The sequence below is a fragment of the Tinamus guttatus genome, unplaced genomic scaffold, assembly GCF_059628265.1.
Source record: "Tinamus guttatus ecotype Peru unplaced genomic scaffold, ASM5962826v1 Tinamus_guttatus_pri_ptg000027l, whole genome shotgun sequence".
NCBI classification, from domain to species: domain Eukaryota; kingdom Metazoa; phylum Chordata; class Aves; order Tinamiformes; family Tinamidae; genus Tinamus; species Tinamus guttatus.
The window spans coordinates 6,761,286-6,831,176 of record NW_028288561.1 but is presented as its reverse complement, the minus strand read 5'-3'; the positions used below and the strand labels follow the sequence as shown (position 1 = coordinate 6,831,176).

The 69,891-nt window shown below is 46.5% G+C and overlaps 3 protein-coding genes across 5 annotated transcripts in view; 2 read left to right on the top strand and 1 right to left on the bottom strand.

Annotated features, from left to right (window-relative positions):
* Nucleotides 1-28,984, top strand: part of NKAIN4 (sodium/potassium transporting ATPase interacting 4) — a 40,826-nt gene extending 11,842 nt beyond the window's left edge. The window contains exons 2-7 of one of the 2 annotated variants that reach the window (XM_088529103.1): nt 8,326-8,463; nt 9,325-9,405; nt 14,882-15,079; nt 21,848-21,908; nt 24,797-24,881; nt 28,862-28,984. In XM_088529103.1, the coding sequence (XP_088385229.1) occupies nt 8,326-8,463; nt 9,325-9,405; nt 14,882-15,079; nt 21,848-21,908; nt 24,797-24,881; nt 28,862-28,871 (573 nt within the window). In that variant the 3' untranslated portion in view covers nt 28,872-28,984. Of the gene's footprint in view, nt 1-8,325; nt 8,464-9,324; nt 9,406-14,881; nt 15,080-21,847; nt 21,909-24,796; nt 24,896-28,350; nt 28,422-28,861 lie in introns of those variants that run through there. The other variant, XM_088529110.1, reaches the window with a different exon arrangement.
* Nucleotides 28,985-31,250: 2,266 nt separating this feature from the next.
* BIRC7 (baculoviral IAP repeat containing 7) lies at nt 31,251-36,738 on the bottom strand. Its single transcript, XM_088527657.1, has 8 exons — nt 36,219-36,738; nt 35,062-35,161; nt 34,697-34,778; nt 34,554-34,599; nt 33,757-33,975; nt 32,961-33,032; nt 32,303-32,513; nt 31,251-31,612 (listed from the first exon to the last, which is right to left on the bottom strand). Exons 1-7 carry the CDS (start codon nt 36,736-36,738, stop codon nt 32,311-32,313), a joined length of 1,242 nt encoding a protein of 413 aa, XP_088383783.1. The 3' UTR covers nt 31,251-31,612; nt 32,303-32,310.
* A 7,326-nt stretch (nt 36,739-44,064) lies between these two features.
* Nucleotides 44,065-56,842, top strand: YTHDF1 (YTH N6-methyladenosine RNA binding protein F1). 2 transcript variants are annotated; one of them, XM_010212829.2, is made up of 5 exons: nt 44,065-44,210; nt 44,601-44,625; nt 45,524-45,603; nt 48,962-50,488; nt 55,354-56,842. In XM_010212829.2, the coding sequence occupies exons 1-5, from the start codon at nt 44,184-44,186 to the stop codon at nt 55,378-55,380; spliced, it is 1,686 nt and encodes a 561-aa protein (XP_010211131.2). In that variant the 5' UTR covers nt 44,065-44,183; the 3' UTR covers nt 55,381-56,842. The 2 variants fall into 2 exon arrangements, with proteins under 2 accessions (XP_010211131.2, XP_088385276.1); XM_088529150.1 differs by lacking the exon at nt 55,354-56,842 and having other exon boundaries at nt 48,962-50,817.
* The last annotated feature ends 13,049 nt before the right edge of the window (nt 56,843-69,891 follow it).

Genomic DNA, 69,891 nt, shown 5'->3' with positions numbered 1-69,891 from the left:
ACAAGCAGGGAAGGGTGACGGGGCTGGTGCTGGGATCAGGAGTGAAGGTCCCCTTAAATGTCCCGTCTTTCTATTGCTACAGTGACGATACGCATTCTGCTGATGTGTTAGCATGAAATACTGAAGAACCTAAATTCCAGCTATCATGTGTGTAAAGTGAGCTCATTATCCATATTTCCATAGTAGGAATGGGAAAACAGACCGTTTGCATCCGTGCAGCAACTAGAGCACGTTGGTGGAAGCAGTGGGAGCAGAGGGAACGCCAGGAGAGGGGTCGGTTTCTCCCACCCAGGCGTCAGGGTAGCAGATGCTCCAGTGCTTCTCCATGGAAAGCCGCTTCTGTCCTTCCTAAGGAGCTGCTCATGGGGCCTCACAGGAGCAAAAAGTGTCGCCCGTAGCCCCTGGCAAACAGGAAAGGATTGCCGTGAAATCCCGGGGAATCCGTCTCTCCGGCTTCCCGCGTTATCTCCCCCGACCCACAACTGCACAGCCCGGCGTAAGGAAGCAGCAGTGCTGGGAGCTCTTCTCTGTATCCGAGTGGGACAGATGAAGTCTTTGCTGCCTCTCTGCTTTTCAGCAGAAACAGATGCTCTGTGGAAAAGGGTCCATTTGTACAGTAATTACCAATGGAAATTTCCAAGCAGCTCCCCTCTCTTCCCTCCTGCTGCAAGCTGATTACAAATGGGCTCTTCTTCCAGGAGCAAAGTTGCAGTGAGACTGTGGCAGATCCCAATTTCCTAGATTATTAAGAACAATATCACTTCTTTTTCCCTTTGCCATTTCTCACCCACTCCACACTTTCCTTTTAATGAATTCTCTTCTGCTGCTGCAGACTCCGCCGCGACGCCAGCCTGATTTGTGATGTAAATGGGCAGCCCAGTGTAAAGGCGACCTGCAAGAGCACTGCAGGGCTCTAATTATAATTTTCATTAAACTCCTTCTGTTTACGAATATCCAAGCAATCTGGCATTGCAACGGGAGCAAGAGGAAATTAAAGCAACACGACTGCTTAGGGACAGTGTCGGTGATGGGGGGACCCAGCTGTGGAGCGGGAACAGACGGAGGGTGCTGCTCTTTCCTATGGACAAAGTTTTGAGGAGTTTTTGGAGCTCGGGCATCCCTCCTTCTCTGGCTTTACCCAGAGCTCCCACGTGTTCTTCCTTCCCGGCCTGCACAAGGGTTTTACGCGCGATCCGTTCGTGACCCAATGAAAGGGATCGGCTGCCGGAGGCATGAGAAATGTTCACCAAGAAACCGCCACCCTCGCGTCCCCTGCGTGAGGAAACCGGCTCTCCAGCCCACAGCTCACAGCTCACAGCCTTCAGAAAGGCCTGGAGATGCCACGAGCTGGATTTGCAAGGCACATCCAATGGGAACGGTCTTGCCCATAAGGACAAAGGGAGGGGACGTTGTTGGGGACACAACGGGTCATTCTCGGGCTGTGTGGTCAGGACGGAGGAGGAACCGAGCTCGGCTTTTTGGGCCAGAAGCGAGAGTTTGTTCCTTCTTTGGGAAATTGCCACTAGAATATCATATAGAATATAGTTATATAGAATTACATATAATACTCTATAGAATATTCTATAATATTATCTATGCTATAGAATATTCTATATTCTAACTATATTCTATATAATATAGTTACATAGAATTATATAGAATATTATAGAATATAATTCTATATAATTATATAGAATATAAAACAGGTCATGAATTCAACCAGAAGAAAAATAAAGGTGCAATTTTGCAATCAGTGCGTATAAAGCAGGGAGGATAACAGCAATTTTGTGTAAATTTGGGGCAAGTCCAGCTGACATCGCATGGGCTTCATATGCGCTTTGAGTTTCCATCAGCCCCCAAATGATTTTTAAGTTTTCCTAGCGCACTTGAGAGCCCCCAGGTACCTGTGTCCCTTCGGTGCTGGGGCTCCAGGTTCTTAGCTGGCTTTTCTGAGTGAGCAGATGATGCTTAAACAGTAGGTCCAGGCAGTAGGCCCTGCTCCAGCACTGCATTGCAGCAGAGCTGTCAAACGGGAGATTTTACAACATTTGGACAATTTTGGAGTTTCATTTTCCCCCACTTCTCCCACGTGAACAAACATAAACTTTGGGTTGCCTTTCCTGGCTGAGCAAGGGAAGAGACCATAGAACATAGTGCCCTGTTGGTGGGCAATAAATCTCTCCATTAGAAAATTAAATTCCTGCTCATCTCTAACTCTGCTCTGCCTCACAGACTTTATGGTGTTTAGATGGCCTCATAAACGGTAGCACAGCTCCCCTGGGAAATGCCTGGGGAGTTAATGGCACCTCTTTAATATACTTGACTCAACAGCGAAATTCCTGCTACTGGTGAGAGAAGCTCCCCCTGCTATTCCCAGTGTTATCCAGCAAGGCAGGACACTGTGGGGAGCAGCAAAGAGCAGCCCAGGGTCGTCAGGAAGAGGTAGCCCAACCAGGTGCAATAAGGTAGGAGTCTGAGTTGTCCAAAAGGGCAGGAAAAGCCTCAAATGTGGAGCTGGAGTCTGGGAAAAGGTTGTGCCTAACGACTCGCACGGTGCACCTGGCTAACAAATCCTTCAGGCTCTTGCTGGAGAGGGAAACCTGTTATTTTGTGCCTGTACTAAATACAGTCATGTTGCCTTTGCCTTCATTCTAGCTGGAGCACCAAAAATGAGCTGTGAAATTGAGAGAGTAGAAAAAGATGAGCCCAGGGCGGAGGGGTAGATTGTGGGCCCTACAGATTAAATTTATTATGTTTGGGAAATTGGGGTTTGAGCGTTGATGTGGGTTACAGATGGAACAAGTGTCTCGTTCTTGTCAGAGTGCCTTTTTGTCTGGATCACAAAGGCATCTAGCTATTAATTTAGCGCCCCTGCTCATCCCAGCAAACCGGCCCTCGTGCAGGAGCGAAGGGACCAGCGGCTCCGGGTGCTGCTGCTGCACAGACACCCTCGTGCAACCAGGCAGGTCCCGCAGAGCCTCGGGGACAAGACGTGGTCCAAGGAAACCACCCAGGGCAGAGGCCCTGGGGAAGCTCCAACCTCCCCAGGCACTCGCTGACCCCCCTTTGGGAGAACTTTAGGCCACACAGCCCTTTCCCTAGATGTAGCTGTTGTTCTTAGCCAATAGGGCAATAATTTTACCCAAACACTCTTCCTAGGGAGCAGTGATTTTTCTGGGAGCTGTTTTCCAAGCCCCTCCAGACAGACAGGCTGTGCTGGGTGACCTCTTTCCTCCTCCGCATCCTGCTGTGCCAGTCTCGCCCCTTCTGTTTACAAAGGAGCGTGTCCTTCCTGGAATACTAAGCAGCTTCCAGGCATGTGGGGCCGAATAATCACTTATCTTTGTAGCCAGGGTGTTTCTGAAAGGTGTTGGCAGCACGAAGGACAGGGATGAAGCCCCAGCGTGGCTGAGAGCACAGGCTCACGGCTGGGGACAGGGACCTCTCCAGCTACCTGGTGGGACCTTTCGTAGGCACGTGCCTTGCGATCCATCGGAGCAAAGGAAGGTCGAGTCTGAAACAGAAAGGATTTAAAGATGTAAGGTCTGTTTTTGGAGATATCCCTAATGTCTGTGTGGATAAAGAAGGTTTAATCAGCTCCCACGGATCCCATTGATCATAGGGAGCAGAGAACAGGGTTTACGGTATCCAGTGGCCATAATGACCGAACATGCCTGAGACACAAAGTGACAAACAGAGACCTCCTGTTCAATTAGTCTCTTGACCTCCGTGGTTCAATGAGCGATGCTGGGAAGGGGCTGTGGATCCCGAGGCCTCGAGGAAGGTTTCCTTGACGACACTTAATGGAGAAAAATGAGGTTTCCTGAATGCGGGGTGCATTAGTGCAAGAGGTGCTTGAGGAAGCGACAAGGACGTGGTCACTGGTAGAACTAGCCCTCAATCAAGGGGCCATGAAGTCGTGGCTCGGAGAAAAGTTGCTCTTCTTTTCAGGTTAATTAATTAATTAAATAACTATTATGACCATTGATATTTCATTAGAAATACAGTCACCGTGATAAAAGCAGATGTGTTGTACCACAAAACTCTTCTACGCCTTGCTCTGGCGTAGAGAAGGTAGTTTTCTACTCACTGCTAACATTTTCATCATGCTGGGGCTTGGGTTTAGGATTTGCTATATCTAGCATTGTTTCACTATTTACAAAATCGAGGAAATTGTGTAGAAGACTATAATATAACAATAGTAAGGTAACAAATCGAACAGGTGTTTATTATTGCCAGGTATTTGCCAGGATTTTCTATCTGCAAGAACAAAAAATGAAGATACTTGTGTTTAACACCCAAATAGATATATTTTAAAATGATACAAGTTTTTTATAATTTCCTCCTGCTTTTTTTTTTTTTTGCTACTGAGAATCATATTGATGTCCTTACCTCATCCTGCAGGGACAGCAGTGCTGTGACTTTGCCCTGAACTCAAGTCGTCAACTATTGCTTGGCCAAAATCCCTCAAGAAATCAATACAATTTTTCCCCCAGGAGAAGACCAGTGACCTTTTCCAGTGAAAGCCTTGGCCGCTCTGGTGCTGTTTGCACAGTAGACAGACAAAGAGCATCTTCTTAAAGAGTAAAACCATTTGGCAGCAAATCAAAGGCTGAATCAACAAGGAGGGAATTGGCCTTGAAAGAAAATCCCAGGAGTGCAGTGGTGAGCGGGGCGGGCTGAGGTGCTTTCTCAGTTCAGGCCAAACAGAAAGCAAATATGGGGGTGTAAGTCACCAATTTGCCTGTATTTAAGCTGCAGATGCAGATATATCTTCAGGGACTCGAGGCAGCTGTGTATATCCACTAGTAACTTCCCTCTCAGCATTTAGATAAAAAATAAAAAAAGAAAAAAAAACACTCTAATTAAAGTTAAGTTTGGAAAAAGTGAGAGAAGCTTTGCCTGCAGGAACTGATACAGATGTCAAATGGATGAGTGTGTCCAGGACATCCTGTCTGCATTTCTGTACCCACCTTTGGGCTTTTTGTCCAGCCTTCTTACATTTGTACAGCCATGTCAGCATCTTGCAAGTGATACTTGCTGTTTTTTGTCCCAATAGATTTCAGAAATGCCGTGAAAGACATAGACCCCAAACAAATAAGATTAAAGGCTTTGAAAGCTTAATAAATTAAGAACAGCAAATCTAGCTGATAGCGTGGCCTTGATGGTAGCGTATAAAGGACATGGAGTTGAAGGACTGCAGGTAACTGACTTGTTTAACAGCTTCCCTTCTTCCTTAGTAGTCTGGAGGCACAAGAGGAACAGGATGGACTATTCGGCTTACCAAGATGAGGGGAGAAACAGAAGACAAAGACGAGGCTTTGGGGTGGAGAACATTTTGGGGACCAAAATTTAAATAAGTCCCCCCTCCAGCCCACAGACTGTCCTGCCGGTACCAACATCTGACAGTGACACTGTCCTGCCAGAGCCAACAGAGCTTGAACAATCTGAGCCCTCCATAAAGAGGCGGTTCCACATTTTGCCATGTTTTCTAAGAGCATTCTCCTGTTCTGGAGTAGGACCCACCAAGGAAACTTCACTTCCATCTCAGCCATAGCCTCCTCCATAGCCTCCTGGTGAAGTTGTGACACCATGAAGACCTTGAGCATGCCCTGTCTTGCCAGCTCACAAAGTCTTTCCTTCCCACCACGTGAGCTACATGGTAGGACTTTCTCTAAGCTGCAAACAGCGTCTCTGCCTTTCTTATCTCTCCTGGCCATATAAATGAGGGATAGGCCCAACAGAGACCCTCAGCTTGTTTTGGTTGCCTGACTAACAATTGCTTCACTTGATTATCTGCTATTCCAGTTTCATTCGGATCAGCAGAAACGTGGTTTATTTCGGGAGAGGAAAGTCTGCTGCAACTATTCTGATTTTAGTACTGCAACAAATCATTTAACATAAGGAGTGAAGAGTAAAAATGTTCTATTGTCTAGAGAAGCAAAAAGAGCAAAAGGAATCCTACTTTTAATAAGAATAGCCATAAAGAAGAAAAATCTCCCCGCCCTGATGGAAAGGTCCTGTCAGCTTTGAATAGGTTGAAACCAGCACCACAATCTGTGAAATCTCTCTTTACAATCAATACCTCTAGAATATAATGGGATTTCTCAATAGAACCATGTGAATCATCATAAAGAACATTACAGCAGGAATATTGTTCTGCTGTGACGCGGCAGGAGAGAAAAATGGTCTTTCTCCTGCTCATCTAGACCATTTGTAACCCCAAGTTCAGGGTGATTCAAGAGGGCTCAGCAGAGGGTGCAGATATATTGGTATATACAGGCTAGGACAAACTCTGTTCCTGTCCTTTCTGGGCCAAATTCAAGGAACGTGGTCTGAAGGGTGGGACTCTTCATATTTACTGCCTTGTTATTTACTGCAATCCCAAACTAGACTGTGTTAGCACAAGTAGTAGCCCTGTTTATCTGCAGATCTCATCAGCCTGTTATGGGCACGCTTTGCTTTGCACACACAACAGTGTGCAATGGGTGAAACTGTTGTTTGTCTATGCATTTTAACAAGTGTTTTAGTATTTATCCTGGATTCTTGGAGGATGAGGGCCAAGCCCTGGGTATCTTCGGGCTGTGTTACTGAACAGAATTGCACAGACTCATTGCTTCGACATCACTAATACAGTGTTAGCGTTTCATCAGTAACATTTGAGCTTGCCATCAACACAGACCTTACAGAAAACTGCTTTTGGTTTTCCAAATGAAGAAGCATCTTGCCTGAGCTCCTGCATCACGCCAAAGGGAATGGATCCAGGCAGGCATGGTGGGTGGCTTTGCAGCAGCTGAGCCACCCTGGCAGCTCCCAGGGCCAAAAAAACATTTCAAAATGCAGGGAAAATGGAAAAGATGCATAAACCAGGATAGAAATAACCTGGAGACAAGGGTGAGAGCAGGAAAGGATACGAAAGACCATCAGGTTCTGCCAGAGGTCTTCTCACAGTCAGGTTGCAGGGACACGTAGGAATCATCCCCAGGATTGGTGCAGGAAGTGCCCAATAATGTTTTACCTCATCCAAAAACCCCAGAAAACATCATTGCCAGAAGGAGAAAATGAAGGCCAACCTTCTCCCTTTCAGCTAACCCTTAGAGCAAGAAGGACACGCTCTTCCAGACATGGATGCCTCCGTTCTGGAGAGAGGACATTCAGGGCAAGAAGGGGTGGTTGGATCTGCATTTACCCCTTTTTCTGGTGGTTGGAGGCAGAGCTGAAGCTGGGCGGTTTGTCCCCCAGCTATGGCAGGGTGTTATCTCCACAGAACATCCCCCGTGTCCCCTCAGCTAACTGATAGACCCAGGTGCTGCCACGATGTGGCTCCTGCAAAGCCAATTAAATGCCTGATGGGATGGAGTGGTTACAGTCAAGTGACCTGCTGCCAGCCAGTCAGGATGCAACATTCCCAAATATCGTTAAGGTATGCGTGCTAATCCCCTGCTAAAAGATTAGGCATTTAACCTCTTACTGCTGTTTCTGAGGAGATAGGGAAAAATCTCTGGTGCTCGATGGGAGACGGAGCCAAACAGGGACCGCTTGCTGGCTGCGCGCACCCCGTTTCAGAGCATCTTCTGCGTTTGACTTGGTCAGAATGTGGCAGCTGGGGATGCCAGAGATCTCTTTGAAACACAGATTATATTGAATCTCCAAGATAAAGCTGAGAATTGCAAAGCTTTCTTTACCCCAGGAGAGGTGTGAGGGTGATTTCACCGCTCACCACCACTGCTCATGTCTGTGACCCTCTGTGTTACGTGTTACAGAAACCTCAGTGCTCGACACCCAGCTGCACTTTAAAAGCCAAGCTAGGAAAAGATGCCACATTTCACAGCTGACTGTGCATAGTAGAGCAGGATCATCCATGATTAATATCCAATTAGTGGCTAAATTAATATTGACTGTCAATGGTAAATTTAGTCATTTCTTTGGGTGAGGATAAATATGAAATATCACAATGAAATCCCAGTATATTACTATGATAATTAAGCATACTTTGAAATCATAGCCTGATAGGAAAACCTCCCGCAGTGCTTTAGCACTAGCAGCATCCTGGGGAGCAGGAATGTGCGGCACAGTAGCAAAAAGGAGATGTCTCTGTGTAAGGTTGGCACCCAGGGAAAAACTATAGGTGCCAACCTGCCCCCTCCACTTGCTGTTTCACCTGTGAATGTAACGTTTCAGGGCTGCATGGGCAGCAATTTCTACTGGGAGAGAGCGAAGAAGAGAGACTTCCCGTCCCTCTCACCCCGAGCATGAGCATCAGACCTTGAGCTTGAGCACCACGAGTGCAGACGCTCTAACTCCCCTTCTCCCCTTCCTTCCCAGCTTGCTGCACTAGAGAGGCAAGTGTTCGACTTCCTGGGATACCAGTGGGCCCCAATCCTGGCCAACTTCCTCCACATCATCATCGTCATCCTTGGCCTCTTCGGCACCATTCAGTACAGACCTCGCTACATAGTCGTGGTAAGTCCCGTCTGTCTTATGTGTCAGAGCCGCTGACATCCACCCACCAGCTCGGCTCTCCAGCAATACAGTGAGTGAAGAGAAACTGGGTAAAGTCCTTTAGAAATCAGGCAAAAGCCCTGCAAACAGTTTTAGCCTGGCTATGCCAAAGAATTGCTCAAGGTGCTGCATTTTTGCTGTGCTTACTCCAGGCTTGGAAGACTTCAGGTATTTAACACTAGCAGCAAAGTAACACCTAAATGCTGCAACACTAGATCCTGGACAAATGCATGGCAAGTTTTCCTCACTTCCTCTGGCACCGTGTCTGACCAGGCAAGGAACCTCCTGCTTACAGGAAAGTGCTCTCAGTAGAGCAGTGACCTGATCATCAGCTTTGCCTGCACATGCATCACTTGTCCTTGCAGCATCTGCACTCTTCACAGCGGAGGGTTTCTCTGTTTTGATGTAAGGCTCCCTAGGAAACTTGCTGGAAAGTCATATATTGCATGTCTGATGGTAGTATTCCTAAAAGGAAGATCTTTCCAGACTCAGGCAAAACCTGAACTCGCTCTCCTTTCACTTACCTTTTCTCCTTGCCTGTCCTCCCGATCGGACACCATCATCCCGTCAGGCTGAGCGCAGCTCCCATCCCAGCCCTCCTGCCCTTCTCTCTGCCCTGCTGTGCCCTGCATGGCTCTCCTGAACCAAGCACTGCATTTCACCTCCCCGAGCAGAGACAAAACCCCCAAAAAACAGGGCAAGAGTGACTGCAATGTTGACTCAGGGCATTAAACTGTCCCCAGCTGCATCACATATATATGAGCTAATTGCAGTGGCTTCCTAATGTTTAATGCTTCTCTCTCCCTCCCATTCCCTTTCTAGTATGCCATCTGGACTGCAATTTGGGTCACCTGGAACATCTTCATCATCTGCTTTTACTTAGAAGTGGGAGGACTCTCAAAGGTGAGTAGCGGTTTGATGGTTGGGTTTATGGCCCCTGCATTAAATGGAAGTGAGTGTAGGTGAGAGAGGTTGGCAGCTGCCCTGAACTTGTGGTGAGGGGCTGCGAGGGAGCAGGTCCCGCTGTCCTGCATGCTGAGGTGCCAGCTTTGTGGCAGGTGAAGTAGCAGTGATTATTACATGGTAAAAATATAGGGCAAATCCTGACTTCTGGGGTTCTTCTGGGCTGGAGTAGGCTGTGTCTACTGTCATGGGGGTGAAGTGTCCTTCCTTTCAAAGAGAGGAAGCCTGGTGGCAAAGCTGTCCTGAGGGCAGAGGGCCTTGAAGGCTGATTCCCAGCTGTGATCCAGGGGTGCCTGAGGAGGGTGACGAGCCGAGTGGATCACGTCCCCTTGGGACAGACCTGCAAAAGAGCGTGTGTGACGTGGTGGGAAGGTCCGAGGTGGTAGCTGCACCCGCGTTGGACAGGAGAACAAACCAGAGGGGCCTTTTGGCTGCGTCTTCTCCCGCTGCTGCCTTGGGAGAAGCTGCTTTCCCGTCTTAGCTCTTCCTCCGTGGTTACCTTGGCCCTTGTCCAGGCTGTCGGGAGTTAATATCTCAGAGGCGTTTTGAAGGTGAGATAAGCTAAGTGTTGCTGTCTGCCTAATGAGGGTGAGTCAGAAATAATAACTAAGGAAGCCTGGGCTGTAAGCAACGAGTTCCTCCGCGCTGCCGCAGCTTAGCGGCCTTGCAGTGATTACGGGATACAGGTTCCCTTCCAAACGTGCTACGTCTGGCCTAAATTCCCTGGCTGTGTGACTACTTCGCAGCCAGGATTGGAAAGGCACTGCAGTCTTGTTTATCAGGCCTGCACAGGTTATGAACAATGGCATAAATCCTTTGCAGATAAGCAAATTTAACTTCCTAATTCCTTAATTACTCTCCATTTTCCCTCATGAGCATTCACGGAGCCTTGGAGAGTGTTCTTGCCTAAACCAGGGGTGACTATTGGTCTAAAAGCTCAGCCTGAGATATAACCAACCTTAAATAATTACATAAAATAATTAAAAAAACACTTATTTAGCTATTTAAAAATTCCTTCTGAGGAGAAAATATTGGCCTGACTTTACTCCTGCTCATGGTCCTGGCAAAGCCAGCGCCCAGTGCGCTGTCACTTAGGCTGCAGGACGGCTCTTGTGGCTGGGCACGTTCTTGATGGGGTTGAGCCTCAGCAAATGTTGTTGTTGTCTCGGGGGACTTCCCTCCAGAGAGGCAATGAAAAATTCATGCTGCTAGTGTGGCGGCAACTGGAAAAAAAATAACAGAATAATCATGCTGGGCTTGTGACAGAGCAAAATCATTCTGCAGCCTTGTCACTATTCTTTGTGGCTTCCTTTCATTTAAGAAAAGGGTGTCTTTTTTTTTTTTTAATATGCTGCCTCCTTTTCTCCCTTTCCTCTTCAGCAGAAATTATTTTGTCCATGTGACCTTGTTGTTCAGGAGTGCCCGTCTCCTTGGAAAACAAAACCTCTCTTCCACCAGGGAACAAAAGACATTCTTGGAAGCGGAGTGAAGGTTTCCAGGAGCGCCCAGGGGGCTTTGCAGGCGGACTGGCCTCCGGAGCAGCACGGGGCTCTTCCTGCACATCTAGAAACCTGACCCAAAGCCAGCTGACACCTGCAGAGCATCCTGCTGATCCCAGTGGCCAGGGAGGTGACCCGGGTGGCACCTGCGCTTGGATGAGCGCGTCTCAGACTGGCTCCGTGGGGACATTCCAGCTGCAGGGATGCCCGCGTCCATGAAGCTCTCCCTTAGTCATTCATAAGAAGTCACAGCTTGCAATGACCCTGGTAGTGAAGGGAGCCTGCAAATAGTAGAGAGCTCTGGAGGAGCAGGGCAGGAAAACACCAGCTCTTTACTCACTAGCACAGATGCGCTCGGGAGCATTCCAGCTCCATGGAATTCCCATGCGATCCCCTTCAGGTTTCGGGGTCCACGGAAGGTGTTTGGCCATGGGATTTTTCCCTGTGATTCCCAGAGGAAGTGGCGCTGCTCCCGTGCTCCCGACAAGGGCAGTCACCATCAGCAGCCGCCTAATTTATAGTGACAAAGCAGAGAGCGGGTGGCGAGCTGGGAAGGAGGGTTTGTTCCCTCGGCAGTGACAGCCCCGCACAGCCGGGACGGGCAGTAACTCGGGTGCGAAGGAGCCCGAGTGCCTCTGCTGTATCAAGCTTAGGAAACGCCTGGGGAATCTGGGGGAGGCAGCAGTGGAAAAGAGGCAGTTTTGACGTGCCCTTATTGCAGATTGCTCTGTCTTTTGCTCACTAGACAGCAGAGCAGCAATTTGAGTTGATGCTTCCAGCATCGGGGTGAAATTCGGCCTCTCCGAAAGCCCAGAGCTGGGGGGGGCTCGTGATTAACCTGCTTTCCATCCACCCTCCCTCCCCTGGCCTGCTCCTGTTCCCCTTTTTATCCTTTTTCGGTGCATCTGGCCCCTTAGCGAGGTGAGCTGCTGAGAGGGGTCTCCTTGGGGCCTGGGCTGTGCATGGAGCAACATGTTGAGCCCCTGCCTGTCCAGCCAGCGTGAAACACCCCGTCCTGCAGCCCAGCAGGAAGCACAAGTCTGAGTTAGGCCCAGTTAATTATTAAAATCCTCCTGGTAAGACGCAGGAGCATCTGTCTGTCCAGCTGCCCTGCTGATGGACCCCTCATGGCGTATGTGAGAAGCGTCCAAGAGGTTTCAGGATTTGCTATTGCTTATTTTGACCTATTCTTCTTCATCTTTTCCCTCCGGAATTATTCTTGGAATTGTTTTTTTTATTCTTCTTCTCTTTTCTTTTCCCCTCCCCTTTATATTGTCTGCTGCCTACTCAGTGCTTTGATGTGAATCCTGAGCTGTGGTGGTCTAAATCTCTTCTTGAAACGGAGGCAGCTCCTATTAGTCATACAGGGGTTTATTTGTATTCCAGAGGAGAATCTGGATGGCATATTTGGGATGACTTTGTACCTGAATAAATGTGTGTGGAGGCTGGATGAAAGCAGAGTTAATTACAGCTATCCCTCAACTCCACCTACGTTTGGCAAATGGAAGTCTGGGATTTGGCCTCGAAAAGCTGCGGCCTCCTCGACAGCCCCGCAGAGCTTCTCCCCTCTCGTCTTGGGGTGATGCAGCTACTCGGCACACGGGGCTAAAAGATAAAGATTCTGCTTCCCCTTTTGATAATAAACGCTTTCAACTTTGAAAGAGGTAAAACGATTCCGCCTTCAGGCTCCGGGGCTCCCACGCAGGGCTCGATTTGTTTCCAGAGCTGTTGCAGCGCCGGCTTGCCCGATAACTAAGGAAATGCTGGGGGAGGAGGTTCCCAAAGCTGCTCGTGAGAAACCCGGCTGCTGCTGCCAGCCTTTCCAAGGAGGGTTTTGGAAAGGGGAGCTTTCCAAACACAGCCCCTTCCAGGCTGCCCTGACTTTGGGAAGGATTTCAGTATGTTCAAGCTTCAAATGATTTATGAAGATGTTTTGATAAATAGCTGTTTCCTAACATTTCTTGCCCTAAGTCTTTTTGGGGGGAGAAGAGGGCTGTTTTTCCTGCTTTTAGGGCCCTGTTCCTGCTCCGTAGTTTTTCCTCTCCAGCCCTCTCATAAATGATGCTGCAGGAGGCACCCGGGGATCACTTGCCTGCTCTCCGAGCAAGCACTGAGCAACTGGAGGTCAACCAAATGCTTCCCTTAAATGATCCTTCATTGCATCCCTAGGTGCTGCTATCCTCCAAGGATACCTGGCAGGGATGCAGGCAGGAAAGGGCATCTCATGGCGCAGTGAGACCCGTGTTTTGTGGTGCCCCCCTGCCCTGCAGCGTGGTGCCTTTTGGAAAGGCATCTCCGTGCTGGGAACCCAGGGGTGTCCGTGTCCCGCGTGCCATGGGTGTTCCCGCTCCATCAGTGAGCCGGGAGATGGACAGGGCACAAGTGCCAGCACCACAGGGCGTTTATAGTTCAAATGTGCTCAGCTGCTCTTAACCCGAGTGTAATGTTGTTTTTGCACAGAGCTGGAGCACCCTTTTTTGGCGAAAAGCGTGAGGGCTGTTTAGGACCTACAGTTCTTCACCCAGCCCGGTGCCCAGCACCCGTTCTGCCTGGTTTTGGCTTCATCCATGGCAAAGTTCAGCTCCTGCCCCAAAGCTAAGACAATCCTGCAAGGACTGGCATGAGGGAGAGATTCCTGTTCCCTGTTTTGCCAGCTGCACATGGAGATGCCCATATGGGGGTACCTGGGAATGGCACTGAAAGGGCTGGCTGCCTCTGGAGCAGAAGGTTTGGGAAAGCTCCATCTGCCCGGAGAAGGACGCCCTGCGGATGGAACCTCCCTGGAATTGCTTTGTTTCCATGATAATTGGGGAAGTCCCAGGCAGAGGAACCAAGAACCTTTTTGAAGGAGGGCGCCTCTTTCCTTGCCCAGCTGAAACATCCAGTGGCTTCTGGAGAACAGCAAAGCGGAGGGCTGGATGTTTCCAGGAGGAAGAGCTTTTGCTGGGAGAAACCCAACAGAGGCAAATGTGGGAGGAAAAGCAAGTGTCCTGGAGCAGGTGCAATGTGATGGGCAGGAGGGAGATGCGTGGGCCGCAGAGGAGCTGTGTCCAGCGAGGGAGCAGGTCGAGGGCTTTGCTGCCAAAACGACGAGAGGCTGCAGAACAAAAGGGTCTCTGGAAGTTCTTCCCTGGCTGCCCAGGGCCTTGCACTGCATACGTTGTGCTATAGCTGCCAATATAATGATTCCCCAGAGCCTTCAAAATGCAGACAGCTCCCTTCAAACTCCCAACCGTTTATAATAGAGCCTTTTTTCCCCTGTTTTCTTTCCCTGGCTGTAGCGGCTGCTTTTTCACTGATGCCACACTTCATCCCCGTGCCCTTCTGCATCTACCATAAAACTCATCCATCCCATCTGTTGCGGTGATTATGTGAGGAGCTTGGCAGCTGGCTTCCTGCTTAATTGTCCACATTTCCTAACACGTGCTTCCATAGCAGATCCACAAACTGCTCCTGAGGCTTTGCTGGGGATGGGGGCTGCTCATGCGATGTGCAAAGCGGGACAATCTACCCCACAAAAGGAAACTTCCATCTCTCACGTCCCTGGGGACCTGTAGTCAAAAAGGGGTTGTTGCTTCTGCATCAGGGTGATTGGGGGGCTGGTTGGGACACCCAGCGCTCGCTGGTGAAGTGATGCTGCTGAGCTCTCTCCTGCCCTATTCTGCCTCTGCTAAGTTTGTCTTTTACCATCTGCAGCGAGGGCTTTGCAATATCTGAAAGCTCAGAATCTCAAAGCGCTTGCAGACTTTCCAGGGGGTATCCTGCTTTTCTCAGGTGTGAGGGAAATCCCTTTTTCAGATGTGCAGCTGGTTGCGTAATTGGTGGGGAAGTGCCTGCAATTCAGATTTTTCTACCGGTTTTAATAAGAGCTCTATGAAAACAGCACGTCAGACCCTCTCGGACTTTTCCCTCTCTAGGACAGCGAACTCCTGACATTCAACATCTCCCGGCACCAGTCGTGGTGGAGCGAGAACGGCCCTGGCTGCGTGAGGAAGGAGGCTCCCACGCCGGGCATCAAGGGCCTGGACAGCCACTCGTACGTGTCGGTGATGGGCTGCGCGCTGGAGCACCGCTACATCGAGGTCGTGCACAGCTCCTTCCAGATCCTCATCGCGGTGAGTCGCGGCACCGCCGGCGCTCGCTGCTTTCCAGCTAGTGGGTTTTGTTCCCTTACTGGTGATATTGCTACCAAGAACTGGGAATTACTAGCAGCTACCTAATGCTCGGCATATCCTATGTAACCTTACAGTAACGGCTCGTTGTCTATCCACGTCAGGGCCAGAATGGTCGTGTTTTCATGGGACAGGACCCTTTCTGTAGGATTTCTTCTGTTCCTCTGGAGCTGGTGGTAGGTGGGGGAGCCCATGTCTTTTTGTGCTTGTGCAGAAATAAAGGGCAGCACATCCTTATCTCCAGAAAATGAAATAAACCCTAAGGAAGCAGAAAGGAGCATGTTTTATTTCTGCTGACGCCTAAGATATGCACTAATTGTTTCCATCAACTGTTTCCTTATTGGAATCTTAAACACTCCGCAGTAATTCCATGTCCTTAATGTCTGCCATTAATTAATTGTTTCCCATTTGTCTGTGAAATTAACTGAAACAAAATGGCCATTGTTTCCCTGGCTTGGCTCCTGGTTTTGTGGCTACGTTGCAGCTAGCAGCCCGCATCTTCCTCAGCCGCTTTGCTCTGTTACTTTGTGCTTGATGGATTTAAACCTACACTGACGAGAGCTGCTGAAACATTCATGTTTCAGCATTTCAGGTCTGGCTGTAAAAAGGGTAACTTGCTTTGATCTACATGTTAGCGGATAACGAATGCAGAGAAATTCCAAGCTGCTGGAATCCCAAAGACTTCTTGGTGTGTTCCTGTACAACTTTCTGCTGTCTTGATCCTGCATTTGCCTTTAGCTGAGACGATCTGTGTGACCCAGGGGACTGCAGGAGGAGAGGACCCTGCTCCTTTCTTGCAGTGTCACAAAACCAGGCAGACAGAGAAGCCCCTGTTTTCCGAGCTGGGCAGACTCCCTGGCCTGTGTGTGGTCCGTTGATATTTGGTGGGTTCTCCTTTAGGGAAAATCATCTGAGTTCAAAGGTCTGCAAGATGCTTCACTGCACGTGTTGGAGAAATGAAATGTTAAGTATCCAAAAGAGCAGAGCCTGGTTTCTTTTCTAAAGAACAGTCCACAGCAAGAGGATAGAGGCTGCTGAGCTGGTGCCGTCCCCCCAGTCCAGTGAACTCAACCCCTCCAGGCTTTACAAGCGCAGAGGTGTCGCTGGCAGCGTCTGTCCCGATGCCCCGGGCCCCAGCCAGCGGCTCGGCCAACACAGGGCATTGGTTTTTCTAAATGTAGACGTTGTTTTATAGTGTCTTACTGATTTATAGCACTAAGTTCTCAGCTGAGCGCTCCTGCTGATATATAGGGGGCCTGGTGACTCGTCCACGTCTCTGGGGCTGTTTCTTCCTTGGCTTCCTCGAGGCAAATAATATATTTCTGCATGTGCAGAACACCATAAGGTGCCAGATGGAGAGAAAGACGTGGGGACTGTCAGACAAATAGGATTTAGGTAAATATTTTCTCTCTCCTTCCTGAGATTTAAGTTGCAGTAGATTTTTGCATTCTAAACCCTGGCAACGAGGCTGGAATACCTGGATATGAGGAGTCCCTGTGGGCTGAGCTGTGCAGACTGAAATAACTTCCCACCTGTCCTGTAATAAAGGTGGAATTTCAAAGCCCCAGGCCTGTAGCTCCTGCCAGCTCTGAAACGTGTATGTAATTATTTCAGGTAAAGGGACAAACAGAGTTTTTCCTCTCTGCTTTGTTGAAGTAAGACAGGAAGATATATTCTCACTAAAACCTTGCATGAAAACAGCCAGCCTGCCAGTCCTCACCGTTCTGAGTCTCTGAGGGTCAAACCCTTTGATCCCTCCCAGTGTTATTTATTTTTCTTTCTTTTTTCCCCTGTCCTCTCTATGTCATTTTAGGCAGGTTTCATTAGAAGCTGCTGCCCTTCCCAGGGCGCCTGCAGGTGTCCGTGCTGCAGACAGGCAGGGAGAGCAGATCGATAGTTCTAAAAACAGGACCAGCAACCCAAGACTGGGGATGCAGCAGGGGACGTGACCGAGTTCCCTCCTTGTCTGCTGGGCCTTGGGAGCAGCACAGCCTGTTTAGGAGGAGGTGGAGAAGCAAAACGTCCTTTGCTGCAGTTTTGGCTTTGGTTAATACTTTGGAATTTAGCGGGGCTCGGGGGACTGTTCCAGACACGGTCATGTGAAGTCCTTGTTCTTTAGCAAGGAGTCCCCGCATGAGAAGATATCAGTCCCCTGAGGATGGGGAGGAGCTGAGTTCATCTCACTGGATTTGATCTTCCATGCCAAAGGAGGGGGAAGGAAAATCTTGCTCCATATGGGGAGCGCAGTGTTGGCTGTCACCCTGAATCCTGCTGGCTGTATCGTGCTGGTCCTGCGTATACAGCTGAAGAAGATGCATAAGGTCTCAGTTTGTTTTTACCCAGAGCTTTTGGGTGCTCCTTGAAGGGAGGAGCAACTGCTTTAACCTGGAGGGGGATCAAACGGACACGCCAGTCACCATCCATGACACAAGTACCTGCAGGATCTAGATTAAAATTCATCTGATACCACAAACCTCCTCTTTGTGAGATGCAAACCCACGTCTCTTGAAGGTGAAGAGGTTGCAAATGGGACAGAACTGATGGCAGGTTCTGTGCAGGTGTCGATTCTGCTTGGTGTTTTAGCACAGAAGACATTGGAGGAAAAGGCTTTCTAGAATGAGATCTCCAAACAAAGCCTATGGAAATGTCACTGTAAAACTAATCCTACCGACCCAATCAGGAAATTCAGCAGAAACCAGTTTGTCAAGAAAAGAAAATATCAGCTTTGTTTTTATCTCAGCAAGGCTCCATCCTATGTGCCCTGAGCTTGCCAGCCAGCAGCAAGAAGAGTTTTCTGGGGTTGAAATACCTGGCATAGTTCTGGTCTGCCCATATGGTAGTGCTGGGAGTGGAGGAGAGGCTTTTCCTGAGGCTCCAGTGAATGGGATGGAAATTGGAAATGTCTTCCCAGCTGAGAGAACCCATTGCCGCCTGTCTGCTGTTTTCACTAAAAACTGACAGGTTGGAAGCTTCCCAGAAAGGCAGCGGAGCTTTGACAGCAGATGTTATGTGAGAAGCAGGGCACAAGAGATGCTTTGCTGCTGGCAGAAGCTAGATTTTCAGTGGTCCTAATTGCATCCAAAGAGCAAAGAAGGTCAAGGAATCCGAGGGTTTTGATTACCTCTCTTTGGCTACTTGATCACAGTAGCTTTTTCTCAAGCTGGTTAGTGCCTTCTCACAGCTCAGAAACTGGGCAGAAATCTCACACTGATGAGCACATAAAACTTCATTATCTTTGATTAGAAGGGAAACCTAGAATACATCTGCCCCAAAGAAGGGGACTCTGCACGGTTTCTCTGCAATGAAAAGAAAAACGACAAATTTCTCTCTTCTCTTGAGGGAAGAGTCGAAGAGCCCAGGATATTCACCAGGATAGTTGCTGAAGGACTAAGGTTAAGATTCTGCACAAGCAACTGGTGGTACCTCTTACAATCTGCCTCGCCATCCTTCATAAACTTCATCCGCGCTCGCAGCCAGCTGGTCCCGTCTTCAGGTATCCCTGTAATTCATCCTTCCAGCCCAAGCACTGCAGGTCAGTGCTGCTCTGGGAGGAGATCTTCTCAGCTCAAGTTACCTTCCAGCCACCAAGGGGCAGAAAGAGGCTCTCACCCCCGCTTTCCTAGCAGCTTTGGGCAGATTTGTCTCCCCTGCACCACACATTTTCCTGCAGAGCCCTCGGGGCAGCCCAGCTCCATCCTCTCTTGCTGGGCAGCGAGAGCTTTTCCCAGGCTCGCTGAACCCACCTGCCTACAACATGTGTTCCTAATAAAAACCTTAATCAGATATTGTGCAGCCTGGAGGAGGCTGGTACCCAACATGCAGAACAAGTGAGGAAACAGCAGCAGAGGCAAAGTACAAGAAAATCCTCTGGGAAATTAGGGGGGAAAAAAAGTGTCATTTTGCATCGCACACTTTTTTCTCTTCTCCCACCTCCTCTACATAGTTGGAAAAATCTAAGAATTACTGATATTTCAGTGGGATAATAGGGCTCAAAACCCTCTTTTCATTGAACTCGGGAATGAACACGGCGTTCAGAGCAAAAGTGTAATTACTGGCACATTTTTGATGCCTGTCAAGCATTTGCTCTCAGTTAATCACCGGTGACGTTCTTGGGCTTGGTTCATCCTCACCAACGACGCAGCAGAAGGGACCGTTGGTGTCTCGGAGTCCGCTCAGCCCCCATTACAGGAGACTTTTCCATGAAAAGGATGGGACAAAAGGAGCAGCGTTGCTCCTCTGTAACTGTATTTCATTCATAATTCATGACGGAGGGAAGACGCAGAGCGGATCCCAGGAGTTCATTTCATCCCTGAGGTGATGGGTTTAATTAGAGTTTAGTTCAGCCAGTGTGAAAATGCAGCTCACGTTCGTATTGCATGTCTCTCCTGTCTTTGCCACTGAAATTTTCCTGTTCTCACTAGGCTGTGAGACTCGCAGAACTTATTTGAATAAAAAGAAAACAGGCTATTGAATAAGCAGTAATTTATTATTGATGAAACTCACGCCAAGAAGAAATGGGTTATAAGGTCAATGCGAAGTCCAGGGATACAATAAACAAACAAACCTCCCTGGCGCTGGGATTAGGGATTTTGCAGAGTTCACTCCTAGCTTGTTTTGTTTGTCTGTTTGTTTGTGAGCGTAAAAGGTCACCTTGGCTGTAAAAGGACAACGAACGTGGGGAGAGAAGAGTGGTGGCCGGGGGGTTACAGGGCATTAATTTCTCTGCAAAATAAACTTTGCGGATGAGTCTCGCTGCTCGCTCTGAGCTCAGTTCTCCGGGGTTTAACAGGGTGCCCGTGATAATGTGGCTGTGTTCCCATAAAGAGGCAGATACCATCGGGCATTCCCAGCTCGTGGGAATGGCAGCCTTGGCCCTCGGAGCCGTGAGGGCAAAGCCGAGGGAAGGAGGAAACCAGGCCCCACAAAACCAGGCCCCACAAAACCAGGCCCCACAAAACCAGGCCGTTGCCGTTGCTCTGCGGTCACCGTTGCACTTGGCAGGGTTTCTTTTTGAGCTAAGCGCCCTACGGCCGATGGAGACTTAGCACCCGTGTCTGGAAAACACAGAGCAGGAGAACGTGAGCGCACGGAGCCTCCTCTCCTGCCCTGCGGATCTGGGACAGGCTTCCCAAGGGCCCACCCAGGAGCAAAAGAGCCCGGCCTGGCCCTCATGCAATTAGAGGAAAGTGTGAAGGAAATAAAAGCCTTAGTGATGTTAAAAAAAATATTCCATTTCCTTCCAACAAGGTGTTTTTTTTGTCTAGGAGAGCCACAGAAATCAAGAATGCCTTATAACTCCCTAGTAGAAATCTCATTATCTTGCCTTTTGTTTTCTGGTGTGATGTATTTTTCTGTCATATTAAAAATGAATGGACTCTGCTTTTCAAGTCCCGCCATGCATCATGCTGTCTTCCCGGGGAGTGAGTCACTGGACGTTACATTTTAGCTCTTGTTCCAGAGAATTGAGTTCACGGTGGAAAACAATTACGTCGCCCAATAACTTTACTAATAGAGTTAGTGTCAACCGAGATCTCGCTAAGTGGGGCGCTATGTAAAGATGCAGAACGAAGGATGGAGAGGATATTTGATTAACAGGAAGAAATCAAAGCAAAATAAAGCCCTGCTGGATCTAGAATGCTCAATTCCCACAGTACCAGAAGCTTCTGTCTTTACTGAGGCTGGGTAATGACTTACCACTGAACAAGGAGAGCAAAGCCTGGCTCTGGCATCTTAGGGCTTCTACCAACTATCTGCTAAGTGCACAGCCACCAGGATACCTTAAACTGCTTTTATTTTTAATGTTTGTTGTACTTTTCTGCTGAAGATACTGCTCTGGGCAACTGCTGGCATGTGGGCCACAACAGAAGGCTCTGAGAAATCTAAGAAATCTAAGAAATACCCTGCTGTGTTAGTTTGTTTCCTGTTTCTGCCTATGCAATCTGTGAATTAAGACCATCGCTATCATCCTGTTTGTTGCTCATCACCTGCTGGCCCATTTCCTTTGCAAGTCCAAAGCCTGATTTGTCAGTGCAGCTTTCATTGAATTCCAAGGACAGAGAGACCTTTAGAAAGTCTAGAGCTAAAGTAAGACTAGGATTTCATTCCAATTGATTTTTGATCTCCAAGCCAAGATATTAAAAATTTGCAGGATTCTGAGTATGTGCTGTCAATAAGACACAAGTTTCTATCCCATCCGCATAAAAACTGTTCCGTTGTTGTTGGTAGATCCCACAGCTCAGCAGTGTCTCTTTCCTTGCTTGACCCTTGTGACAGGATTACGGGCTGATGAGTTCTTATCCCTGGCCCTCTGCTAACAAAGCCTACCCCATATGTCTGTGTGTCTTCCTTGTCTGCAGGGGTCCATCTAAAAACGTTATATCAGCACCCTCCTTCACCCCTTCGCTGAACAGCCCCGTGGTTCCAAGGTCAACCAAACCCAACCCATTCTCCCTGCCATTCTAGCAGCAGGAGGCTCCTACTCCGATGGTAATGATGTCTCTGGCAGTTCTGGAGTTTTGAGTTTTCCCCCCACAGTCTCTTCCCCAATCCCACCCTGGCTCTCCTCACCTTGGAGCACACACAGCCTGGCTCCACGGTGACACTAGTGCTGCCAAGTTCCCAGCAAATATCGGCTGTTGAGGCCCTGCCAGGAGGGTTTTGACCAACCTCACCAGACCAATGCTAAACTGATTTCTTCTTTGTGTTTTCCAGCTGGTCGGCTTTGTCTACGCCTGTTATGTTGTTAGTGTTTTTACAGAAGAAGAAGACAGCTGTAAGTATTTATCAACTGATCCCTTGGCAAAGGTTTCATTAAATTCTCTTTCTATCAGCTCTGGGTTGCAATCAGGCTTCTTTCCATCTCTCCATCTATGTGACACAGCAGTATCTACCTTTCAAGTACCAGCTGTTTTTACTATGAGATTTTTGTCCCTGCATCATTATGTGTTGGGTGCTGTAATCCTGTTACTCTTTCAGCACAGGAAAGTTGGGTGTTGGTTACTCACTTAGGCTAAGCTTTATGGAATCACTTAGGCTAAGCTTTATGGAAACGGGGCAGCTTCCTCTCTTTTCAAGCTGGTTGAGCTCATGCTGAAATATTACTGGTGTAAGTGGGAGTTCCTACAGCAGAGAATACAGCCTGGTACTCAGCTAAGCAGGGAGGCCACCCGCTGAGTATCAAGTGCCACAAGCTGCGGATGAGGCGCAGAGCAAGGTTTATTGCCAAGTATGACCTGAGCACTGAAATTAAGAGCAGAGGAGGCACCGTGTCTGAATGACAGGAAGGCTGGATGAACCCACTCCCTTGGGCTTGGGAGGCAGTTCCCTCAGGTGTTTGCGTTTGCTACGAGTGTTGGAGAAGAGCAAGGAATCAGAGAGACAGCACGGGGGTGGCTGGGCCTAGGGGACCTATCCAGGCACCTACAGTCTGGTCCTGGATTACTTTGCTCTTCCAAAACTCCTTTGGGACCAATGCTTTTGCACACAAAGGACGGATGCATAGAGTTCAAATAAATGAACTTTTTGCTTTCCTTGGCAATGTGCTGCTTTCTGTGTTTGAATTCTTAGGGTGTTTGAATGAGTAGTTTTATTCAGCGGGTCCAGGCCAGTTAGCTTCAGCTAAGTATCTGATCCAAAAGGTTCATATCCCAGGATCACTTCCTCAAGACATTGTTAGGATTGTGCAAACAGCTCTGTCCTTGTGAAGAGCAGCTGGCGTGGATTTTAGATGAAGAGTAACAGCTTTGAACTGGATATTTGAAAGTATGTGAAGAATGTTATTTCGAAGGGGTGTGCTGAGATGAATTGCTGGTCTGACTGTGTGTTTTTCTGTTGTTTCCTGGGTGGCTGAACGGATTCTCCTGGCTTTATTGATTATTTGCAGCTTGACAATACATTTTGGTTCTGCATCATAATTAATATTTCTTTTAATTGCCCTACAGCTCTCCCTATACCTAAACAGTTTGAGTTCTGAGCTCCCTTTTAATACTGTAAAACAATAAACTTGACAGCACGTTTTATGGCAAGGATCTGTTAGAAGCAATCACACGAAAGAAGCATTATCTAGAAATGCAGAGCTGTTAATTTCAGGATACATTTTTTTTTCCTCACTAGCAAATTCCTTTCCCCAACCAGTTTCCCAGCTTGGAATTAAAATGCCAACTTGAATAATTAGCAATGACAAACCATCAATATTTCACACTCACAGTAGTAGATCCTTCCAGTGACCCGAACAAATTTGAGCTGCGTTTTAATTTTCTCTTCCAGTTGTGGTTTCTTTTAAATGTTCCTTTGATATGAAGCATGGAGTAATTATAAGTGCTGAGGCACATTAATCAGGAAGCTCATGCTAACGTGACTTTCATGAGAAAACACAGCAGTAGGGATCCACTAATGCTGAACTGTGAGCAAGAATATTTCAGATGTACTAATGCATTGTAATGTATGGCTGTAGGGACAAGGAACTATGGTTAAGATTTTTTTTGAAATAACACACATTTTTGGTGCTTCCATAGTTGGGTAGGTAACTCTGTTGAAGGAGCTGGACAGTTACTGAAGAATGTCTTTAATGTCTCCTAATTTAGACATTTCACAACTGAGGTAATGCAATTAGTAACTGTCTTTTTAAATGAAGACAATAATTTGTACTTTAGAAACTTTTAAGAGTTTTTTGTTTGGTGGGGTTTTTTTTGTTGTTTGTTTTTTGTTTTTTTTGTTTGTTTATTTGTTCTGGATTTTACATTGTTTGCTTAAAAATACCAAAAATCCATAGCAATATATAGCTAGAATCCAAAATACTAGTGCCACCTTCAGGAAAGAAAGCCAAACAGGCACTTATGTAGTTAATAAGACTCTCCTATTGGTTTTAAATGTCATTTGTAGGGGACAGAAGCTTTCACATTTCCAAACAAAATACAGTGACTTGGCACAGAAAAGTAGTCCAAGCTGAATCTCTTTTAAAGGGTTTTTGCAAAGCCTGCCAGCTCAATCCCACATTGTACCCATGGCCCTGGTTGTCTTGGCCAGCTCAGGGTAGATTTGGCCTAACTTCAGTGGAACCAAGAGGCTTGGAAAACTCTTCCCTGAGTACCAAGGGATTTGTCACTTAGAAGAGTCCTTGCTTAGTTACGTTGCCCTTTTGTGAATACTGGAAGAAGGGAGTGTTGTTCCCATTTGCGGGCATTTAAAAGAAACGGAGGTGGCAGAGGGGACCTGAAAAACACCAGTGCTGAAGATAATGAATGAAGGGGGTGTTTGCAGTTCTCCAGAGCTGCTGGGGTCTGTCTGGCCAGAAAGACAAGAGGAGCTCTTCCCCGCTCCTCTGCTGCATCCCGTGGAGTTGCAGCATGGTGGCAAAGCCCAAAGGGGCTGAGGAGGGTCCTCCTGCTTTCCTGGGGTCTTGGTTTGGTTCTGTTGTTGGCTCTTGTGCGAGCTGGATCTCCTGCTTTGGGACACCTGCACTTGCCCGGAGACAGGAGGAAAAGAGGTCTCTTCAGGCAGCGATTTCCAAACAGCACTGAGCAACTCATACTCAAAAAAATCACTTTTCTGTTCTCTCACTAATTTCTGTGTTATGTCATGGCATTCACCAACTTATCTTTCATTTCCTTTCGACACCCTGGCCATGTTTGTTTGTTTATTTCAGTTCTGATTTTTTTTCAGTTGATTTCATTGGTGGATTTGATCCATTTCCTCTCTACCATGTCAATGAAAAACCCACCAACCTTTTGTTCAAGCAGACATACCTGTAAGTATTGGGTCCTGTGCTAAGAGGCTGCACTAAGAGCCTCTTGCTTTGGCTCAGGGGTGCCGTGGGCTCGGGATTGTTCCTCCTTTTGGCTGGATTTCTCCAGCAGGTTTTTTGGATGTGGATAAGCCAGAACAAGAGCAGAATGAAATTCTCCATCTCAGGGTTGAATTGTGGTCCACCAGCAGTGCCTCAATCACAGAGAGAAAAATACATGTAATTTCTATAGTTATTTAATCTCTATCTTGTTCCATGTGCAGTCACAACTGAACTCTGATCTATGCATCCATGTCATTTTGATTCCTGGCCACATCTTTGCCATCCTCCCCTAACCCTCTCTCAGGCTGGCACCACAGAAACTGACAGTATCACTGGCACAGGGTCACCCTCTATCTCCAGGATAAAAAAAGCAGCAATAAGATCTGAATTTCTGATACTCCTTGTTGAGAAGCTGCAAGAAGGCAATTCAATGCGCAGAAATTTAAGAGCAGTTGTCAAGGGAGGTTGGTGTTCTGAAACTATGATTACCAGAGAGCTCTGCCAAAAAGAAACATTTGAGAATGGGGGAGAAAAGCAGGGCTGAGGAAAGAAAAACTGCCCCCACATCACTTTGCAGGAGTGATTCTGGGATGCAGCACCGAGTTACTACACACTTCATCACTGCAGCATGAGTCCACAAGAACAAGGTATTTCTGCCAAGCAGTTAAACTCCCTGTAAGTTTAGGGGTGCAATAACATTATTAGGAGGGATGCTACAGGAAATTAAATATTGATTTCCTTCTCATTTTGTCATGGCAGGATGGACAGGGTGCAGAAGTTGTGGAGCTTCAGGCAGTTCTCTGATTTACTAATGTGACACAGCAGCGTAGGGAAGAAACATCACATTTCTACAGTAGAGGATTCATCTTCTTTTATTTTAAAATTATATATATATATGTTGTAAAATAAGCTAGTAATTATAAATTAAGTTTTCCATATGGGGTGATCGTAATACAAATAGAAGCTGGTAATGTAAAATTACCCTATGAGGCACTCATTAAGATGGGTAAGCTACTAAAAGTGCAATTCTGTCACTTCATTCCCATTCTGCATCCCTCATGCACTGATAGCTTGTCTGCACAATATGATATTTTTTTAGGGGGGTAACTGGAAGTGAGAACAGCTGCTGAGCAGTAGATAAAGCAACCCTCTATAAACTCCCCAGCAACCACCAAGCAGTTGTTTTTCACAGTCCTCCTAGTTCTTGTGTTTCCTTTACCTGCATGAGGAGGGGAGCAGCTGGTGCCCGAGCAGAGCGTTTCTCACCTAACAGTGCTGCTGCACCGAGGGCCAGATGCCCTTGCCCTGCTGTGAAATCCACTTCACAATGACTTAAGGCATCTCCTTTCTTCATACCCTGTTCCAGAAGATGCAAAACAGTAAAAACATCCAACCTCCTTCAAATTTTAAGAGCAGCTAGGGGTCAGGAACAGGCACTTTGTCTTCTCTGCTTTTTTTGGTGGAGGAAGAAGAGATTGAAATCAAATTTATTCTGAAACTACGGAGTCAGGGCAGACAGCAACACCAAACTGCCACTTTTCATTTTAGGATGGCACCAACCCCCATCAATAGTCACTGCTCTCCTGATATCCACCCTGCCCTGTTGCTGCAACTCTCCCTCTCCATAACAGGATGACTTTCATTCATTGCCTGTCTAATGGAATTACCCCCATCACTCCAGTTTTATCTGCCCTTTTCTGATGAGATCACCCTCCTTCCTCTCCTCCTAAGGCGCCCTGCTCCTGGCATCTTCCCACATCCTCCTTATTCCTTCACATCCTCCTTATTCATGCCTCCCAGCACAGTCCAAGTTAGTTTTGTACTGTTGCTTACAAAGGCATGATTAAAATGATTCATCTCAATTAGCACTTCCAACTCTCACTCTGCAACAATGATTTCTATAAATACAATTATTTCTATTTCAGGTTCCACAGTTGTTTCTGTTCTATATGTCATTGACTCTGGGGTTGTTTTTGGTTGTGATAAATTTGTGACTTTAAATAGAAATTAACAGATCCAACAGAATGGGGAAAGCTGCTTGACACCTCACTGTGTAGAAGAGCTGCCCTTAACCTCACCACTGCATCCCAGTCAAGGCACAGGACTAACTTTTAGCTTTATGCTGGGAACCTTGATAGGAAGTTTTCAGTGTGCGTTTCTGGGTCACAGCACTTAACCAAAGGAAAATACATCAGTTATTGAAAACAAAACTCACATGCTCCTGAGGCCAAGACACACTGCCTTCCCCCTGAGTTCTCCACAAGGAAGGGCTAAACTCCTGCCCTTCATCAGCTAAAGCTCAACCTGAGGCCATACCTGCTTGCCACAGTCTCCTCTTGGGCTTCAGGGAAAAGGGCTTCAGTTCAGGGCAGCTTTTGTTCTTTTTTTGTGGTAACAGACCTCATATTTAAAACAAGGAGGCATTCTTGCAGCCCTCCAAGGGTTAACCAAGACTCCTTTGAAGTTTCTGACTAAGGCCATTATCTCCAAGTGTCCTAAAACACTTGCCAAGACACCAGGAGAGCCAGATCATCAAGATAATTCGACATCACCTCCAGCCTGCTAAATCCATTCAAGTCCTTTGAATAAGAACATGATTCTCTGAATTTGTTTCAAAAAAAGTGGGCTATGTAATCTTAATCCCAAAGGGAATCATCGAGTCACGTTTTTCTACTTGATTTAGCACTAAAGCAGGAGCCTGCTGGGTGACAAGAAGTAGCCTATGTTTATTTAAAACAGTGAGATGGCAACAGGTCCACCTGCATTTGAAGATTTTATTTGGAAAATCAAGAAGAGAATTCCACAGCTGTGAGGTTTCTCTCCTTAGCACTTACTGCAATATTTGATATTCTATCATATTAGTAAGGGCTTTAATTTCATCTTGCTTGGGCTGCCAGCTTCACTGGCTTTGTTTTCCTCAGCTCTACCCTTTTGAAGGGTTCACAGGCCAGCACCCAGGGTGTCGCTTTGATCAGCTGGAGGCTCCAGGAGTGACAGATCAACAACGGGAGGTTCAGTTGACTGAATGATCTAAGGTTCCAATTGGCAACTGCTCCCTTTAATGCTCCCTAGTCAGCTCTTCTGCCCGCAGCCTGTCTGCAAGTCAAAGGTGTGAAGCAGCTGCCAGCAGGCACTATTAAAAGACTAAAACCCATAAAAGTCACCCACTTACTGCTTGAAAGCAGCTTCTTCAATAATCAGCTGACAACTGACAGGTATCAGTATGCAAATAACAAAATCTTCAGTTCAATGTCTAAAGTCAAATGCTGAGGGAAGGGGAGAAACAAAATTCTTTTTTCCTCCAAGCTTTTGTTTAATGACCAGAATACTTTGCAAAGGAAAGTTGTTTAAATTGGAAAAAAACGCTTACTTTCAAAAAGAAAAAAATGCTTCTGCTTTTCTTTCTAGGTAGACTTTTTGCCCCCCAAACAAACAATTTACTGAACATCAACTCGAATTTGCAAACTCTTTTGATCAACCTGAAGATGCATGTTTAAGAGGTGATGTTTCAGCTGAAAACATTCACTCATCTTTACCGCTAGCTACAAAAGTAGATCTGCTAGTACTGCTTCTACACCACAAAGCATAGAATTGCAGTTTCAAGAGATTGTTTTATTCCAGAGATGTTCCCCAACTTTAAAATTCCAAATTTTATGCCACTCCAAAGCTCTAACACTTTGGCACATACCTTTTAGTCTAACTGCAATATACTCAGGTCCATTATATCCATAATATTCTTTCTAGACTTGAAGACTACTTAACCATATTACATTTGATCTTCCAATCCTGCTCTTCATCCATAGTGAAGACAACAAAAGAGAATTTTATAATTTTGTCCTCATTTTCATACCATTTCTGTTATTTTAAATAAACAACTGGCTCTAAAATAGACAACTTGCTATTTGTCCCAGGCTGATTGCCTACCTCCCCCTTCTCTGCAGGCCTGCGTAAGTGAAGAGGACGCTGAGGACGGATCGAGCTCACGCTCCACTGTCGGAGGTGCCCCGGGAAGCAGTCGCTGCTGCCTGGATCTGCGGCAGAGGAAACGCACGGTGGTGAACTCCATCCTACTGCTTGTTTCTCCTTTTCAACTAGAACAAATGTACATTGAGGAGCAGCCACGTGGCTTGTCTTTAAGCCTCCAAGAGCCCGGAGGGGTCATTGCGACCACAGTCCCATCATTCCGGCCAGCAAAGGGCAGGGAGGCCCCGGGAGCCTCCCAAGGGACACGGCTCCAGCAGGAGCTGCCTCCTCCCAACACGGATCCGTATAGAAGGAGGTGCTGAGAATCGCCCTGGGACACTTCACAAGTTCTGTAGTTAGTTTCTTCCCTCCTCCTTTCTCCTTGTTCTGAAATGGGCCCGAATCCCCTAACACACCATTGACTCCTCCCTGCCTGCATAGAACCGGGTGGGGGATATTTACAGGTCACTTTTCTAGATGTCATCCCTCCACTTTTTTGTATAAAGTTATAGCCTTTTTTTTTTTTTTTTTTTTTAAATCTCTCTCACGCAAGAGCCCCTTCCTCATTTTCTAATCCTTTTACATGGTGGACTCTGCAGCAATAGGAAGTTGTTCCTGATTTCAGCAATCTGCGACTCAACTCCTACAACACTGACCTGCTACAGGCTGGTAGAAGCTCCAGCTCTTCCCTCACCACGGAACTCATTCCCACGTCACCGCGCCGAGCAGCTCTGACCCCCTTGGGGTTTGCTCATCTACAGCAGCCTAACGCTGGGGTAGCCATACGCACAACTGATACCTGCTGCAGGACACTGGAAAATACCCAGTTTTTAATGGAACACAGACTTTTTGTGCCTGCTTTCCTCATCAGGCAGCCACACTTACTCCACACACAGGCCTGACAACACCCTTCTAGAAGCCCTTTTTGTTTTGTTTTTTTCCCCCCCACCAACAGGATCATATAGAGGGGAGGAGCAAATGGAGATAAGTGTAATTAAGTTGCATTAACAAGCTACAGTAATTAATTGGGAAAGAAACACATAATATTGTTTTTGTTCACTGCATCTCCCAGCTTGCAAGGGTTGAGTGCAGGAGGCACATTTGTACAGCCAACCCTGTTACTCTTTGGCTGGTGTAGCTGGAAGTGCTGCTGTAGCTTTGTCCTGCCTAATCACTCTGAGGCCACTTGGGATTTTTGAACAATGCCCTTCAGAAGGGTCAAGCCTGGAGCTATGCTGGGAAAGGGAAGTGTGAGGGAAGAATTAAAGAAATAAAAACATTAAGCATTGAAAACAAATCAAAGATTGAATAATGCCCCTTTCTTTGTCCTATGTCAAAGGATCCAAGAGACAAAATACTGTTCTATAACACAAAGAAGGAGCAGTAAGAGAACACACACTGCCTGGTTGTGTGGTTTCCCTTCAAGATAGCCACAACCATCTGAAAACTTTGTATTGTGACCAAGTGCTGATATAAGTGAAGATACTTTAGGGAATGTAATTTCTTTTAAGGTCAGTTTTCCTTCTCTTTACCACAGCTTCTAACTGAGCACATACCTAAAAGAAAAGCTGACCAGCAGCTTGATCATCTGGTGAAGTAATTACAGCCCCACCTGACAGAACGGGCTGCCTCCCATCCTGGTCACTGTGCCACTGCAGGAAGCATCCACATGTTCAGAACCATCTTTAAACATCTTTCTCAGCTTTAAACATCTTTCTCAGCTTTGACACACGCCAGTAAGTGTCAGTTAAGTAAATGCACGTCATGATGTTTTAGCTTCAGAACAACTACTCCTCCTTTCTGTCTTATGAGGAACAAGGTAAGTACCTTTTACTGGAAGCAAAAATAAAGGTTCAGGTTAAGCACATTAGATTACCAGCAAGTGTCTTAAATCAAGTCCAGTACAAGAAGAGGGGAAGAGCAAGAGAGTTCTCTGGTTTTCAAGGGCAGTGCCATCCACCTTTTGTGCTCCCACCCCTTTCTCCTTGGCTTCTTGTGCTACACCTGCATGTCCTGCAAGTCGGTGCAATATCACAACTTGTTAGAGCACCAGCTCCCAATCCTTTGGATCTCTCAAACTATAAGAAAAAAAGAGCAGTTGAGGATCTTGCTCAAAGAGTTCCCTTATTGCCAAGTTAAGAGTGCCCTCTATTGGGGACAGGCAGCCCTTGGGACTTAGTGCCAGGCAGAAACACTTCACTAGTCACTACGGGGACATTTCCCTTCTTTGGCAGTCACAGGGTTTGGAGGACAAATCCATCCACACTCACCCCAGCTCCACGGGCTCCCAGGAAAACCGCTGACAAGCGCCAAGAGCAGGTGCTTCCTTCCCCTATACTAGAATCAGATGCTTAGACCTCCATAAGATAAACAGAGAAAAACCTTTTATTCTGTGAAAAATAATGCTTTTAAAACATACATTCTCTTTCCCTTAAGGTAGTTAACCTATCAACAAGCTATATTATTGACAAAGCTGTCTTTTTCTTTGGGGGGAAAGGGGTACATGATAAAATACCACATTTGAACTAAGAGCCATCAGTTTAGCCAGCAAAGACAAGTTCTAAAAAAAGGTAAGTTTCCACAACTGTCTTCCAGCAGGACAGTCTCTGATAGCCAGGAGAGAGGCTTTACAGCAAACTTGCAGGAGACCACCCAGGAACCCAGATCTAAGAGCCTTCCACCTTCTGGGTAGCAAAGGTCATCATGCTGACAGTACAGGTTGGAAAAATCTACAAACAGATTAGAGTTTTCACTTAATTATGTAAATTCAGCGATTACTGAAATATTTCTCAGTTGTTAACAGTTCGACTAGACAGCTCATTTAAGGTTTCATTTGTCCAAGCCTCTTCCCCCTCACAGCCAGGAGATCAGGACAAACAGAAATAAAAACCACCCACTGCTTTCCTCACAACACACACTGCTCGGTATTCTAGTCCAAGGAGTGTGTTTGTTATAAAAGTAGCCTAAATTTCACTTAGTTATGGAAGGAAAGTATCAACTCAGGAAGGATAAAGCTAATTATTTTCATCATCTCTAAGCAACTGTTAAATGGAAGAAAAATCATCAGAGACAGTCCACTGAAAACAGCCCTTGATTTCAATACAAAGCTGGATTCATTTGAATATGCAAGACTTCAGAGGAGGATAATCTCTATCAACAGAAGACTCATTTTGGTGGGTAAAAGAAACTAGCAGAGTTTTTCTGGAGCAATCTTCCAGCAAGGTCAGTAAGAGCCTATGAGCAACTCTCACAGCAGGCACTGTGCAAAGAAATGCATTTAAATTTGGTTAATACTTGCATTTAGGTAGCCAGACTACCTCGAAAATGAGATTGCTCCAGCATGAGTTGAACCGGTTACTTATTTTGTTCATTTGGTTTTTTACCACTGGATTTTACAGGCTATTTTTCCCCTCAAATACCTCTTGCTTCAGGACATGAAAGTCCTCACACTTCCCCGGATGACTGCTCTGCAGATAGGACACAGTCTCAAGTTGGGGGCACATTCTGCACAAGCTACCAGGTGGCCACAAGGAACAAAGACAACAGACACATCTCTGTCCATGCACACTTTGCACATCTTCTCCTCTTGCAGGCGTCGGAGCTGCTCTTCTGTGCTCAGGGGAGTCTCACCTTTAAAAGAAGGGAGAAAGGCCCAAGCGTTAGCAATAGGGTTATTCCGAAGTGAGGACCCTGTGATCTCGAGAAGCCACATCCCTACAGATTACTTGTTCAGGGGTTGAAAATGGCAAAGGCAGCATTTTCAGGTAATTGGTTTTCAACTGAAACCCCCCATACAGCTATTCTAGACCCTTGACTCACATTTATCTGCATATGCAGGACTAGCCGGGTGGGACAAACATGGCTATACTGCATAATGAAACTTATCCCAGAGAAGTCCATTTTTGGTATCCTTCACAGCAGAACCCTAATTCCTGAATAAGCAGCATTCAGTCACCATGCAAACTAGAACACATTGATTTGCAGAATTAACAAAGGAACATAAAGAGCACTAGTTTTGTTGTCATGGGAGCTATTCTAGTTTTGACTAATTTCCCCACCAGCATCACTCCAGTGCACCTGATTCTTTTTGTTGCACAGGTTGTGTTTCTTCTCTTGAACATGATCTTTCACTCTCTCTCAGAACAGGATCTGCATAAACAGGAAGGAAGGAAAAAATACATTAAAGAACTACCACTTTCCTCCCTCTTCAGACAGTGCTGTGCTTAAAAAGATGCAATATCCTGGATCTCACTAGCCTCTGATCAAACTCCTTTTCATGGGGCTGTTAACACTAAATACAGCCTGGTCTAGCTGATGTCTCAAACTGCACACCCCTGGAAGGAGGTTAGTGTATGTCTATATTGCATTCTCTCCCCAGAGAAGCTGATTTAAGTTCTACTGGACAGGGGAAACCCTCATCTGCTTTTTCCTGCGTGATTACTTTTTGCCTTGATGTAGCTAAGGAGCTGGGTAGCCTGTCACATGGAGACAAGAGTTTTGGAAAGCAGGCTTGCTCCTAAAAAAATGTAAGCGTATAATGTTCAGTTTCAGCCTCAAATTGCACAAAAAGAGTCCACAGAACAGATAACGAACACAGGTAAGTTAAGGGCAGCAGAAAAGACTGAAGAAGAATATCCACATCACACCCTATCTGAGACTGATATAGTCACTGGCATTCCAGTAAATGCAGCCTCCTTGGGCACCATGAAAACAATTTCATTCTGCAGCCTCTCAAAGAAAGGCAGGCTTGGAACATCACTACACCTAACTGCAGCCTAGGAAGAGAGCATGCAGACCTGCAAGACAAGTTCACAACCATGCCTAAAATAAGAGGTTAAACCACCACCAAGATTACAGGTGATCAGGCTCATACCTCTTGTTGCTTCTGCACCGCTGCTCCCTTCCCAGTCTGTCTGAAGCAGCTCAGAAATCAGCTCAGACTCAGAAAGGTAGCGAGTCCCAGTCAGCAGGTATTTACTCTCTACCAGGTTAGCCACCAGAGTGGGGTCAAAGCCCATCTGCAGGATGTTCTGCACTACAGAAGACTCAACCAGAGCAGGAAGAGACTGTAATTCCCCATTTCTCACCGCATCTGTAAAGCAGTGAGCAGATACTTTACCAAAAAGGGGAAACTTTGGGGGCAACACAATATGCCACTTCCTGCAACTGATATACACAGAGTGACAGCAACATCTATATATTGATATATACATATAGCTATACCCTACTTAAGTTTCCAGATGCGGCCAATGAGTGGCAATGAGTGCTCAGGATCAACACTTTTACAAACAGCTGAACCTTCTAGTCACTCTCAGGTCTCTTACCAAGTCTGAGTCAAATGCTATAGTCTGACAACACTCTTCAGACAGACAAAATGAGCACAAACATGGACAAATCAAAGAAAGTTTAGAAAACGGCCACAAGACTTTTCTTAATCAAAGACATTTGGCTAGTTTATATTTTTATATACATTCAGATACATATGCCAAAAAAAAAAATCTCACAAGATTAAGTACTTTTCTTCTTGTGATAAAACACTTCCTAAAAATAATGAGAAACAGCTTCTAGAACATCAAAACATCTCTCAAGCACCAAGTCTACAGAGCACACAGAAGCTGAGGTGAGAACAGAAGCAGAAGGCAAAACACCAGGCAGTTACACAGCACCCACCTTGGGAAGCAGAGGAATCTTGGTCAGCCTGGTGCCAGGAATGTCTCTGAAAACATGACAAGATATTCACTTAAGTGAAGCACTTGTTCAAAGCTCCGCACTGTCCAAACTCCCATCTGTTACCCACAAGACATATGACTCACTGGAGAGACCAGAGTGCTGAAAAAGGACTCCTGAACATCATTAACAAATTCTCTTCCTTTTGATCGCAACAAAAATTCACACCTGTGGGCAGAAAGATGCAAACAATTTAGTACAGGCTCTTTCCAAATGAAAGCAGTAGTAGTGGTTTGAGGTTTAAAAGCAAGGGGTGCTACCAGTTTACAGACAGACTGCTATACGTTGGGTAAGGAAGAGGGATTATCATAGTCTTCCTGTCCTTGCAGGAAGGAGGGCAATATTAAGCAACTCACAGTTCCCCCTCAATTTGGTCTTCATGTTTGGCTCAGCTGCAGTGTTCTTTGGAACAAGTCACAGAAAATGTGATAATAAACCTCTTCAGAGTTACCTTGGGTACCATTTTGCATGTTCTCTCCAAGGGTCATCTCCAAACTCCCAGTTTCTTACACTTCCATCACAGTAAAAACACCTCACCATGTCACCTTGTCCTGAAAGGGGAAAATAATAACAATAATAAAAATCACAGAAGCATAGGAACGATTCCCAGAAACACAATACAGGAAAAGACTCAGTACAAAATTCAGTACAAAACCTAGGCCATGGGACAGAACAGATGAGCACATGACAAGCTGTTTAGGGGCAGGGAATCAGATGGGAGCATTGAACTATCCCAGAGCTGTGGCTAGGTGAGACTATTCTAGAACTGGGTCACAAGCTAAAGAGTAACATGCCTGCTAGCACCACAGCTTTCCCATACACACATTGCCAACTGAAGCCCTCTTACCTGCATTTAGAGTAAATGCTTTAATTAGTTATATCCACAAACAGACTTGGTTTCCTACATCACAAGCTGCTACTCTGGATAATCAGCTCCTGGTTATCCAGGCAGTCTCTCCAGCTTCTGTTCCATAGATACAAAGGATTTACCACAACATGGTCCCAAACAATCCAACCTGCTATTGTGCCTATCTTTTCAGCTCAGGGGAGATGCCCAAAACACAGAAGGAAGCTCTCCCTGCCAATATTTAATTACACTTTGGAATTAATACACTGTAATTACTTGCTCTGGCTGCTCAACCCAGTAAGCAGCATTTACTCAAAACCAGCAAACCCTCCTCAAGGGGAAACAACTGAAATTCGGCTAAACAAGAAACACATTTCTGAGGAAACATGTAATATCTTTCAGTTCTGTAATGCAAGTCAGGAATCCTCATGGCAACAACAAGCCATGACAGCTAAATGGGACAAATATCTAAAATTTAGCTCAGCTTTATGGGGGCTTTGGAGAAGAGAAGGCTGTGGTGCATAGCAGAGCTTATATGAACTGCACACAGCAAGTTGTCATTGAGAGTGGACAAGTTGAGCAAGATTTGCATCAAGCAGAGTCAAATCCTCTAACTGGAAGCTCTGGCTATGGGGTAGCACTTCTTCTCAGCACCTGATGCTCCAACAGAAGATTCAGCTAGGGATTCCCATAAAGGATTTATAAATCCATAATTAGATTTAGAGTGTTACGCTGAGGGTGATTTTCCCCAAAGCACTTACCTGTGTAAAAGAATCCTGCTCTAGCCAGCTGCTCAGGATGCACCTCACTGTATTGTGGCCAGCTCTCAAAAGTAGATAGTCTCATCTCCTCTGTTCCCAGCTCTGGGTATTCCGGTTGATTGGGAAGGGCAGTCTCCTCACTGTCCATCCTCTGCAGGAAACTGAGGAACTGCCCATCCACACAGTCAAATATTTCCTCAAAAGCAAACACTTGCTGGCTCCCAACGTCCTCACCGCAAACGAATTTACAGGAAGGGAAGAACTTGAGGTGCTCTATGATGGGGCAATCGCCAGGTACCCAGTCCTTCAGGACGCCTCCGCAGCAGAAGCACTGCACTTCATCTCCAGGGCCCACGAAGAAAAAGCCAGCCTTGGCCAAGTCCCGGGCAGACACGGGCGAGCTCTCTGGCCACTGCCAAAACGTTCTCAATCTTCTGGCTTCGTTCCTCATAATGAATTTGAACAGCTGGAAACGAGCTGTCCTGAGCAGGGTCCCCTGTGGTAGCGCCGTGTCCCCCATGTTCCTGTTTGGAGAGAGAGGATCCGATGACCAGGGAGCTGGATTGCTGGTGCCGGGGCAGCGTCACAGGTTGTACCTCCCCACGGCTCATCCCGACGCGCGTTCCGGAAAGCTCCTGCCCTAGACAAAGCCCAGCTTGTTCCTGAATGGCAGCCCAGAGATCTAGGGCTTCAACGCTTTGCTGCTCTCCTAAGCTTTTGCTGAGTCCTCACTAGTGCCTGAAAGGAAGAACTAGCACTTTCCAACCTTCCCTGGTGATTTACAGGAATGATGCTTGCAGGAACAGATGAGAGGAGAAGGCAAAACACAGACTGCCTCTCTAGCTAAACCCATCCAGCCACGCCATAAATGATCACTCGTTTGCTCAACCTTTAAACTAGTGTTAAAAGGGCCTCAAATTTCTTTCACCCTTCTAAAAAGGCATTTAAGAAGCCATAGCAAAGGAGAGAAGAGCCAGTCCAAGGCAATCACTATCTCATAATATCCAGTTTATAGCCAAGCACTTTCCAGAATTTCAGTACATTTTTCTGCTACTTAATTATACTTAAAATACATTTGCAAACATTCTGCAGAAGTGCTAGTAAACTTGATTAATGTCCCCCCCGCAACAAATCCACATTTTAAAAAGCTGCAGCACAACTAAGAGTCAGTACCTTCCCACAGTCTGCTATTTATACCTAATTAGCAATATATTTCTAGAGTGAAATACGGCCAGTATCAGCAGCTTCCAGTATTTAGCAAAATAGTAGTATTAAAAAGAAGTACATGCAAAAATAATGAATAAATAAATAAAAACAAAAAGCACACACATCTTGTAGTAGCTAATATTCCCCCAAAAGCTTGAAGCTCTTTCTTTCACTCCCTGGTAAGGAAAAGCCTTTCTCAGAAAACCAGAAATCTTCACAGTACTTAAGTGATGCCACCTGACATGGGAGCCTTTTCTAGTACTTAATTTTCCCTGACTGGTTGGTTTTGTGCTGAAATCCTCCAATGACTCAAGGGCCCAAATTTCCTCTGCCTAAGCAGGTGTCATAAGGAAAGGGCCTAATGTTACTCCTCACACTTCCTCCATGCAGTGACTCTGTGAACAGTTAAAAACTGCCAAGCCTTGCTGTGGTGTGTGTCTTCCAGGCACTGCATCCTGACCCCACTGCGTGCTACCTGCAATCCACCTGGTTTGTTACCCCAGCTTGGCTGCTGAACAAAAAGGTCTGAGGTTCCTCCTCTTCAGGACAGCATCTCATACAAAAACTTGGGCTTTTCTGCTCTGGGATCTCCCAGGAAAATCATTTTTAGCTTTTTTACGAAACTTATTTTAAGCTAGCAGACATTACTTGGACCTAGAATATTTGTCCTTAGGTAGAAACAAAACTGACTTCAGCACTTGCAGTGCAGGTAATGGCAGCGGTGAATGGGGCATTGAAGTGCTGCTCAAAGATACCACCCTGGGATGGCCCTATCACACATTCCAAGGATCAGGAGACCACCATGCACCTGATTTTGCAGATATTTGAGCTGTCTTCTCAAATGCATTAAGTTGTTTAGAAGCTTGAGAGAGTGAGACCATCAAATGCTCTGTCCCATTTCCCTGTCCTTAAAATAAGGACTATTAAATTTTCTACTTCAGAAGCGTGTCCTAAGGATTAAATAAAGCCTCATTCTGACGTATGTTAAGATCCCTTTGGATGCTGGCAACATAATGGAGTGCTTAAATGGCTAGGAATTACCTCTAAAGCAAATGTACACCCACTTTAAGACTGCTTTCCAAACCTACAGTGAAATGGAGGTATTTTGTTGTCAAATAAATCAGATCCAAGTATTATTGACGCATTCGGATGCTTTGTGGGAGCTGCTTATGCCTTTCAGAACTAGAGCAGATGACTCCAATCTACTCCACGCTGGACAGGCTTGAGAGCCTTGGCAACACTGACAGCTACTGTAGCAACAGCTCTTAGCAGAACTACTCCTTCTCTGAACTGTTAAATGTTTTGTGTGGCCATAATTTTCTCTTTATTTTCTCCTGATACAGCAACAGAAAAAAAAATATGTTTTTTTCTTACAGGTAAACCTACACAAACATTTCAAATAAAAAAAGATTGTTTTGGACACTTTCTCTTTTTAATTTTCCATCAAATAAACTTTAATGAAAAACTTGTGAGCAGTAGGGGGCAGTGCTTATTTGCAAAGTTTACAGGATTTTGTAACATCTGAATTTCTTCTTTTTTTTTATTTTTCCACAATAAATTCATATGTATTTTCACATTATCTGCTACTGCAGACATCCTGTTCCTGTTTTGTGTTACTGTACTGAATTGCCAAACGTGGATAAAACCACTTGCTCCAGAGGACAGACTCCAGGATGTCACTCTACAGCAAGGTTAAATCTGTTTTTGAGAGCACCCGAGGGGAAATTCTCAAAATACAGTCTTTACCCCCATTTTAAAGATGGTGATGATAGGGACGGTAAGTAACTGAACTCAATAAGTAACTTACCAAGTTTATGAGGTGTCTGGGGCAATGTCAAGAAAAAATCCTTCTCTCTTCTAAATCCTCACTTCCCTATCCACCAAGCCTGCTAAAGAGGAAAAAGCTGTGTAAAACCTCAGGGAAGCTAGGAAGTTGCTTCTAGATTAAGAACTGAAAATACAGAAGTATTTCCAGAAATCATTGGCTAAAAGATAATATTTTAGCCAATATTGTTTCCCTAGAGCAAATCTACTAGTGTAATCCCATGCTACAGTAAAAATCTCATACTACTAAGATTACATCAGCTTTATGAAATACATAATACTAATAAGACTATAATTGCTCAGACAAAAACATAGTTAAACCAAGATGCCATAAAAAAGCATACAGTTCCTTTTGTATTTATTCTCTTGACATTTGACCTCTAATCCACCAAATTTGACCAATGCTAGCACTATTTTTTTCACCATTCATGCAATTAATGCTTTGTATTAACCTAATGGAAGTTTCAAGATATGTTTCATATTTATGTGGGGACACTTGTCTTATATATTTTGGGGGGGGATCATAAATAAAGGAAAGTTCAGAAGAACCAGTAAGACTAGCAGGAGAACATGAAGTAGCACTAATTCTGCTACACAGAGAAACTAAAAATAAACTGGCACACTCAGGAACAAATGATGGCTTTTATTATAGCAGGCTAGCAATGTTTGACGGCATTTAATATATTACTTAAAGGGATGTAGGCAACTGTCTTCCATTATCATTACACATAAACGTTTAATTTTCTTATTTTTTTTAGCAATTTTTTCATTTCCTTTTTAAGAGAATAAAATGTCCTACACCAGACTTCTGAACAGTTGTTAAACCAGAGCGCAATAAGATAAAATAAAGACCAAAATTAAAAAAAAAAAAAACCACTAAGGGAATCAGTAAGCATCAACAGCACAGGCATCCAGCACAGGCCAGAGCACAGCTCCCAAGCAAGTATTTAAAAACTGTGTTTAATACTTTTCCAAATGGTAAAAAACAGAGTTTTTGTGGAAAGTGTTTTATTTTTCTACATAGCTTCTGAAGCTGAAAAATTTGAGAGTTCACTTTCAAAAATATTTTCTCTTTTATTTCCTTTTCTACCCTTTTTTTTTTGCCAATGAATACAATGACAGAGGAGGGGGAAGTACAGAAACTACTCTGACCCATTATTTACTTTATTTTTGTTCCCCCTCAAATTTTGATCACTTAAAACTTATACTGAAAATTTTAAATACTGCCCTGAATTTAATGAACTATCATTCTGCTGAAAGGCAGTGAAGTGTTTGAGTTGTAGGAGCTTCCATGGTCATAAAAGGACATTAGTAATATGATTTACCGTTTAAAAGAGGGAAATTAACAGCTAAAACAAATCCCAGTTAGCAATGAAGTATGAAAGATACTCCCTTTCTGAGTAGACGTAGCTTTCTCAGAGATCAGTCACGATTTGTTTTCTTTATGTCTGCCCCTTCCACTCACCCCTTCAATCTTTCCTGCTGCCTCCCATTCCAACGTGGGAACATCTCAGTCTCACTGTATTCCCTCTACCTACTCAAAGGCTCGCAGGAGGTACAGGGAATGAAAGATGGTTCAGCCTCATGTTAGCTGGGTGGCATTGCTACTCCAGATTGTTCAGGAAAAGAGGAAAAATACATAATGAAGCTCTTCAGAAAATACTGCTATCAGCTGGTGACTAATGTATGTTCCACCATTCAGCCATTAATTACCTTTAAAGAAGGATTTGTCAGGCATTGTTATGAGTCTAATGAAGCTCATCCCACTTTTTAATTGGTGGAAAATCAGCCGTCAAGGAACATGGAACATCTAATTTTCCAATTAAATTGTGCCATAGCTTAGAACATGTTTATATTGCACAGAGATGTGCCTTGCGGCCTGAATGTTATTTGGATGACAAGTGAAAAGGTATGTTCTCGAGCTATTTACACGAGCAATCATCTGTTTTTCCTCCTGTAAATTCACTCAAATAGGTTGATTTTGCCTCTCTACCAATAACTGAGAGCAAAAATGGCAAAGGAAGATGACAGATCAACCTGAAGGACACTGCAGAATGCTGAAGTGAAAAACGATGACCCAATTCTAGGAAGTGCACAAAAACAGATTATCCTTACGATTTAAGGGAAAACAGCAGCAAAGTGCTGCCGGTGAAGAAGATCAAGAGTAACACTTGTGAAAACTGAGGCCAGCGCTTGTTCTTGCTGAGCTTCTTGCTATAACTTTACAATGAGGTTGTCCTGCAAGCAACAGAGAGTCTGTGATGGTGATGTCTGTTCACAAGCTACACTTGGGATAAGATTCCCTTTCCCGTATTTTGAGAGGAGCGTGCCTGCAACATGGAAACAGGAGAAGGAAGTACACTATTTTCTTGTGTGTCTGCCTTTATTTTTCACCCCAAAGTGAAGGAAATTAAAGCTGGAGCTAGGCTTTAATTATATTCTGCAAGAGGGAGAAGATTCCACCATGGCAATGCTCAACTCCTTGCTCAAAACTGAACTCCCCCAAGTTTTTGCTGCAGCAAAAGGCTGTAGCAAATCCCTGTAAAAGCTAAGTAACAAAAATGACCTTCCGTAATTTACACACTAACTACTCTATTATTTCAATGTTAACCGAGGAAGAAAGAGATACCCTTACCTTTAGTTACACTAGGAACATGGAACATGGGATTTCACTCAACAAAGCCAAAACCAAACAAAAAACTGTTACACCTTAAGTTACAATGTTATTCTCCAAGAGTAGGCTGGGTTGAGATAAAATTATTCTGCATAACTGATAGCATTCTAAATATTACTTCCATCTAGACGGTTTAATACAGATCACTTCTCCCGCTGGTTTTATTTCTAAAAGATTGTGTATTTCTTAATGGATAGGCAAGAAATCTCTTAAAATTAACATGAAGAAGCAATAACTCACATTCTTCTAACACAAAAGAAACGACATCCTCACAAATATGGAGTTAGGGGCATTATATGTCCACACCTGTGTATATGTGTGTGTGTATACGCACCTCCATATGCACACATTTTGTGTCCAAAGCAACAGGTATTGTCTAACAGCAACAACCCCCTGTACCATCAGATCCTGAAGAAAATACCATTCTAACATTCTGCCCACACCACAGTCATGGCAAGGATGATTCATAGTCACATAGTTTCTATATCGAGACTAGGGAACATATATAATCACACGGACTTCAAAACCATGCCCATCACCCAAGTACCCAGGACAAGCCTCCATCTTCCCTTCAGACAGATGGCCCACTCTCAGCTCATGCTGCTTCCTTTCTTCTCACACTTCTTTCCAAAGTTCTGTTCTTCAGGATGGCCTTTCCATCTCCTCCAGGGACTCTGAACAGCACAGGCCTACCAATTTTGTCCATAGCTATACTATATGGCAAACAAAAATAAGATGAAACAAGCCAGTTATTACATGCATACTAAACCAGTGCAATACCTCAAAATGCCTCCAGATATTTATCTGGAATTATATTCTACAAATCTCCACTAGTTATTGATAATCTCCTACTACTACTGATGTGCAAGAGAGATGTTTTCTCCCAGTTCCCCCTACTCTATTTGGGTACCAAGTGAACTATCATTTGCTGTATTTACACAGGTAGTAGGACAGTGGGGCCTCTGAGCACTACTGCAATATAAATATTAAGACAGCAACACAAAGCTGATCCATTTCACCATGAACATTATGCTCCAGTCATCAGAACTGAAACAGATTATCCTACATTTGCCATGTTGTAATGGGTAGTCTAAGAGCCTGAAAATCCTTGCAAAGGGCAGGGGCTGTTCTGTACAGCATCTGTAAATTGCCCACTGACATTAACTACCAGAAAAAAAAATATATAATATATCTAATATATATCTAATACATACATATCTATATTTATATATAATATATAAAACCAATGTATCTAATATATATCTAATGACCAACCCTGCTCATTAGATATTCCATTCATTTTTGGAAAAAAAAAAAAAGTGCAGGAAGAAGCAGAGAAACAACTGTAACTCAAACACTGGAATAGAAAGGCATTGCTTTCATTAAATGTGATTTCTCATTAAAGAAATGCCAAGGCCTCCCTACAACCTACTTATACTCATACTTATGCCGCAACTTCGGTGTGCACCACCAGCACGAACCCACACAGCTCTGCGTGCGCAGCACAGCTGGGCTTCCCCTCAGCAGGGCAACGACCAGGACTGAAAACCTTTGGCACTACTGGGCTTAAGTTAAGCTCTGCGCAGGGTGGGCGCAGTTTCACCTCAGCTGGGAGGAGAACGCTGCGAATTAACTGACAGGGCGCGGGGAAAAGGGCGGCTTCCCCTCAGGCGCGGCCGGCGCCGCCATTTCCTCAGTGGCCAAGCGGGGACCCGAGGGAGCTGCCGCGCAGTTTCCCAACCGCCCGACCTGGCCCAGCGGTGGCTGGAAGGGCCAGGATGGCGCTCCCGCGGCCTGGCGAGCGGGAAGGACGGGCCACCCCCGAGCCGGGGACGCGGGGACGGCGCAGAGAGGCCCCGCGCGCTGCGGGGCGGTGATGGCGCCTCCCGCCCGGCCGCCTCCCGCCGCGCCCTCCCGCGCACGCGCGGCCGCCTCCCCGCCCGCGCCTGGCCGCGCTTTCCCGGCGTGCCGCGCGCGCGCTCGGCGCTGACGTCACCGCAGCCCGGCGCCCGCCGCCATTGGAGGTGGCGGCTCCGGCGCTCGCTGCGGCGGCGGCGACAGCGGCGAGGCCCCGGCGACAGCGGCGGCGCGGGCCGGGGGCATGTGAGGAGGCGGCGCCGGGCAGCGCGAGGCGCCCAGCGGCTTCCCGCGCCCCGCGACGAGACGCCGAGCGGCGCGCGCCGCCTGAGGGGGCAGAGGCGCCGCCGCCCCCGCGCCGCGCGGCCGTCCCCGCTGCACCACGGCGGCCCCGCGCATGAATTATGTCCGCCACAAGCGTTGACCCTCAGGTGAGCGCCGAGCGCGGGGCCTGCGCCTCCCTTCTCGGGCCTCGGGTCCCCGTGCAGCCCGGCCCGGCCCCAGCAAGGCGCCTCCCCGGGGCCTCCCGTTCCCTCCCGGCCAGCGGCCCCGCAGGCCGCGCGCGCTCCCGGCGCCTTCCCGGAGCGGGGGCCATTTCTAAGGAGGGCCGGGACCCGAAACGAACCCCTCAGAGCCGGCCCAACCGACCCTCTGATCGTTATTAGACCTTCCCCAACGCACTTTCCCCTTCCCCATGGGCTCTGTGTTTTTTCAATGACCACATAAGCGGTTTTTTTTTTTTTTTTCCAAAACTAACCTTTTCATTTCCCTCCCATTTCCTTTTTATCTCTCCTACTCCATCATACGCTGTGGCTTCCCAGAGACCGAAAGGGCAGGATAATAAAGGTAAGGAATGTGCTGAGATCTTGCCCCTTAAATTGCTGTTATAACTTGTGTATTGTGTGAGTATCCGTTTGTCAATGGAGGGGTGCTGCTTTTAGTCCCCATGGATGAACATCTGGAACAAAGAAACTTTGTGCTTGGTTTCAAAAATGGCATTAGCTGTTATTCTTAGGAGCTTGTTTGCATCCTACTCAACGTTACAGAACTCATAGTGGGAAGGACTGTGTGTTAGCACTAGGCCTGCCTACAAGAATGCTGGTAATATTCTTAAAGCAATTTTCAGCGTAACAGAGGCCTTCCAATCAGGATACCTTTTCATGTGTTTTTGAATACTCTTTTCTTACCATGTAAATACTGTTACTGCGCTGCTGTTAACATACTGTTGTAAGTGTACAAACTTCTTTTAAGTAATTTTAAATAGCAATAGTTAAACCACTTCTGATGAGGTAAGACTATGTCAATTCCTGTAGTTAATCTGAAATTAAATAACAAATGTTTTAAGCAAATACTCTTTCTTATGGTGATTGCTAATAAGTATGTAACTGCTGGGGTTTAGGAACTTAAGTAAAGCTTGCTACTCACATAGGCCAGTTAAGGTGAAATAAAAAGCATGTAAAATTCAGTTGATGATTATTTTTTGGCTCAGAAGTGGTTCTCGTGAGTTGTTCATTGGCTTATCTGTAGAAAAACTCAACTACTTAAACTTAGGGATTAACGCTTGCAGAAATCTGGGGAGCACAAATGCAAATAAATAATTTGGGATCAGATGTGATCCTTTTGTGTTTGACAATTCCATGCTGTGAAGAAGAGTATCACCATTCATAAAATAAGGTTAAAGTAGAACTGTTTACTAAAGGGCTTCTAAGCAGTCTTGTGATGTGTTGCCACTCTTTTCTTCCAGTACAAAATGGTTCATTACACCAGAAGGATACTGTTCATGACAACGATTTTGAACCTTACCTTTCTGGGCAGTCAAATCAGGTTAGTGTCTTTGTAACTTGGTTTTATTTCTTTGGCATGCTGTGTTTGCAACCAATTTGTGCAGTTGTGTTGAGTGAGCAAATTCCTTTAGTAGAAATGGAAAAAGAAATGTCTAGCATATTGTGTTACTTAGTGATACAACTAGCATTTGTGCTCCTGAAGCTAATATTATTGTGTGTATCCAGATGGCCACAAGTGAAAATGAGGTTAATGCTCTGACTACTGTCTGCTGATTGCTTCTCAAATTGCAGATTATTGATACAGTTGGACTTGACAGACCATTTTGTCTTGCAGTTCTTTCATAAATGAGTTACATATGAGAGTCTAGAGGCTCTACTTATGAAGGGTCACCAGGTTTGTCTTTAAAATAAGCCTGGAAGTTACTGTAGCTGAAATTTTTTTCATGCCTTCTAGAAAATAATATAGAGTGATTCTGCTGGCTTCTTACACTTCAGGAAATACTGCTTTTCTTTTGTGTCCTCTGAAATACCTTAAGAATTAAAAACGTGTTTAGTTTTTTTTTTTTTTTTTTTTTTTTTTTTTCCCCCCAAGAGTAAGGCATTGAAATGCGAACTCTGAATTTGAACTAGTTCATTATAATGTACATCGCCAAACATCCATGACTTAATCTAACTCTCTCTCTATAGAATATATAATGATTTTCATTCTGAGTAATAGTGCTTAGCTACCAATAAGCCCAGTTATTAGGATTAAATGTGCAAAGTTACTATGATTTATAGAATTCTGTAATTTCCGTATTCTAATAAAGTGGTGATACATGAAAGCACAGCTCTACTGACTGCAGCAAGAAGCAGGCATGGCACGCAAAGCTGGCAGGCTGCAACAAACAGTTGTGTAGGTTGTCTTCTATTTTTAAGTGGGAAGTGACTGTAGCATTAATTAAGACTCTGAGATCCTGCAATAAAGACAACTGTATCTCTGAACAAAGCCTAATTATCTACATAGTCAGATATATGCACTTTAAAGTTACTGTAAAATGAAACTGAATAAAAAAAGCTTTGAAACCAACTGATTTTTTTCTAAAAATACTTTAAAAATGTAAACAATTTCACATAGCCAATACTTTGGACATCCAATATCAAATTTAAGCTGATGATACTGTGTTAAATTACTTTTTAAAAGACAAATTAGTCCTTCAAATGAGTATTAAACATGTTAAATAATGAAAAGTAATTTGTTTCCTATCTTTGTATGGCAAACTGTAGTCAGTGAAGGGGACCTGTTGTTTTTCTCTGCAGAAAGCTATAATGTTCAAGTAGCAATAGTCAGTGCAGATCAAATCTGAAGTGTGGTACCTCATTGTTATTGAACACGCTAAAGGGCCTTTTAGTGCCAAGGCAACTGAAGGAGGTACAACACACACTTGGATAGACTTAAAGCAAGGCAGGTATCCAGATGTACTGCCATCTAGAACCAAAAGATTCTTGTAAGCGAGAGGGTATTACAAACAGGTGGAATGCTTCAGGAGAAAGAAGGATTCCCTTCCTAATTCACACACAGATTGGTTTAAAAAAAGCAGAGAAGAGGTGTAGAGAGGTCAAGGATGAGTTGTGCCGGTGAAGGATTTCCATCAGGGAACACACTAAGGCATAAAGCCAGCCAAAATAGACTGAATGTTTTGTGGGGATGTCTCCTGAAACTTTCCTTTAATCCTGTTAAAACTCTTGTGGAAACCTTACAGACTGTATGTACTTGCTTAGAAGTATTTTGACACAAAACACCTAGGCTTGTTCTTCTTGATCTTAACATAAATCTATAGAAAGTATAGAGTTAATAAGTATTACCACAAACTGTTTGCAGCTCCCCCTTCCACCAGCATTTATTTTTTATTTTTTCTAGTGTTATCAATGTGTTTTATCTTGAAATGTTTCCAAGTTCAAAGTTTCTCAGGAAAAAAAAAAAGATATTTTATACCACACATTGACTCTTTCAGCTGCTTGGGAAACTTAGAAAATTTCATACATTTTAGAGAATTGTCATCCTAAATAAAGGTGGCTTGTAGCCTTTGTTAAAGATAGAGCTTGCACGTGAAGGCAACAAGAGAAACAGTAGAGGTAATGTGTCCCTTGAGTCAGAAATAAATTAGGTTTAGGCTGTTTCAATCTCAGTAGTGTCTATGGTGTGTGAATATATAAGTCTTGGCTTTTTATGGAGTCATTCCTTATACGGAAAGGAGGGATATTGAATTAGCCTGGCTTCTGAGTTTTGTGGAAGGGTGTCACTGAAAAATGAGCAATAAAAATGATTATAATATATCAGGATATTGTGCTTATGTCTTTAGCAAGGAGCATCTTAGTTTTCTAACTGAGCTGAGAAACAATCTTATGATTGGAAAAATTGCTTAAAATTACTAAAATGTAGAATTTAGCTGATTCTGCAAAATATGTTTGCTCAATTTTGGAACCTTAATTAGGATTTGACAGAAGTCTTAGTTCCTCCTCCTGAAAATCATCTCTCTCTATGAGTAAGGGAAGATTAGCTACTGTTTGACTCATTAACAGGAGATGTTGACCTTCCCTCCCCCTCACTGGTAATTACATTTAGAGTTTCATTTTGGAAGGGCTCCAGTATCTGTGTTTCAGGTTTTAGAAAGAAGAATAATACCTATTCTAGAACAGTCTGTATCCTTTTGCATTGCTGACTTTGAGAAGCATATAGAATATTTTTTAAAGAAAGGTGTCAGTAGAAGATTTAGATTGGAAGGAAAGAATTATCGGGTCTAAAAAGCATTTGAGAGGTGGAAAAGGGAGCAAAAGCTAGAGCCTTAGAGAAGGGTCTGCTGGTTTATAACAGCATTATACATAAATATTATACAGCTGTCTTGTGACAGTATATATTTTCTGGTTGCCAGCAGTGCTATGAGTCACAAAATGTATTCTGTTATATAAGTACCTTGTAATATTTTGTGATAATGATACATTAAAAAAAATCTAGATGGAGCCACTAAATAGCCTGCAGTAATGTAACTGAGCTTGCATGGTCTCAAAATCTCAAGTACTGGCTTCCCTGTGAGGCAATATTCCCAGACCAAATTTAAATGGCCAGATCTTGCATTTGAGCCATGAATGTTCTTTTTAAATACAAGAAATACATCTAGCATGGAAAAAAAATGCATCTCTGATACAGAAATGAGCAGATTGTAATAATGCTATTTTAAATGGATTAAGCAGTTTGTGGAATAGCAAACCAGGAGTGTGAACTAAAAATCTTTAACTAGAAATAAAATTACTTTGGCCCTACTGTTTTTTTCTGTTTGGTGATGTACAGTGTTGTATTTTTTCATAAGTTAAGTTCTTATATCTAAAATTACCTTTTTTTTTTCTTTTTTCTTTAACAGAACAATAGCTATCCATCAATGACTGATCCCTATCTGTCCAGTTATTATCCACCATCTATTGGGTTCCCCTATTCTCTCAGTGAAGCACCGTGGTCTACAGGAGGAGATCCTCCTATCCCATATCTCACCACCTACGGACAGCTCAGTAATGGAGATCACCATTTTATGCATGATGCTGTTTTTGGACAGCCTGGGGGTCTTGGAAATAATATCTATCAGCACCGGTTTAATTTTTTCCCTGAAAATCCTGCCTTCTCAGCTTGGGGAACCAGTGGATCCCAAGGACAGCAAACTCAAAGTTCAGCATATGGGAGCAGTTACAGCTACCCACCTAGTTCACTGGGCGGTACCATCGTGGATGGACAAACAGGATTTCATAATGACACATTAAATAAAGCTCCTGGCATGAACAGTATTGAACAGGGAATGGTTGGACTAAAGATTGGTGGAGATGTTACAACTTCTGCTGTGAAAACAGTGGGTTCTGTTGTCAACAGTGCTGGGATGACAGGTGCCCTCTCGGGTAATGGTGGATCTAATGTAAACTTGCCGGTGTCTAAACCAACCTCTTGGGCTGCTATAGCTAGCAAGCCTGCAAAACCACAGCCCAAAATGAAAACGAAAACTGGACCTGTAATTGGAGGAGCACTGCCTCCGCCACCTATAAAACACAATATGGACATAGGTACTTGGGACAATAAGGGTCCCGTGGCAAAAGTTCCTGCCCCCCAACAGATACCTTCTCCTCAGTCTGTTCCGCAGCCACAGCAACAAATTGTTCAGCCTGTTCCAGCTCAGCCTCCTCCGTTGACCCAACCACAGTATCAGAGCCCTCAGCAGCCACCCCAGAATCGCTGGGTAGCTCCTCGCAACAGAAATTCAGCTTTTGGCCAAAGTGGAGGAACTAGTAACGATAACAACCCAGCTGGCAGTGCCCAGCCCAACCCTGTTCCAAGTGGCGAGTCTCATCCTGTTCTTGAAAAACTGAAAGCTGCTCACAGCTATAACCCTAAAGATTTTGAATGGAACCTTAAAAATGGACGTGTGTTCATAATAAAGAGCTATTCTGAGGATGATATTCATCGTTCCATTAAGTATTCTATTTGGTGTAGTACAGAACATGGCAACAAACGCCTGGACAGTGCTTTTCGTTCCATGAATAGTAAGGGTCCTGTCTACTTGCTATTCAGTGTCAATGGCAGTGGACATTTCTGTGGAGTAGCAGAAATGAAGTCGCCTGTGGACTACGGCACCAGTGCAGGTGTCTGGTCTCAGGACAAGTGGAAGGGGAAATTCGATGTCAAGTGGATCTTTGTGAAGGATGTGCCCAACAACCAGCTGCGACACATCAGGCTGGAGAACAATGACAACAAACCAGTTACAAACTCCCGTGATACACAGGAGGTGCCCTTAGAAAAAGCAAAACAAGTGCTTAAAATTATTGCTACTTACAAGCACACGACCTCCATCTTTGATGACTTTTCTCATTATGAAAAGCGCCAGGAAGAGGAGGAGGTGGTGCGGAAGGTAAACTTATTAAAAAATTTATTTTATACACAGATATGGGGAAAATGAAATGTGAAGGCTTCTATGGTGGAAAAATGTAAGTAGGAATTCAAAATGTTTTCAATACCTCTCAGCCTAATGGTTTTGTGTGTATATAACAACACAGCAGATTACCCTTATTTGTCTGTGACGTAATTTTGTGGGTTAATAAGTTTCAAAGTAAGAAGTTAAGCAGTGATATGGGTAAGGGAATGTTATGCCCAATGTTGGGGGACTTTGATGTCTTATTTTAAATTAGTTAATAGAGTAGAAATTGTTTTTGGTTTCAGAGTTGGATTCTGCCAGAGATTGCCACTTAACAAAAGGGTTGTTTTTCTGATAACTGTGAGGTGTTTAACAGTGATCAGAACTGGGCTATCAAAATTGATGCCCCTATTGGCATCTGACATTTGTACATCAGCTTTACGAGCAATCGGAACGCAGCCTCATCTCGTGGGTTCAGTTGGTCTCTCTGGAAAAGAGTTGCGTAGAATTGCCAAAGTAGTTCTAGAAAGCTTGTGTTTCCTCTGCTGAAGTTACATGTATTATTATTTGGGTAAATAAAGGCTTTCAGTTCCCAGGTCTAATCTGTCTACTAGTTTTTGAAATCTTGAGTGAGGATGTAGCGAGAGAAATTTGGGCAGTAACTGGGAAAGAGAAATAAAGATATTTCCATACACTTCTGTGGCACAGAGTCTATCCCCAGAACCACCTGTCCCTACCCCTCGCACAGCCCTGGTTTCAGGAATGCCTTTCCCTCGGCTGGCTGACGGTCACAGGCTGACAGAACAGTCTGTGTTGGGATGTACAGTTACTAGTGAAGCAACACCTAAGAGCTGCTTGATATTCACAGCATCTCAATGCACTTTTGTATAGCATTTCAAATAATGCATTTATTTGACAGGCCGGTTTAGTGCAGTTCACATTTGCTTCAAAATGTTTTTGAAGCAGAGGCTTAATGCATGTTTCTGCAGCTGAAATTGAAGATGCCATTTTCAGAGCTTTATTACCATTTAAAAGTGCAGATAAAATTGCTTTAAATGTCTTGCTAGAATCTACCCTAAAATTATGAAAGAGTGTCTTAAGAACTTAGCTCAGGTTTTTCTAACCACCTGGTCTAATGTGCATAGCAGACCTCGGTACAGTAGAGGAAATGAGAGTTTAATATTTGAGGTTTGTCTTGCGTGCTTTCTGTGCCGCTCTGCAAGCTAAAGCTTAAGCATCTCTGCGTCAACTCTCTGCTCCTTCAGCAGACAATGCCCAATTTTTATATTCGATGCAACCTCTACCTTGAGAAGTTCCTGAAAGTGTGAGAGAATCCTGAATGGAGACAAAAGGCCTGGGTTCCTTTCTCAAGTGTTTACAGTGTGCTGGGGGCTGGCTTTGGATTTTGACACTTAGCCTCTCTGTGACTCTCTGGAGGGGAGAATAATCAGTATTTGAGGGGTGGGAGGACTGGGAAGGCTTAAACAGTTGGAGCTTTTTTACCTCCCGTAGTGGAAGTGGTATGAGGGCTCTTCTTGAAGACTTGGTGACTTAGTAGCCCCTGGAAGATGGGGTGTCAGTGTGCCAAAAGCTGAAGTGGTCTGTGGTTACTGCACTGATCCTCAGCTGTTGGGCTGGCCACCACTTTGGGTTATTTTAATGCACATTGTTTTTTATGATCTTCAGTTCAAATGGATATGCAATATTTTTAACCAGGTCGCTGCTATTTAACAAGATCAGCTTTCCCAAAAATGGATATTTAGAGATTTGCCTGCAGTATGCTTTTTCTGAGCATCCTTGTTGGTATTAGAGATTTTTAAGGAGGGAAATACTGTAATTTCTCCAAAACTAAAAATGGAATTCATTGCTATTTTAAATTCATTGCTATTTAAAATTCATACTATCCGTGTCTCCTGGTTTAAAGATCACACTTACACTTTTGTACAGTGAGGAGATGAACACTCTCATCCTGCTGATCATGACTGATCAGATAAGGCTTAGCAGGAAGGTCAACAGTTACTTTGGGGCACAGAGTAGGCAATAAAATTTAACAGGGATAGGTGTCTCAAAACGGCAGTTTCTACAAGCTTTGTGCAAATCAGTCTTTGCTGTGTCTGAAGACTGGACACACTGATTACACCAGTGAGGAGCGAGCAACAGGAGCTGCCCTCCGAGATACCAGAGAACTCCCAAGGAGACGCGAATTCCGAACGCTCCAGCTGGATCTTCAGAAGCCCAGGAACAGAGCGTTGTTAGTTACTCAGACTGCTTGTTCTCGCTTGCAGTAGTGCTACGTAGCAAGCGGGGAGAGAATCTGAGTTAGATCTTCCTCAGAGCAGCCCTACTCAAGAGCATGAAGAATCTGTGCATCAGACTCCTTATGAGTTTCTGTGGTTTCAGACATTAACAAGGAAGACTCAGATTAGCCCCTGACAGAGAGCTACAAGGTAGGAGGGAACTACATAATACTCAATAATTACTCAATAAATAGTATTTAATAATGCTTAATAAATAGCATTAATAAATAGCATTGGTAAGGCCTAAGATGACTCTCTGAATGCCAAGAGCCTCCCACCTGCTCTTCAGATACTAGATGGAAGTGTCCAGCCTTGGCCCATGTCCTGTTTAGATGGGATTAATACAAGACAATGGTAGATTTAGACTTGGGTTTATGAGAGTCAGTGGATGAGTACAAAATAATCCTTAGGAAGGTTCTTAAGATGGAAATGAGAAAGAATAGCCTGAAAGAATGGAAGAGTAATGAAGAAAGGATATTTCTCACATTAAAGAAAGGAAGTAGAATGAGCAATTGCTTTTTGGGAAGCCTGAGAACAGGTTTGGTTCCATGCAGTTTTACTCCAGGCTTGTCTCTTTCTAAGCACCTTTCCTTTGAAACGACCAGCAGCCATACATTCTTTTCCCTGAGAACACACTGCACCTCGTGTGTTCTGCTCTTGTGCCACCAAGACATTTTTGCATTCATTGACAGCTGGTAATCAGCAGTCAAAAGATGGGAGGAGTAGAGATTAAAAAAATATATACCACTTTACACTGTCCACTTTTAGATCTTATAAAACGATTTCATTGTTTTTACTTATGTCTTAAGTGTTTTATTGAGAATTTTTGCTGGACTTGTGTTGACTTTTATTACGAAAATGTAAACGTTAATATCCTACTGGAGGCAGAAAGTAACATAGTCCATTTGCAAGTGTAACAGGCCATGTTTGCTGCTGAAGTTGGTCACAGCATAAAATCAGACCTGTTTTTAAATGGTTGGTAAACATGTAAACAAACTTTACATTCCAAGGAAACTATTAGGAGATTCATTTTTTATGGAAGGACTCCACAGAACAAGTAAAAACAAGGCAAAAGCTGAAGGTGTTAGGTTAGGATTTGCCTGTTGTTTATGCTTAGACTATTTCACAATCCTCTTACTTGAAATAGAGGGGTTTACTTTCCTAAGTAGATTCTGCACAGCTGGGGACCTCAGCCTGTCATGTCATGTAACAGCAGAAAGTTACCCAGTTCAACAGCTCCGTTTGTTAGAGCTTCATTTTAGTCTTTGAACATGGTGCTTGAGCTATTACAGATCATGGTTTGATGACATATTGAGTCATTTAAGTACAGTACATAATTCAAGTTGAGTCTTTAACGTACCTGTTTTGCAGTATATATTTTACTTTAAGGTCTATTATGATACAAAAAAAAATCAGGAAGGTGGAATTCTTTCTATTCTCTGCTTGGCAGCTTGCCTAAAATACTTGGGGAAAAATGCCCTGACCTAAGACTACTGCAACTGATTTATGGTAGTTGTGTTTTCCTTAGGATAGGGAAAACATAACTGAGGAACAAAGTGAAATGTCTGACTATCAGTGTTTAGCCTAGGAATTGTTATATTCTGATAAAAATAGGGTAATATTTTTGATTTTTTTAATAGTAAATTTCTCCCTCTGGAACTCTGTATTTGAACTTATAGATGTTTTAGGGGGACTTCTGGAAATTAGGATGCTCTTAAAGCAATTGCTAAGAAGTCCTCTAGTTGTTACATTGCTGAGCAGCTGCATAAGCCCTTTTGTAGAGCATCTGCTCTAAGTGTCTGTGTACTTGGAGATATCTGGTCTTGTTATTTACGGCTTTCGTAGCACAAGTTAGGTTACTTAGAGTAATTGTGGGTTGCCTGCAGGTATCCCTGGAATCCCCTTTATCTGCTTTCTGTATTTGTGGTTAGCAGAAACTTCTGAGAGAGGCTTCAAAGAGCTGCAGGCTTCTGAACTAGATGCTTTGAGAAGCTCTTGGAGAGCTTGGTCTAGCCATGCTGGTATTACCAGACCCAGCAAAAGCATATAACTTTTCTCCCACCTGATGATTTTATTTTATTTTTTATTAATGGCTCATCAAGTATCACAGTATCTTCCAGAGCAGTTAATAGATAGAACAAGTTGGAAACAGACTTTTTTAGAGAGCTCAAATCGTATCATTTTTTTTGAATGAGACTAAACTCTGAAGTCACTTGTGTCCATAAAAGTTCTACTTCTTCTGTGGAATTCGTTAATCTACTGTCTCTCTACTAGTTTTTGATGGCTGGGCTTCTACTGCAGCATCTGAAGTAATCCAGAAAGTAGAATTCCCCTTATGAAAGTTGATATTCCATATTTATTTTTGAACCTTTGAATCTTCCCAAATCTTTCAACTTGGGTATGTATGATGTATGGTAGATACTTGCTGCCACCTTGTATAAAAAGTGAATAAATATACCTGGGTACCACATCAATAGGATTATGTGTATCTAAAACCTGCTGCTTTTTAACTTGATTGGAATCGTTCTTATCTATTTTTAACTTCTTTTTTTTTTCTCTTTGCAGGAACGTCAGAATCGAAACAAACAATAAGAATAAACATTAACAGTTTGTTATATATACTAGAACTGATATTAAATTCGACTATGAGAAACAAAATTTAAGTGTTCTGGTGCTGTATCTTGGCATCAGGACAAACTAAAGCTTTGAGCTCCAGTATATCTTCTCATGCAGGGGAATTTAAGTTGTTGCATCTTTAAGTACATTGTAGTTTATTTTTGCCCAAGTGGATCTGCATTAATTTGTATCTTTTTCTATGTAAAATTCTGTAGAAGTCATTAATAAAGGTGTGTCTGTTTTTATTTTTTTAAGTTGCTAAACAGTTATATTAACCTACTGTGGACCTATACATGAGCATATTAAAGTGTTAATGCTTCCCAAAGACTTCATTTTGGCTCAAATTATGTTCCTAGCCAGTTAATAGTCATTAAGCAGAACACATGACAAATCTCCCTTTATCTTCACCCTGAACCCTGTTTCTTCATGGCAGACATAAGAAACCATGCGTTGATTTTTGTTATTTAAAAAAAAACCCTTTAAGATACCGCACTTCAGAATTTTGAAATGGAAAGAAAAAAAATTCAGATCACTTTGTGCAGCTGCTCTGCCTCTTTAGTTATCTGTACAATTACACTCTTAAAATTGCTAACGCGCCACGTTGTTTTTTTTCTGTCTAGTAGAAAATCAACTTGTCAGTGAAATTGTTTCTCTGGAAAATATTTCCCTTTCCCGTTCTGTTAACCAGTGCTTCAGTGTGCATTTGTTATACCATATCCTGCCGAGAGTGAGCGAGTGCTTTCTCTCAGCCATAATTCTGCTTTCTGGGTTTGTAGCTTAATAATTAAATAATAATGTGATGCTATCAACTTTGCAGGGGTTTTGGACAATGTGTTTAAACCTGTTTCAGCTTTCAGGTGTTATTAGTTAATTGCAGATCATTTTTAATCTTTCCCTCATTACTCCCCCGCCCCCCAAATCCTAATTACATTTAAAGTTTTTATACCAATAATGCTGAGCTTTAACGTAGGAACTAATAGTACGGATAATATGATGGATAATGCCTCAGATGTTTAAAATTGACAGTGTGTATGTCTATTTTTTTTCTGTTGGATGAGTAAAAAAAACCTGTTTTAAGAAACTGAATTTGCTGTCATGTTTTTGTGGAGTGAGGGGACCTTCGGAGAACCTGTCACCAACTGGAGTTCCAATTAAGCATGGAAATGGTGCTCATGTCCGCTGCTCTAGCACACTGATCTGCACGTGTTTATTGTAGAGGATCTTTTACTATATTAGAAAGCAAATATCTTCTGAAAACTATTTACTCCAAAAGGACCTCCAATTTAATTAAAATTTAAGCTGTATCATTTAGACTTGTATTTAGAACGTATAACTCTTGTCTCTGGACTGTTTCTGCCTGTAAGGGGTAATGGACAGCATCAGATTAACTTTTTCCTCTAGGAGAATACAAGCCTTAATAAACAATACATATTTAGCACGTCTGATGTCATTTTCATTTTTTCCCCCCTTGCAGTTGTCTTCCTGTGTGACGCTGACGCCTGGTACAAACTCCCAAATTTTGGCTAACTTGGGAAGTGTGTTGGTTGGATAACGTAGTTGTTTCCTCTCGGCACGTGTTGTATTTGCTAAACTCTTTCTGCAGGGAGCATTGCAGCTGCTCTGAGCGTTCCCAATGCTCGGAGGCAATACGGGCCCATACAGTGCTTGTCTCTTGTATTTCCCATTCTCCGTGTGTGGTAGAGGAGCTCCAAGACTTGGAGGGCGACCTGCAGCCTTCGGAGAAGGTGTCGACACCTGGTCCCGGGGCTGGCCGTAGAACTATTCACAACCAAGTGAATCTGTCTGGACTCTTTCTCTTTTGGGTATTGGCTGTATTTCACAACTCGTAACTTTCCATAGTTTGACTTGATTTTTTTTAACGGAATCTTTTAAACAATATTGCATTTATGTTTTTGTTGCCATTTAGTGAAAGCGTGTGGTCCTAGTTTCTGTAGTTAAAGGCAACACACTTAAAAACTGGTAATTCCAGAGCAAAAATGAGTTTGGTTCCATCTAGACTAGCAGTAAAGTTAGTTACACAACTATCTGTTTTTTTAATCTGGAAAAAAAGCAGTATTGTTGTGATTCAACTATTGACTTAGTGTAAATGTGCACTTAAAAAAATAACCTTTAGCAGAAACCGGTTTGGCTGTATTGTTGGGAAAAGCTGCGATGTGTCTCAACTTGCTCCCCGGTGTTGCAGGTAATAACTTTATTCTGTTGGAGCTCCAGTGTTCAGTTTATCTTGCAATTATTCCAGTGCTAGGGCTGCACAGCAATATCTGATTTAAAGTTTAACAGAGGGTGGAATAATCGCTTTTTCATTATTACTGCGTTAGTGGTAAGATAGCTCAAAGCAAGCAGACATTAGTCCTGTTCATTCTCATGCAGCTGCCTTTTCCATTTAAAAATACACCCTTTCATTCCCTAATTCCTGAATTTCGGAGTGCTGGAGTTGCAGTGGGGGGCAGAACATTCTTCCAGCATCTGTTCTGCAATAGCCTAATGTCACAGGTTGGCTTTTGTTCTTTCTTTAATCCAGATAACAGCTCTAAAAAGAGCTTGTGAGTATATATTTTTTGGAATTAGTGCTTAAAAATCACTCCTTAAACGAGTAACACTCGATGTTTTGGAACGTGTACATGTGTGACGGTGGTTTTTTGTGCCTACTGCTTTTAAGCCAGCGTAGCTCCCTGTCCTAGGTAGTGCTGAATGCTGATTATGGAATGAAGTTGTTCCTCAGGTTCAATTACTGCTCAGACACAGCAGCACGTCCTGCTGCTCTGAAGCATAAATGTTTTATAGCTTTGAGCATGACAGCATTAGAACCTAAATGTTTTTGCCTGCAGATAAGTCATACTGAGTGCAATGCTACTGAATAAACACTTCATCTGTGTGAAGGTGATATTTGTTGCTGCAAAGGATGGTTTTAAGGGATTTGAGCTTATTAGAGAAAACGGCCAAGGTAAAGCTGCCCGGAGAGGTACTCAGGAAAGGGCAGATAAGAGTAAACAAATGTACAAATACTACTGGTACTACTTACAAGTCGTAATCTTGAACAGATTGTAAATTCATAGATTGTAAATTTTAAATTTGTAAGTTGTAAATTTGAAGAATCCTATTTTTTTCTGTTCTTTCACCTTTTAAAGCACTGCAGGCTTCAAAGCGTGGTGGGGTTTCCTTACAAAATCCTCCTTGTTGGTTTGTTTGGAGCTGTGGGCAAGCTCTGTGTGCAGAGGAGCAGGTTGGTGTTTGGTGCTGGGCTGACTTCACTGCAGCAGAGATGAGGGCTGAGCAGGAATGTCCTTGCTGTTCCAATCTAATCATAAGAAATGACTTCATTTGGCAAGGCAAGCAGAAGATTGCAATTAATGGGGATTTTAAAAACCTTGTAGGCAAAGATGCTATCAAACTCCTTACTCCATCATCAAAAATAACCTTTGTATTCCTAATGTGTTTTTCCTGGGTGTTTTCTATGTGTGTTGAGAAAAGCAGTTGAGAGAAAGGAGGAAAGCTTAGTTGAAACAGCAGATAAATGTAAAATTAAAGCACAAGTGATGTGGTGGGTGGAGGGGAAGGGGTCCTTTTCTTGATCCCCCAGGGTGCTTTGAATTCTTTTTGTCGAACAGTTTGCTGGGAAAATCTTGGCGTTTTGTGACAATTGCAGGCGGCCTCTGCAGCTTTCATGGGAGCGAACGCGTTGGAGAAGGGCACTTCGGAATTGCGGATCCCGTCCGGTAACAGAGTGAGTGTCGGAGTGCTGGAAGGGCTTCCCCAGGACATGGCTTGGCGGAGGGAGAGCCTGGGTTTCGTGAGCTGGGGCCTTGGTCCCATGAACCGTTTCCCTGCTGACCCCGTTCCCACACGGATGCTTCCCTCGCCGAGGGCTGGCGAGGGGTGTCCTTGCCTGCGGATGGTGCTGCTGGCTGCACGGCTCTCCGGCCCTCCAAAAGATCCTGCTGGAAGAAGCCTGTAAAACTGACCTGCTTCTTCCATCATTTCAGTGCTGCAAGTCTGCAGCGTTTCTCGTTTACCAGGAAGTCTAAAAGCAGGCCTGGATTTAGGAATTATGAGAAAGGGTTGTGCTCCCTGGTGCGGTACTGGATTAATTCTCTGGTGTTGTGTGGGATCACGGTCTGAAGGCACCTCAGGAAATCCTGCCCAGAAGGGCAGTGACTCCTCACCCTGATCCATCCTGCTCTGTCCCTGCTCCGTCTTGTGCTCAGGTTCCTGCAGGGAGCAATGGGCAGTGGGAGATACCCCTTGGAGAAGTGGTTCCTTCAACAAACCAAGTTCTATAGAACCAGCATCGAAGCTCTTTTTTTTACATTATCATTATTATTATTTTACTGTGGAGCATCTAAGAGAGGGTTTGACGCCATCTGTCATCTGGAGGTGACGTGGTTCAGAAGCTGCTCATGAAATTGTCTTTACCTGAGCTGTTGCCCTGCCAACAGACACTTCATGGTGTCTTCACGACCCGCGTTTCTGAACGTGCTCCAACTGCTGCTGCAGCAGCCGGGTATGGAGCTTTGCTGGCGTTTCAGTAATGAAAGGGACGTAAAAACCTGTTTTTCTGAATCATTCCCTGGGTATTTTTAAAATACTAAGTGCAATGCATTGGGTAGAAATAATAAATTGCAAGCAACCATCTTGATTTTTCTTACCTCCCTTAATTTTCTATGGGGCGAGAGAAAATAGGAGAAAAGGAAATGCTCTAAGAGATCTGTCCGTCTGTATCCGTGTTGGTGGGGAGTTTTCCTGGGCCGTGCTCCGGCTGGGATCCCTCCCGTGGCTCCAGGGCAGCTGTTCAGGCAGGATGAAGCTTGCAAGGCCGCTCAGGGCGGGTAGGAAAGCGCTGCCCTGGGGAGCTTCTGTTCAACGGAGCAGTTTGGTCCTCACGTGAGACATTCAGTACTTGCCCATAGATGCTCTGAGAGGTAACAGGGTAGAGGTAACAGGTTTTTTTTTCCCCAAAAACCTCCATCTTTTCCAAACCTGCCAGTTCAGATTTCTGGTCAGGGGCAGCAGGGAGGAGCGGGGAGGGCAGTAAGTCAGGAGAAGAAACAGAAGCAATTTTTACCATTTGAGAGCAAGGAGAACTCCAAAAGATTTACTGATGCTAAGCAAAGAGCAGCAGTAATGAGCCCCGATGGGAAATGTAATCTGCCAGGAGAGTAAAATCCTCGCTGGGGAGAGCAATTTCCATGAGCTAGATGATGTTTCAGATTTTTCTTTAATATCCTAAAGCTGTTGAGGACAGGGAAACACTGGATGTTGCTACTTCAATTATTCCAAAGCATGCGATAATTGAAGAGAAAAAGCGAAATAAATGAGCTCAGGACAGACTGGCAGATAGCATGGCTGTGTGTGGAGTATGTTCTGTTTTAATCTATGTGGGCTAAATAATAACTGTAACCAGGGGTCTGCACTTGAAGAAGATGATGGGTCTCATGGATGTTCTTCCCTGGGATTTCCAAAGACTCCTGGTGAAAGGAGAGTTGGTTGCACGGTGTAAACAGCTTCAGAAACAGGTACAAATTTACCCTCCGCTCTGTGAATATGGCCTGTGCTTGGGCCTTGGGGGGTGCAGTCCCTTCAGCATCGCCCCAAGGGACTAGTAGTGTAGCCAGTCCATGGAGCAGTGAAGAGGGCAACAAGATAAAAGCTCTTTATTCAGGGGTGCTTTTCAGCCAGTGGCATAGGCAGGTTTTCAATCAGAAACACTCCGGGCCTGCAGGTGATTAGAAATAAAGGATTTCCGTGCAAGGAGCGTGTCCAAGATCCCTCCTCGCTTCCCGGCGCGAGCAGCAGGACACAGCTGCCCTGTGCACATTAGGTGCCATAGGAGCTGCTCCTGCTGTTTTTCCAAAGCAGCAAACTCAGGAGTAAACCCTGGGATATCTCCCTCTGGATAATAGTATCCATACATGTTTGTGTGTGTGTGTGTGTGTGTGTGTGCACACTGGTGTGCTTTGGAGAGGGTTGCAGAAAGGAATCGTGCTCTCCGTCGTGCTCTCAATCAAGAGGCTCTTCCTCTTCCCATTAGTCTTGACTGGACCTTTTATTTTTTAATGCCACCCTTAGCTTAAAAACCAAAATACATCATCTCAGTGGCTGGGTTTACACCAATGTCTCCACAGTTAGCGCAGCTAGTGCATGGGAAAGTGCCAGAATGAGCAAGGCTGGAGACAACGTGATAGCAACCCGTGTGCCAGGAATGCTCCTGCGCCCACTCCGGTGTCACCCTGTTGCTGTGTTGGTTGTCACTGGAATAGTTAATGGCACTGATATTTCCATGGCCCTTGGTGGAGATCAGCTCCATGGGTGGAGTGGGGCTGGAAGGCCCTTCCTGGCTTTTCCTTGCTCCCAGTGCGTGCTGAAGCTGGGGAGTTTTAACAGCTCTTGGATGGAGCGGTAAGGAAACTGCGTCAGTACTTGACAAATCTTGTGGTGCCCCTCTGCAGTGCTCTGCAGCCTTCTCTGGCAAACAGGGGCATTACTTTGTGCAGCCTCTGCTGCCTTCGGGTCATGGTTTCTTTGTGCTAAATGTTCCAGGAGTCAAGAATATTTCACATATTTGTTTTAGTTGGCCCAATACCTGCCTGGTGGTGTAGCTGGTGGATTAATGACCGTGAGTCTTGGCTTGCACAGGAAGGTGTCGTGGAGGAAGGTGACTTTTAGGAAGTGCAGACCCCCTCTGGGGTGAAAATTCCTCATTCTGGAGAAGATACCTCAGCCTGTGCTTCTCGGGTTGCAAAATGCAGAGAAGTTAGAGGTGGTCACCTCGTCTTGGCTGCCGTTCACCTGGAATCTGCTCCATCCGTATCAGTTGCAAAGCTCTGTCCCCTCTGCAGACGGCAGGGACAAAATGAGGTGTCTCCATCGCTCATCCACAGCTGCTCCTCACGTGCAGGTTTGTGGAATGCAGACAAGGAAGGATGTGTGGAATTCAGTCCCGATCAGCACCGTGGGACACAGCTCCTGCTTCCCGGGGCGCGCTCCCAGCCGCGCGACTGCTCCATGCCCGTCGATCCGGGCCCTGCGAGTGCTGTTGGCACTGCTTGTTCTGAAGGGAGGTTTGGATTTTGTAATGGATCCATTAGAGTAGGAAAAAAGGAGGCAGAGAGCACAAGCAGCAGAGCTGCAGAGCCCAAGCAGCAGAGCTGCAGAGCACAAGCAGCAGAGCTGCAGCAGCTCCGCGCAGAAGGAGGGGACGTTTGTGCGGGGCGCCCAGCGCGGTGCCGCCCCGGGGCTCTCGCCCTGCCGTGTTCCGCTCCGGACCAGCCGGCTGCATCCCAGGAACCGTTCCCTTCCGCCACGCAGCGTTTGCATTAGTACCTTCCCGTCGGCGTTCCTGGGCAGTTTGCAGAGCGCGGAGCCGCAGCGCATCCCCGTATCCGGGGACTCCCCGTCCCGGTCATTAGCTCCTCTTGGAAAGCCCCGGCTGGGCCAGCCTAGCTGCCCGCCGGCTGCTCAGGGAGTTGCAGCCTCACAGAGCTCCCCGGATTGACCACAAACGTCTGACGCTGAAACCACCTGGCTCCCTGTTATTCCATCCGGACTTCTGCATTTGATCCTTTAAATGCTTTGTAACGTTTGCCCCAGGATGGAGGTGAAGCCGACTGGGATGTACCTTCCTGCAGCAGCCCTAGGGCTTTGCCTGTGAGGATGCCAAACGCTCCCCTCTGCCTGGGGTCTGTGCCCGAGTTTGGCTGGGAAGTGGCTGCTTTGGAGTAGTCGAGTTTTGCATCAGGATTTTGGCAGTGCAGTCTTGCAGCTCTGCCATCTCAATGGGAGCGATGGGCTGCGGTGGGGCTCTGGAGGTGTCACCACTTGTTTAAAGATGCTGTTTGGAAAGAGGGGAGCTAGGGAGAGACTTCTTGTATAGAGGCAATAGTTAAAATTAAGCTCAGCACTTGCAAGCCTTGGGTTATTTCTTTGCACCAAACTTGTGTATCCTCAATTCGGCTGATCTATCCATGTGGGAAGCTCGTATGGAAGAAGGTGGTGGGGGCAGATGGGCAGTTACTGTTGGGTGCAAGAGGGTACCTGGGTGCCATGAGGTCTAACTACACCAGGAGGGGCAGAGCAGGGGAAGGGGAGGCCTGGGCTGCTCCTGCTGCTCTGGGTACCACAGAAGAGCATTAAGCCCTGGGTAGGAGTGCTGTGTGGCAGCCACAGGCTGGGAACCTGTGGGAAAAAGGAGGGAAAAGCAGTTCCCAAAGTGGGAATTGGGTGAGGAGGGGCCGTTCCGACCCCAGCGGCTGCAGCCGGGTGGGATCGCGCTCCCGGGGCCGCGTCCGGCCTCGCCGCTCGGACACGGCGTCTCGGCCATCGTCCCGGAGCGCCGCCGCCAGCCCCGCGCTCGGGTAGGTGAACACGTGCGTGGAAGCAGCAGCTCCCTGGAGCATCCGGAGGGAGGCCGCGACGCGGAGCCCGCGGAGCCATCCTGCATCCTGCGTCCTGCATCCGCAGCGCCTTTGCTGCAGGTTCCCGCAGCCGCGCGGGAGGATGGAGAGCGAGTGCCACCTGGTGCACGGCGGCAGCCTTGCCTCCCGCGCCGAGGAAGACCCCGCGGGGACGGCGGCCTTCCTCCCCGCTCCGCGAGGGGGACATCAGCGGCCGCAGGATGGAGGTCACCGGCCTTTCCCTCCCGCTGCGGATCCCTGCGGGTCTCAGCGCCGGGTCAGACGGAGGATGTGTTGGGGCTGGCCCACCAAAGGGCTGGGGACCAAAGAACATGGCATAATGTGACAGAACGTGGCAAATGACAGAGCAAAGAGAGGGCGCTCGCCATGGAGAACGTGGGACTGGGTTGGAGGGAGGAGGAAGAGCCGCTTCCATCTACATCCCCTGCTCAGAGTGGAGTTCCATTCGAGCCGCAGCCTTGGAATTCAGTTCGTAGGTGAGTGCGCAGATGGATCAAGGACACGGAGCGACCCCTTGGTGGTGAAGGGACAGAGGCCCCCAGGGCACCGAGCCGCAGCCGCGGTCCCCGCTGTCCCCAGGCCGCGCGACGCGGGTGGCAGTGCCGCCCTCCTGTGGTCACCCGCCCCCCTGCACCCGCCACCGTGGCTTTGTCCCCCTATTGTCCCCTCTGGTTGTGCCCCTCTCGGGTCTCTCTTTGTAATGAGGCTGAGGAGGGTTCACGAAGGCTCCAGCTGGGCTGCAGCTGCTGGTGGAAACGCGGTGGGTGGAGAGGAGCCCTCTGCGCCGAGAGCCCCGCGGGCCCTGGAACGCGGAACCGCATCTGGAAAGCGCCTCCGGCATCCCAACCATCCCGGGCCAGGGAGCTCTGCTGCAGGCGAGGGGAATTCCAGGGTCCTGGTGTCCCAGAACAGCCATTCCCCCTCCGGAGAGCAGGATGAAGGGCTGGAATCCAGGGGAGCTTTGAGCCCTGATCAGGGACCCGCCGTGTTTACGATGGCCGGGAAAGGAGCCAGGGCGGGCCCAGCTCTGCGCCCTCCCGCGTGCCCTGTGCTCCCTTGTGCAGCCGGGCACTGCCCTGTGCTCCCTTGTACTGCCGGGTGCTGCCCTGTGCTCCCTTGTGCAGCCGGGCACTGCCCTGTGCTCCCTTGTACTGCCGGGTGCTGCCCTGTGCTCTCCTGTACTGCCGGGCGCTGCCCTGTGCTCCCCTGTGCAGCCGGGCACTGCTGTTTCCTCCGTTCCCTCCGTTTCTGGGAGGAGCGGCTGCGCGCGGCCGCGGGAGGCCGCAGGAAGCGGCAGCCCCCGCGGGGCCCTGCTGTCACCGCGGGTGTCTCTGGGGGCTGACCCGGGCCAAAGAGCCCGAGGAAGCCCCGGTTCCTGCGGCCCCCGCGGCTGCTCGGCCGGTGCTGCCGCGCGGGCAGAGTTTGCTCCCGTGGGAGGACGAGGAGACCTTGGGCCTCGCCAAGGCCGCGGCGCTGCCCGGAGTGGCCTCCCTTCTCCCGGGACACCCCGGCCCTGCTGCTCTGTGGGAATGGCGGGCTTGGAATTTTATGGACCCTCTGGCCTCTGTCATTTCCACTCTGGTGTCTCCGGGGGTTGTTGTGAGGAGACAAGGAAGTGCTTTGGCTTGGGAAGACACCTGGAATGCTTGGAGGCTCCTCGACATGATGCTAGCTGGAAAAATCACCTTGCTGGCGGCATCCTCTGAGCAAGGCAGGAAGGGAGGCCGGGATCAGCGCAGCCTCAGACTCCTCTAACTGCTTCCCTTCTGTGTTCCCTAGGCTGGAATTTCTCATCTTGCCCAGGCTATTCCAGCACCTTCTGATCCCTTCTGCTGGAAATCCTCGTACCCGAGTCATTCCCGCTGCAGCTCGGGCCCGTTACTGCTTATGCAGCTGCGGAAAATGAGCGGTTCCTCCCCTGTGCAGCAGCCTCCCATGGACCTGACTGTTAATGTCATCTCCCTGACCTCTTTCTTCCCCGTCTCACCAGCCCACGTCATCATCAAACCGTCCCTCGAGCCTGGGCCTTCCAGAGCTCCTATTTCCCCTTCTATTTCTCCTTCTATTTCTCCTTATCCTCTTTGCAGCCAGTCCTTGTAGCCCAAACCTGAGGCCTGACTCCTATGCGCAGTGAGATAACAAAAGAAACGACAAAAAAAAAAGTACATTTACCCTCCAATCACTGCCATCTCCTTTGTGGGGGTTCTGGAGGAAATTATGTATTTTTTAACCCGTCTTTAAGGGCTGGTGTCAGCGTTTGTATGGGACAAGGCATAAGCAAACCCCTTCCCTGGCCGGTGCTGGTGCTTTGTGTGTGTCTGCAAGGAGGGAGGCTCGGCTGGGTTTTCCAGAGGGCTTGGGAGAACCGTGCAAGGGAATGAACCCGCGGTTTGTGCCTGTGCCGGCTCCGTTGGAGGAGGGCCCGGGCCCGGCGCGTTGCTGCAAACGGCTCGTTCCCGCTCAGGCGTTTCCATCCGGAGCCTGGACTCGGCCCCGCTGGCCTGATCCCGGGTAAATCCTGCTCCGGAGTGACAAGGAGCTCCTGCCCGAGGCCGGGATGCCTTGGTGCCGGTGCTGCCCTCGCTGCTGCGGCGGCTCCTTCCACCTCCTGCATCGGCTGCTGCCGCGCGGAGCCGCCGGGTGACCTGGGACTGGGATTGGGAACCTTTCCCGGGCACACGGGCTCCTGGCACCGAGCGATGGAGCAAGGCCGGATTTGGGGCAGTTTTGGGGACATACGGGCATTTATAGCCCCTCGTTTCTGTTTATTCCGCCCCTGCCAGTGTCTCGCTCCAGACACTCTCCAGCAAGGCTCCTTGTCACCTTGGACGGGATGAGAGGATTCAGGTTAAGCCTCTCTGTTTCCAGTGCCCTCTCACCTCTGGAATTCCCTCTTGGCCAAGGGGAAGGCCCTGCTCTGTCCGCACCCCCGTTACCTGTGATCCTGCGGAGCTTCCTCGGACTCTTCATGGCCCCTGGAGGGAGCCTGGAGCTTTCCCACAGCAGGGCAGATTCCCAGGATTTGCTCCTTGCCGCCCGCTTCCCAATGCGCTTTAGTGGGATCTGGCTCCCTGCACGTCACTTATCCCCTCGCTCCCTGCTTTGCAGAGACCCACGGCCTCCTGCGAGAACGGCCCTGGGGCTGGAAATCTGCCCATGCAGGAGGCCGGGCTGGTGGGGATGCCCCTTGTCCCAGCAGGGAACGTCGTCACCGCAGGGCCTCGACTTATATCAGGAGAAAAGGAGGTCAGAGCGCATCCCGCGCCCTTGCGGCGCTCCATGGATGTGGCAGCCGGCAGCTCTCCGGCCCCTTGGCCCTCGCGCTCGTCTGATAGGCAGGAGCCGGGGGGAAAAGTCCGGCTTCTCCCAAGGATGCGGCCGCGCCGGTGGCTCCGCGGGACGGAGGAGGACACGCGCTCACCCGCGCGGCTCCGCTGCTCCCCTGCCCCGCTCCCAGTTCCGCCCGCAGCCCTGCCTGGAAGTGCCGCGGACGCCGCACGGATCCTGCTCCGTGTGGGATATCCCCTCGCCCGCACATGGCAGCGGATCCGCTGCCGCGGACAAGGTCGCGCATCCACAGCCGGCACTGCGGGCGCGGGGGCGCCTGCGGATTCCTCCCTGGGATGAGGTGGCGCAGAGGGAAGCCGAGAGTCGGGCGCATCCCGCCCGGTGCCTTTTGGCAGCCGCATAGGGAAATCTCCGCAGGCCGGGGGGCTCCGCGGGGCTTTAGGAAGCTGAGACCACCCGGCTTGCAACAGAGGTTTATTGAGACCTAAAGCCCGAGCATGGACCCGGCATCGGCCTGGCCGGGAGCCGCATGGGGTCTCGGAGCCATCCGGCTCCGAGGGGGAAGCGGCCTCCGCGTTCAGTGCCGGGAATGGAGGAGCTGGGTAACAAAGGGCAACACTGGGGACAGAGGGACAGGACCGGGTGCTCCCCCTGCACCACATGGTGCTGCCGGGGCCGCAGCTCCGCTGCAGGCGCCTGGCCGGGCTGCGGGGGCAACGGCAAAACGGGGAAAAAAGGGGAAAAAAATCAGGGAAAAAGCCCCCCTGCCCCCAGTGAGCAGCGTGGTCTATTCAGGGCGCTTCAGAAGGGCCCCCGTGTCCCGGGGGGCTCCCTTGCCCTGGCAGAGGGGGGTCCCTTGCTCTGCATCCAGGCACCGCTCGCGACTCCCGTCCCTTCTCCGCGGCCCCCCGGGCTCTTCCCGCTTTGTCCCGAGGCTGCTCCTGCCCTTTGTAACGGCGGGAGCCCCGCAGCGGGGCCCCCCCGTGCTCCCCCCGGCCCCAATAACGCGCCCCGGCAGCTGCCCCGCTTTGTCCCTGCCATTTGTCAAAGGGCCGAGGATGCTCCGTGGATCGCGCCGTGGCTGTTGTTAAGTGTAATTAGAGGGTTTATGTCCCCGATTTCCATGAGAATGAAGCTGTGAGGCTCCTCTCTTGGCATTCACCGCGTGCCTTAATTGTATGGACATTAAATCAAGGTCCGCTGTGAACACGCAGAGAGGGGCTCGGGCTGCGCCCGCCCCGAGCCGGGCAGCGGAGCGGGGCTTGGGGAGAGAAAGCGGGAAAAAGAGAAAAGGAGAGAAGAGAGAGAGATGCTGTCAGTGCGGCTCAGCCCGCGGAGCGCCCCGGGAGCCGGGGGGCGCCGGGGACCGGCCGCAGTGCCCGCCCGAGACACCCGGCCGGGCCGCGGGGACGCGGGGACGCGGGGACACCGCGCTCGCTATCGGTAAAAAAATAAAACCCGCCCCGCGGCGGAGCCGGCAGCCCCGCGCGCCGAACCCGCAACGAGCACCGGGGCCCGCGCGGGCCGAACCGGCCCCGGAGCCAGCGGCGCCCGAGGCTGCGCGGGGCTCCGCCATCGCTCCGAGAACAGTATATATACAGCTACATATATATACACATCTGTATAAAATCAGAATAATTTAAAAAAATTAAAAATCGGGAGGTTTTTCGAAAAGGGGGAGAGCAAGCAGCGCGGTTTCGTTGATCGCCGTCGGACCGAGAGGCGCTTTACGCATTTAGGAGGATTTCTTTAGATAGCGCCGCTGAAAAATCCTCACCCCCTCCCCTGCCTCCCGTTTTTTCCTTTTCTTTTTTTTTTCCGCAAAAAAAAAAAAAGAAAAAAAAATCACGAGCCCATCAAGGTCGCTTGCAAAAAGGGGAGAAAGAAAAATAAGAAATAAAATAATAAAAAAATCCTGCTGCTCTTCCAAGTTAGCGCTAGAGCCGGGTCGCTCTCCCACCGTTGTCCCTGCGCGGCACGGGCAGCCCGGCTGCGGGCGGCTTTGCCCATTCCAAGGGAAACAGCCCATTTACCCATTCCAAGGGAAGCAGCCCTCGGCGGCTTCGGCGGCACAAACTCCAGTGCAAACGCCCTCCCGTGGCTCAGGATGCTGGTTTTTGTGCATGCGAGCTGCAGATGAATAAGAAAGGCGCCTAGTCCCTCATTATCTTTGAATTTCAGACTTTTTTTTTCCTCTCTCTCTCTTTTTTTCCTTTCTCTTTTTTTTCCTCCTCTCCTCCCGCGCTGGAACAAAGCGGAGGGAAATGCAGGCTCCCGCTAGGCTGTAAAGGCAGAACTTGGTGCAACACCCATCTTTCTCTTCTCTTCTCCAAAGCTCTTTAGAGGGGTTATGAGGCGTCTCTCTCAATTTATCCCTTTTCTCTTGATCTTCCTAGCAGAGGGGTTTGGGCTCTAGTCCTGGCTGTTTCAGCTGATCTCATCCAGTCTAAGGGATTAGAGCTTCTTCTCCGCATCCCGGCTCTCGGCACATCTGCTGATTGGGTTCAGCACAAGAGGATTACATCGGGACCCAATGACGTCACCGCCAGGACATAAGTTCTCCTCCATTAACCAAATCCTCATCAGCGAGATGTCCTTGAAACTCCGGGAGCAGCATCCCGGGCTGCAGCGCCCGCCCGGGGCCCCCTTCCCGCCGGCCTTCCGCGCCGCAGCTCCGGGCGCTCCGGCTGCTCCTCCGCAGCGCTCGCCCGGAGCAGAGCGCGCCCTGTAAATAGGGCTCTGCACCTAAACTGTTAATCAGAGCAGC

Bases quoted from the DNA above. Each gene is read 5' to 3' on its own strand.
- BIRC7 (XM_088527657.1), bottom strand. From the start codon at position 36,738: ATGGGGGACACGGCGCTACCACAGGGGACCCTGCTCAGGACAGCTCGT. The intron at 33,033-33,756 runs GTATGAGCCTGA...CTGTTTATGCAG, and splicing joins CGGTGCAGAAGCAACAAGAG to ATCCTGTTCTGAGAGAGAGT. The intron at 32,514-32,960 runs GTGCACTGGAGT...CTTCTTTTAAAG, and splicing joins TGTGCAACAAAAAGAATCAG to GTGAGACTCCCCTGAGCACA.
- YTHDF1 (XM_088529150.1), top strand. From the start codon at position 44,184: ATGTCCGCCACAAGCGTTGACCCTCAG. The intron at 44,626-45,523 runs GTAAGGAATGTG...CTTTTCTTCCAG, and splicing joins GAAAGGGCAGGATAATAAAG to TACAAAATGGTTCATTACAC. The intron at 45,604-48,961 runs GTTAGTGTCTTT...TTTCTTTAACAG, and splicing joins TTTCTGGGCAGTCAAATCAG to AACAATAGCTATCCATCAAT.